Source organism: Rhinolophus hipposideros (assembly GCF_964194185.1).
Source record: "Rhinolophus hipposideros genome assembly, chromosome: 8".
Lineage (NCBI taxonomy): Eukaryota > Metazoa > Chordata > Mammalia > Chiroptera > Rhinolophidae > Rhinolophus > Rhinolophus hipposideros.
The window spans coordinates 86,849,027-86,921,115 of record NC_138054.1 but is presented as its reverse complement, the minus strand read 5'-3'; the positions used below and the strand labels follow the sequence as shown (position 1 = coordinate 86,921,115).

General features: G+C 45.1%; 2 protein-coding genes across 4 annotated transcripts in view; one reads left to right on the top strand and one right to left on the bottom strand.

Annotated features, from left to right (window-relative positions):
• LRRC38 (leucine rich repeat containing 38) overlaps window positions 1-399 on the bottom strand; it is an 18,972-nt gene extending 18,573 nt beyond the window's left edge. Inside the window, exon 1 of the mRNA XM_081056399.1 lies at window positions 1-399. This exon is cut by the window's left edge and continues 299 nt beyond it. Within this exon, the coding sequence (XP_080912525.1) occupies window positions 1-344 (344 nt within the window). The 5' untranslated portion in view covers window positions 345-399.
• Window positions 400-37,727: 37,328 nt separating this feature from the next.
• Window positions 37,728-66,229, top strand: PDPN (podoplanin; the record flags this gene model as incomplete). Of its 3 annotated transcripts, none has more annotated exons than XM_081056653.1 (6): window positions 37,728-38,501; window positions 54,132-54,268; window positions 57,472-57,598; window positions 61,150-61,176; window positions 61,742-61,847; window positions 62,732-65,362. In XM_081056653.1, exons 1-6 carry the CDS (start codon window positions 38,441-38,443, stop codon window positions 62,736-62,738), a joined length of 465 nt encoding a protein of 154 aa, XP_080912779.1. In that variant the 5' UTR covers window positions 37,728-38,440. The 3 variants fall into 3 exon arrangements, with proteins under 3 accessions (XP_080912779.1, XP_080912777.1, XP_080912778.1); XM_081056651.1 differs by having other exon boundaries at window positions 38,164-38,501; window positions 61,742-61,853; window positions 62,732-66,229; XM_081056652.1 differs by lacking the exon at window positions 62,732-65,362 and having other exon boundaries at window positions 38,206-38,501; window positions 61,742-61,857.
• Between the last annotated feature and the right edge of the window lie 5,860 nt (window positions 66,230-72,089).

Below are 72,089 nucleotides of genomic sequence, written 5' to 3'. Positions count from 1 at the left end.
AGGTCCAGGAAGGCGAGTTTGGCGGAGCCGCTGAACGTGCCCTCTTCCAGCGAGCGCAGCGAGTTGTTCCTGAAGTCCAGGTAGACCAGGTCGCCGTAGAAGATGAAGAAGTCCTCGGGGATGCGTTGGATGCGGTTGCCCGCCACCAGCAGCTTGCGCACGTCCAGGGGAAAGGGGTCCGGCACGCTGGGCAGCCCGCGGTCGCGACAGTCCACGGTGTGCGGGTCGGTGCAGGCGCAGCCTGCGGGGCACGCGTGGCCGGGCCCGAGCAGCGGCAGGAGGAGGCAGAGCCCGAGCGCCGCTGCGGCGCTGGCGGGGCCGCGGGGGCCGGCGCGGGGGCTCATGGCCGGCGACCAGCGCGAGCCGCGGCGACGCGGACGCGGCTCTCGGGACCAGCCCCGGCGCGGGGCGGGGCGCGGGGCGCGGGGCCGGCTGGCCGGGGAGGGGAGGGCGTCCGCCCGGGCGCGCGGGGGCGACCGAGCGCGGTGCGGGCGGACGGAGCGGGGAGCGGGGAGCGCGGGGGGGGAGGGGCGCGGGAAGCACGAGGGGGTTACGGCCACGGGAAATTAACCCGCCGTGGCTCCCCGGGGCAGCGGGAGCGCTGGCTGAGTGGCCGTCGCCAAACGAGGCCCCCCTCGGGCACCTGACGTCCGAGACCCGATGAGACCTGTGGTGCGCACCGAGCCAGGACCCCTCGACGACTACGTTCAGTGACGGAGCGCCCCCGCCACCCCCTGGCAGTTTGCAGAGGGCGTGTCTGGGGCGTGCGCCCCGGACACCGCGCCCTCCGGTGCCAAAGCACGCTCCTCGCGCGCCCCTGCCGTTGCCAAAGGGCGCGCAGTCCCCGCGGGCTCTCGGGGGCCGCCCACAGGAGTTGCGCGGGGCTCCAGGGGGCTCCAGGGAGCCCCTAGTTGGCTCGTCTTCCTCCTTCCCTTCCCCCACTGCACTCGACCCATCTTTGCGAGGTAGACCCGCTCGGCGAGGCTGGCAGCTGCCAGGGCACCCGCTGTGGCCCAAAGAAAGGCCAGGGCCAGTCAGCATTTTCCATGTTGGCGCGGAACTAGTCGGGGAACTGGCAGCCGCCAGCACGGATCTGCTGCTGGTCTACCGAGGCCCAGCCGACGGGCCCTGTGGCCTGGGGTCAGCAGACCTGGGGTCCAAGCTGTGTGGCCTCAGTACCAGTGCTTCCACCTCTCTGGACCCGGTGCGCCCCACCTGTAAAATGGGTAACGGTAGTATGTATGTCACCAGCCAGGGCGGTGGACCACGGAGTCAAGAAACAAAGCTATACATTATCTCTTTCACCTTCACTTCCACTCTCTCCCCACCAAACTCCCAGCTTTGGTCCCTAAGGGCGGTGATCAGGAAGGCTGAAAGGACAGCAAGCCATGGCCAGTTCACCCTCAGACAAGCAGATTTCCCTCTTTATCATTCCCCAGCCAAACTCCTCCCCCTCAACCCCACTTAAGAAACTTTTCTAAGGAGAGAGGTCCCCACAGAGCCACTAAGAGATTGTCCTGCTGCTGGCTATTTTGGTCCAAATACCCTGGAATTGATAAGCTGGACCAAAATAACCCAGGGAACAGCTGTTGGGCAACAGGCCCTCAGAGACCCTGCCCTGGCCCCTGGCCCTGATGCAGGCTGGTGGAGGCTCAGATTCCAAAACTACAAAGCTAAGCCCCAGCTTTTTTTCAAAGGTACATGGAGTCTTAGTCTTGATGCCTTTTGATGGATCAAAACCCTGAGCCTCTGGGACTGAGCCAGCGGCTCAACAGATGAGGAGTTATCTCCCCAGGAGTCCCGGGGAGGGGGGAGCTCGGAGGCACTTTGGGTGCTGAAGGTCTTTCCCTGTTTACACTCCAGGCCGCCACTCCCCCGGAGTCCCCAGTTTGCCTCTGTAGCCAGCAGCTGCAGGGGCTCAGCCCCCATCACCTAGAAGAGGCAGGTGCTGGAGGAACTGCCTGAATCCCCGTAGAGTGGGTGAGAATACCCAGGCTGCATACATGGTGCGTTAAGGAAGTGTCAGACCAAGCGCAGGCAGGTGGCAGAATTAACAGGTCCCCCTTGTTTGTTGCAATTAACTCTCCAGGAACACCCTGGAACAATCTGTTCCGCCCTCTACCTTTCCAATCTCAGCCTTGGTTCTGGCTGCTCACTCCATTACTAGGGGAGCCTGTTTAGTACTGGGGTGAGGCCTCAGTATCCTTGCTTCCTGCTATCTGCATTTGGTTCCGCTGCTGTCTTGCACATGTACGCTCGAATGCCTGTGTGTCTGAGTGTGCACCAGCCCTCCCTGCCCAGTGGTCTGGTTGGCTGGAGCCCTGGCCTGGGATTCAGGCCCTTGGACCTGGTCCTGGTCCCACCACGAGCCACAGTACCTTTGATGGGCCACTGGATCTGCCTGGGGAAGTAATTCCCAGCCTGGGGTCCCTGGGCCCCTTGAAGATAAAGTCTTTGCAGGATTTCACAAAATCTGGTGAAAATGGGCCTTTCCCTCTGAATGGGTCACCCAGAGTAAATGCTGCAATTGTGGACAATGAACTCAGAGGTAACCCTAGTTCTTTTGTGTTGAGCAGAAACTGGCACTCATGGGTGACTTTGATTGATGAAGACAGAGACGGATTTCTGCTTAATAAATGCAGAGCACTTACCAAGGGCTTGCCAAGAGGGGGCGTGGTAGTAAAACAATGAAAGGGGTCCCTGGTAATAAAAGAGTTGAGAAATACCACTCTTGGCCTTGATTTCCTCATCTTGAAACTAGAGAGAAAATACCTTGTCTTTCCCCTTCCACAGATGGCAGGAAGCCCAGTTGGGAAAATAGTGGTATGGAACGTGATCTGAAAAACATTTGGAACGCACTGCATATAAAAGTGGCCATAAGTCTTGCTATGGCAGGAACTTTTTGCTTCTTGCTTTGAGTGTCCCCCAAACTCCCTTGAATCCAAATCTAAGCATTTTTCAATCGTTAATATCAGCAGGACCAGACACGGCTAAGGTTTGTGGGGAGGAAAGTGGTCCCCATATTCTAGGACTTCCATCCCTTGGGAAAATGCAAGCTTTGCCACCTCTGATTTTCCCCCAGCAAGGAAAACATAGCTGTGACCTCAACAAGGTCACGCTGTGAGTCAGTGATAGCTGCTGGAAATAGAACACAGGCATCCTGACTCCCCAGCTGCTCCACTCACCCTGCTCCCTCCCCAGGAAGGGGGCCCCTTACAGCTCGAGGAGGAACTGTGCAGGTGACATGGAGAGACCTTCAGACTCAGCTTGTCAGCCCCGTTTCTGTATTTGTTCTCAGTGTCAACACACTTTGTGATTCCTGTACAAAAGGCTCCAAACAGAGGTGTGGCAAATACCCAAGGTATCCTGATGTTTTCAAAGGTGACGTCATGCCTTCCCCAGCTGGCCACGCTGAATTCTCACCCCTGTTCTGTGCCCCTGGAGCTCCGAAGCACTTCTTGTTTTGCCTTCTCAGTGGCCCATGTCTGACTCCCCATGAGGCCTTGGGGAGTTACGTGGATGGCAGTTGACCAGGAAACCCCCCACATGGATCCTGGTCTCTGTAAGCAAAAACAACCCAGCGATGAGATTTTCTCCTTTGGTTGCCAGACTAGACTGACCTCTAAATTAGCCAAAATTCTAGGCCCTAAATGATAAACAAGACGATGCCAGTGTAGTATGTGCAGGAGTCTGACGTTAGGTGCAGATGCTAAGCTTGAGGGATAAGAGTGTGTCTGGTGTTTGGTGATGTCATTTGGGTTAGCGGTGTTTATCACCTCTTCTGAGCAACTGGCTGACCTGGGTAGGAGGCATGAGGACACCCCAAGGGCCCCAGGAAGGGAGATGTGCTCTGGACCTTTGCCTGGGGAGCTTCACTTGATGGACCCAGGTCTCTGTTCCGTGGACACGGCTATGTATCTCTCCAAACTGGCCAAACCCCAGCTCCTCCAAGTTCCCACCTACTGCTCTTCCTTGCCATCACCACCAGGGGGCACCATCTGCTGTCTGCTTGGGTGAGAACTGACTCCATAGGGGAGCAGCTCCATCTCCTCTCCACTAGGTCTAGCGGGGGTGAGAGCAGCAGTAAAACGTGCTTCTGTTTTGCTACTCGCTGGCAAGCCTGGACCCCTATTTTAGAACCAGAAGATGAATCTTCAACCAGCCTAGATAGGAGGCAGGGTGGGGGTCTGCTTAGGAACATGGGTTTGGAATCAGACAGACCTGAGTCAAATCCTGGCTGTCCCATTCACTGGCTGTCACCTTGGGCAAGTTACTTAACTTCTTTAAGCCTCAGTTTTCCCATCTGTGAAAGGGGGTATACTAGTGCCTACTTCGCTGGGTTGTTATGGAGATTAAATGAGATATCTAAGAAGTGCTTAGCAGCGAGATTGACACAATAAATGGTAACCACATAGTTATTTCTCTATCTTTTCACCTATAGCAGGTAAATATTTCATGGAGATAGTATTCTTCAGGTAAAGAACTTGTATTTGCCTCTCTGGAATTTATTTGTTAGGGATACCCTAACACTCTGGGCCCAGGTTAACTCTCCCTGCCCCCCTATTCCACACTCCAACTGTAGGCCAACTGAGACAGACAAATACACCTCTCAGCTGTCTCCAGCTCTGGCTGACTTTGTGAGCACAGTTATAGGTGAGTGTTCCCCCCGCCCCCCCCACCCCCAGCTGGCTGGCTTGGTTGGTCTGAGCGTGGGCAGACTAATGAGACCGAGGACGTGGGGTCAGTCCCTCAGCCCGGCGCAAGAAGACATCTGTTCTCTGCTCACGGCCGGTGCTCTTAATGCTAGCCAGCCATCTAGCAAATGTGTGACCTTGGGTAAGGCCGGAAGAGGATGGGGTAGTGCCACCTTTTCTCTCCCAGGAAGAGAAAAACACAGAGCACACATTCTGAGATTCAAAAGCACTGTCATCCCCGGCAGGCAGGAGGCACAAGTCACAGCAAGCTCAGAAGTCATCCTGCTTCTAGTTCACTGGCCCCCACCTCCTATCCGTTGGTAAGACCCTCAGTTCTCCTTCTCTGCCTCTCTACTGTTACCTTTTTAGTCTCAACTGGCATCTTCTTTTACAGAGGTCTCCACTGGCCTTCCTGGGTCCACTTTCACCCAACCCCACTCACACTCCTTATGCTCAAAAAAGCCAAAGTGATCCTTTGAAAATATATATCAGATCACGTCACCTCCCTGCTCAGACACCTCCAATGGCTTCCGGTGTATGGCAGGAAGATTTCTAAGATGACCCCCAATAACCCCCACCTCCTGGTATTCCTTTAGTGGGGACAGGACCTGTGACTTGCTTCTAATGAATAGAATCTGACCGACATGACAGATGCCATTTTGCAATTAGGTTACAAAGACGGTGACTTCCATCTTGCTCTCAGATGCTCTCTCTTGACCCTTTGGCTTGTGGGCTTTGATGAAACAAGCTGCAGTATTGGAGAGGCCCGCATGTCAGGAACTGAGGGTGGCCTCAGATCGACAGCCCTTGAGGAACTGAATCCTGACACCAACCACATGAACTTGAACCAGAGCCTTCCCAGTGCAACCCTGAGATGACTACAGCCCTGTTGCCATCTTGACCCTGAAGTAGAGGACGCAGCAAAGGCATGCCCAGATTCCTGACCCACAGAAACTAAGATTAAAAATGGGTTTTGTTTCAAACTGCTAAATTTGGGAGTAATTTGTGACACAGCAATACCTAGCTAACATACTGGCACACTTGGAATAAAATCCTACTAGACCCGGAGTGATCTGGCCCCATATGCCGCTCCCATCCCATTTGGGATCACTCTCCTCTTGCCTCAGCACCATCCAGCCACTCTGGTCCTTTTGTACATCTATCTAATTCATCACATTTGTTCCCACTCCATCACGTTTGCTTGTGCTATGCCTTGTGGCTGAAACACTCCTGCCAGCTCTTAGCATGGTTGGTGACATTTGGTTATTCAGGTGTTTGCAGCCCAAATGTCACCTCCTCGGACTGGCCTCCTCTCTCCCCAGTCACTCTTTATGCTACCACTTTGTTTGATTTTTTTTAAAGCATGTGTTACCACCTGACATTACCTAGATTGTTAGTTTACTTATTCACTGTACCTTCCACCACTAAGATGGAACTCTTACGAGGGCCACTTTGTTGTCCCAGTTCTTAGAATCAGCCCTAGAACATAATAGGCACTCAAGAAATGTTTACTTACCTGATTACTACCTGCAAATGATCCTTCTCAACAAGGCGACCAGTTTTTCAGTAGCTTCTGGTGGTATCTCACCTGGAGATGCTCATCCATCCATCGCCTCTGGAAAAGCAAGGACCTTCATCCCTTCAAAGGTGGCTTTGGCTCTGATCCTGCAGAGAGAAAGGGATTTGTGTGTGGAGCACAAAGTGTTCCAGCTGTACCCCTAAAATAGTCTGGGAATTTGGGGCCCCTCTAACCACATTTCTAGGTCCTCTTAACTCCATGAAAAGCATGTAGCGTCCCATAAAGGGCCTTATCACATCCATCTTCGAGCTCCACACACACCCTCTTTCCATCTTGCCTCTTACCACATTCCAAGTGTGGCTCAAGGAATCCTGGCTTCCTCCAGGGAGTCTTCCAGAATTACCCTGGGCAATTCCATGGTCCTGTTATTCTCTATCTTTAGAGAATAGGTGCCATGCTAGGTATGAAGACACAAAGATGGACCGGGCACTGCCCCATGCTTTAGGAGCCACGGCTCAGGAGGCAGCCATAAGAAGAAATAACCACAATATGGTTAGAGCTTAGGACTTACATATCAATCTGTAAAACTCCAACTCATACTGTTTTTTAAAGTGCACTGAAATAGGGCAGTAAACTTGGGTAGAATCAGAGCTGAATGCATCTGCTGTTGGATGAGTCAGCCTGCATTCAAATCCTGGTTTCATCACTTCTAGGCCGTGCCTCTCCTGCAAGTGAGGTATTCTGTCTAAGCCTCAGTTGCTTCATCTGTAAAGTGGGGACTCATAGTATCCACCCTGTAGGGTTATTGTGAGGATTAAAAGAGATAATGTGCAAATTAGCCTGTGGCACAACATCTGAGGGGGTACTCAATAAATAAGTAGCACTCTGACACTGTCATCCGTTTGGACACCTCCAGCCACGAACGTCTGTTGCTTGCTTAATATTCACAAGGAAGGCATTGTGCGGAGTCCTGGGGAGACGAAGATAGAATAGACAGCCTCAGTTCTCAGGTGACTCACAATCTCCTTGAAGAGATGGGACACAGAGCAGCGGCAGACAACAAACAAGCAAAGGACTGGTTCTATAGGGTAACTGCCAAATAAGTCTCGTGGGTTCCTAAATGTCACCGGCATTTGGAGGAGTCAAGGATGCCTGGGTTGACGTGACTGGGGAAAGGTACATCTTGACAACATTAACCATATTTTCCAAATCAGATCTTGGAGCAAATGGCCATGTAGCTTCATGCTTCTGTACCCTGGCACACAGTGTTCCCTCTGCCCATCCACCTGGCAAGCTCACGCTCAGCCTTCAGGACACTATGCATTTCTCCAGGTGGCCTTGACCTTCCCAGGTGCAGCCAAATATTTCCTTCTTTGTGTCTCTTGCTCTCCGGGCTTCTATGACTGTCCCTTGCATGTGGCGTGGCATTTACTAATGACAAGTTTGCCTCCCCTGCTGGATCGTGAGTGAGCTCTGGTGTGATAAGAAACACGTCCCTGTGAACAAGGACAGCAGGAAAAAATTCTTGTGAGCAAAGATTGTGTCTTTTGCATCTTTGAATCCTGGAACCCGACATAGGGCCCTGGGTAGGGCCAGGTGCTCAATGTCATTGCCAAGTGAATGAGTGCGTGCGTGCGTGTATGAATGAATGATGCTTCCCGATGGAATGTTGGAAAGCTCAAGAGATAGGGGCCTCTGTAATTGTGCTTTAGAACTGTTTGTTCAACCCCACAAATCCTACATTCTCCTCAGTCCCCCACTTCCCGCCAGGTGGTTTTCTCTCCTTGCTCACTCCTCCCCTCACAAGAATACTGATGGTGACCTGAACACTCTCGTTAACCACTTACAAGACTGTGAAACCCCTTTGTACCCATCCTTTCAGTGGGTCCTCAAAGCGGTTGTCAGGTGGGCAGGCCATGGGTCCTGGTGTCCATTTTACAGAAGCCAAACGAGACTCAGATATATCACTGACTACTCAGCTTTTCACAGCTGGTGAGCTGCAAGGAGCTTTGACACTTCAAACCCGGGGACACGGTTCCTTTTGCTGTCATAATGGTAGGTGGTTAAACGGCTGCTGATTGGATGGACTGACTGGTTGGATGTAGGGCCTCAGAGCCTGGAATTTTAAAGTTTATTTTGGAGCAGCCACACATATGTGATCTCAGAGCAGTACTTCAGCTGTCCTCACTAGCTTCCTCTGCCCTCCCCCAAATCATGCCGCAGACATACGCACACCCCCACGTGTGCACCTACAGGGGGCATTCCCCCTCCTTCCAGGTGTGGGTCTTTCTGGAGGGCAGATGGGAAAGCTGACATAACCGGAAGGGGTACTTTAAAGCCCCCAGAATTCTTTCTAGTAAACTGCGGAGGCACACAGGAGGCTATTTTTATGTGAATTTGTATATGATTTGCATACATTTGCATGTATTTCCCCAAACCATCACACTGAGTTCATGAAACAATTAAAGGTGAACCCACTTCATCTGTGCCAGCCAATCGCAAAGCAGACACATCTACTCTCCAAGCTGTCATCGCTTCTTTTCCCCTGAAGTTTCTTCTAATTTAATATGAAATCATTTTCAGTATTACAGAAGACCTCAAAGACTGCAGAAAACACTATATGCAATAGTAATAACAACAATATCTAACATTTACTGAGCACTTACTATGTGTTAAGCATTGCTCTATGAACTGTAAATATAATCTAAATCTCCTCAACAACCCAAAAAATAGGTCCAATTACTATCCCCATTTTACAGGTGAGGACACTGAGGTCCATGGGCTTAAGGTCACATGGGTTGCCAGCGATTCAAACGTGGGCAGTCTAGTTCCATTCATTTATGCAGCAAATATTCATTTGAGCCCCTACTATGAGCCAGACAGTGTTCTAGGCATTGGGAACACTGCAGCAAACAAAAAAGACAAAGTCCCAGCTGTCACAAAGCATTCGTGTGCATTAGTTAGGGTCAGACTGGGTTTCTAGAATCAAGAAACCCCAAAATGTACTAAACAACAAAGAAGTTGTGACCTGCTCCACGGGGCCATTGGGGAGAAACCAAGTTCCTTCCAAGTGTTCGCTCTGCTAAGCACCTATGACGTTGTCTTCGCTGCTTGGATGAACCCGGGCTGCAGTTGCCACGTCGCCCTGTAGCCAGCAGGAAGGTGGAAGTGGCACAGAGGAGCCATCCGTAATGTGCTGAAGCCCAGGTCTGTGCAGAGCAGCAACTGTCATTTCTATGTCCTTTCTACGAGGGAAAGCTAGTCCTGAGGCCTCAGCCAGTGTCAAGAGGGGCTAAGCAATGGGGTCTGGCCAAGGCCGAGGAATTAGGAGAATGGATGTGGGTGGACAGCCAGCCTCTGCCACAGAATAACAGTCACTGAGCAAACAACTAGATTGGATGACGTCAGAGAACGATAAGTGCAATGAAGAAAAACCAAGCAGGGGTAGAGGCTGGAGGGTGACTCGGTCACATTTTTAGACAGTCAGGAGTTTTTAACCACTGTCCTTAGCTGTCCCCTAACCATAGCCTTGTTCAGAGTGACTATGGTGAAGGCACAGGAGAGCCCCGAGCCCCTCCTGAACCAATAAGGTCAATTCACATCCAGCTGAGTAACCAGGTGCTCCGAGCCAGCAAGTTTACTGGACTTGACCTTCATACCTTCCAGCAAGGTATTTTTATTAGTCATCTCATTCTCATTTTAAAAATCCTTTAAGGTAGCTAGCTAGGGCAAGTAATGGTGAAGTCCTTTGACAGTGGGCTTGAGAATGTTCATTCCAGTTAGCATATAAACTGTACTGAACTTCTATGTGCCAAGGAACTAGGATATAAAGATAAATGGATGTGGTTCCCTCAGATACCTTAACAGGTAGCTCAGTATAGTATGCAGACATATAAGCAAATAATTTGTAAAACATACAATGTTAAAAGTGTGTACAAAATACAGTGGTACGGAGAAGGGAGGGAATAAAAATTCTCCCTGAATCGGAGGGATCAGACAAGGTATCACAGAAGAGGTGATGGTGGATCAAGGTTTTGAAGGATGAATAGGAGTTCTACAAGCAGGTGGCGAATCTGTTGCAGAGAAGGAAAATATGTTCCAGAGAGAGGAATTGTGTACATGAAGGCACAGAATTCTTAGGAAACGCTTCAGAATTTGGCCATGAACATTTGAGAAAGGCTCACAACATCTCAAGTCGATGTTGGAAAGTAACCTGGCCTCCTGATTCCTAGTCCATGCTAGTTTTTGACCGTCCTTTGTAGCTGTCCCACGGTCTGGTGGACCAATCCCTGGGTGTTGTACCAGCATTTTAAAAGCTCTGATTACAGAGCTGCTATTCCCATGCATTCATCCAATAATACTGACCGAGTACCTTTGAAATGGAAGCAAATATTGGGGACACAATGACAATGCAACCTGGCCTGATTCCCAATGTGAGAGAGGGGTGAGGCACAATCTTTAACTTACTTTTACGTTCTCTTGTCCTCGGTCTCGTCTCTAAAGGAAGGTTCTTGGGCTGGATGATGTCTAATGTTCCTTCCTGAGGTACCTCGTCCTTGTTAATGGCCATGTTGGGGAAGCAGGCGAAATGAACCCACATTTGCCTGCCCTCCAGCACTACAAGAGCTGAACATCACTCCTCCTTAGGTTAGGGCCCATGCCATAGAGGAATGTTTTCATTGTCACCCTACCATCCTTTTCTCTTCTCTTCCCAGTGATTCTCCTGTTGAATTTAGCTCCTCCTCATTCTCAGCCTGGTGTTTTGGCTACTGATCTGATGAAGACTCTTTCCTTGACCAGACTCTAATCAGGCTCCTCTGAACTCTTTTTCCACTAGGCCCATCCTTGGCCATATCCTCAAGAGCCCAAAGTTAGCAAGAATCCAACTACCAGAACCCCCCTCCCTCAATATCCGACCAAATTCCTCATCCCCCACCATCCTCCAGGGGATGTCTGACCCCCCTGGCCTGTCTTCAGCAGGATCCCTGTTAGGTCAGTTTAGCCAGGATCCACCTAACCCCTGATGTTTCCTCTTAGTAATTTTCCCTCCACTGACTTCCCATCCTGCTCCTTGGCTATAAATTCCCACTTGGTCTGGTTGTATTAGGGGTGAAGCCCAAGTTCACTCCTTACTGCAAAACGCCATTGGAGCAGTCCCCTTCCTGTTGCTATAGTCCTGCATAAAGCCTTCCTTACCGTTTTAACAAGTGTCATGAATAATTAAACAGACTCCACCCCAGCTCCAGGTGATTGGTTCAGGCCTGAGCACATGACTCAGTATCTCCACTGAAGATGCCAGCAGCTGTTTGGCTGGAGCATGCTCTCCCCACACTGAGATGCGATGCTATGAGGGTATGGTGCGTGCAGCTGCTGGGGTCTCTTTGTGACCACCGTAAGCATTTAGTAAGCACCTCCTGTGTGGAGCCTGTGGACAAACTGATGAGAAAGAGTGGAGGGCCAGTAAGAAGCTGCGCAGCCTCTCCAGACCTCTCAGTTACACGGGCCAATAGAGGCCTGCTTTGTGCTTGAGCCAATTTGAAGTCTGAGTTGGGTTGTCTGTCTCATGCAAGTTGGAAAATAACAATAGCAGCAGCAGACAGTGGATACCGTGTCCCTGGGAGCCAGAAGCATCACAATTGTTTCAACCTCACGCTAGTTGTCAGTGCCTTTGATTTGAAGAAGCTTTGGGGAAAAACCATGGGAACACTTAGAAAAACCACCCCCAATGTGAGATGCATTGATGGAGGGCCGGAAGCTTCCCTTTGGATACTGTAGTGTAATAAAGACTATACCTGGTGTATGTCCCTATTCCTAGCGCAGAGGCCCTAAAACCCTTGGAGTTTCCTGAGTGATAGGGGTGTCTGTTGTTATTCACAACGAGCCCCTTGAGATCACACCTGAGTTTGTGCTAACTGATGACTCAGAGTGGGGGCCCTAGGTAGCCTCAGAATGGAGCTGCTCACCAGCAACACCAAGTGATTGGAGGGCAAGAATTTTGAGCCCTAAGCCCTGACCTTCAGAGAGGGGACAGAGGCTGGAAATTGAGTTCTATAAAAACTTTTGAGCAGTTTGATTCAGAGAGCTTCTGGGTTGGTGAGCACATGTAGGTGCTAGGGGTGGGGGACACTCCCAGAGAGGGAGTGGAAGCTCTGCACACACACACACACACACACACACACACACACACACACACACACCCTCGGCCCCATGCCTTGCCCGGTGCATCTCTTCCATTTGGTTATTTCTGAGTCGTGTCCTTTATAACAAACTGGTAAACAGAAGTCAAACATTGTTCTAAGTTCTGTGAGCTGTCCCGGTAAATTATGAAGCCTGAGGAGGGCGTCATGGGAACCCTGATTTATAGCCAGTCAGTCAGACGTTCAGGTGGGCTGAGACTGACAGCTGGTGTCTGAAGTGGGGGCAGTCTTGTGGGATTGAGCCCTTGAAGTTGTGGGATCTGCCTCTAACTCCAGGTAGGTAGCGTCAGAAATGAATTGAATTGTTGGGCTGGCAGTTGGTGTCCAAAGAATTGGAGAATTGTTTGGTGTCAGAGGAAATATACCAGAGATATAAAAGAGAAGTCATTGCAATCTTTCCTTTTGTTGATTTCTAATTCTTAGGAAAATTGACCAAGAAAACGTAAAATTAATAGCTAGCAGTTTACAATCGCATGATATCAGAAATGGAATTCAAGGAAGTCCCAAGGAGCACACCCACCTCAGCTTTCTCTTCCCCAGACAGCACCCAGGTGAGCACACCTCAAGGCCCTGAAGTGGCTGATTTCTCATGCTTGTGGAGCGCGGCACACGTGGTTCTCATTCCTGCCTCCACCTCTTGTGACTTAGGCATCCCCCCCCCACCCCTGGGTTTCCACTCCCTCCTCTGTACAAGGAGAACACATTCCTCAAGAAGCATTGCTGAGATGACTTAAGGAAACAAAACTTTGTTTGGGTGTCTGGTACTTTATTTTTCCCCCAAACTCCATCATTTGCCTCAGGCCAGACTCATGCAGTTTCCTGGCCCTTCTTTGCAGTAGATAAGCTTATCAGAGTTTGGGAGGTGATGGTGACTCGTGGCTTCTCCTGTGGATGTCACACTAGCTCTCTCCCCAGCAGTTTACAGACGAGGTACATTTGGGCTTGTTGATGAATGGGGTGTAGCAGGCTTCAGAAGTGACCAGGTGGCAGAATGGAAAGGTGAGTAGACACAGGTAAACCTGAAATTACTCCAGGAAAGGAATAGATTAAGCTCAATGAGCTAATTATGTGTAAAGATCATGGCAGTCAGCAAGCGTTTATTGAGCACCTCCTGTGTACACGAAGAGCCCTAAACCAGCCCGGGACCAGGTACTCAGGAAGAGAGGAGGGTAATGGGAGGCGCATTTCTGAGCCACAGGCATGGGTCCTTGGTTCTCAACAGTCACTGAATTCTACTCTACATGGTTAGCTCATCATGGAAATGCTCTTACTCACCACTGGATTCCAAGGGGAAGTACTCAGGCAGGGCCACTCAAATCAGATTGGTGATGCTCAATTTGGAAACTCTCCAGTGCCTATTAGAAGACCAGCCATTCTGATTCTTTAGGGAGCAAATGACCTCAGTTGAGGGTGGATTTCATCACCTGAAAGGCTGAGAAGAGGTGAGAGGGAATGCTTCATAGGAAGCGACACCTAATCACCAATTTCCCATCCTGTTTCCAGGCCCTACAGGCGAAGTCCCTCTGGGCATCTGGCCTGCCCTTCAGCCCCAAACGCAAGGCACACACACACACACACACACACACACACACACACACACACACACACAGTGAATCGAGGCTTTTTCTCAGCTTAATCACCAGCCCTGTAAGAGCAGAAAGTGAGTTCTGCATCATGATGCTCCATTTCCCTCTCCTGATAAGTTATTCAGGAGCTGTTGATGGGTGACACTTGCCTTGGAGTCGTGATGATTTCCAATATCCTAAAGTACAGAACTTAGGGAGGGAGTCCTCGGTGCCGAATGACAATGCATCTTGAAAAAAGCAAAAAGGAAAATTGCTGCTTTGAAAATAGGAATGTATGTCTTTGATGAGACAGCATCTTGTAGATGAGACTCTCAGAAAAAGAAGTTTTGAGATGATTGTTTCTGAAAAATTGTATCTGTAGATAGGCAGCTATTTTGCCAAACTCATTGTCTGATTATGAAGGAATGAAGGAACAGAAAGGGGACAAGGGTACTTTTCACCTCATCTGGGATACACATGTCCCTCATTTTAGGGAAGAGATGTGTTCCTGAAAAGTTAACTGCAAATTGGCAATTTTAGAGCCTCAATCACTTTTTTCCCATTACCTTCCTTGCAAAAATGGGTCCTCAGAATATTCGTAAGCTTTAGGATGTAATAAGACCACAGCTAAGATTGCAGCCAACCTTTTAACATGATCACTTTTATAGCTGGAACTGGCCATTTTCTTACATTAAAAACATTACATTTCAAAAAAGCTGAAAAACATGAAATAAAATAGCTAGGGTTATTTCTCTATATGGTACAACAGTTTCAATGTCAGCCACCATTTCCTGGGTAGTTTGTAAATTTGGGGCACCAGGCAAGGCATTTTCGCCTGGTGTCTAATGTAATTCCCAGCACAATCCTATGAGCTAGATATTATTATTTCCATTTCTGATGCAAAAATAAAGTTTAAGGAGATTAAGTCACTTACCCATGTTCATGCATTGGAAGTGGCAAAGCTGGTATTGAAACCATGTCTGGATCACTCTAGGTTTGGTACACTTTCCCCTCCATCTGGTTTAAAGGTCTAAAGTAAGAAACCAAATAAACAATAATGACAACAGCCTCAGCTGCTAAATGAAACAGAACACCACCCCAGATTCTAACAGGCTCCTTTCTCAAGAGTCCTGTAGGAGGGTGAGAAACTAGTCATACCTTTTGCTTTTGTAGGGGAAGGAAACATTTTCCCTTCTTCTCATCTAGGTTCTTTGGTGGGTCTAATAGCTAACTTAACATAAGACAGGTTAATAGGAGAAAATCAAATTTTATTTCATATGTACAGGAGCCCCAAAGATATGGGGTGCTAGGAAGTGAAAAACGCAGGCAGTTATATTGCCTTTTAAACAAGGAAACAATACATTTGTGAAGAATTGACAAAACAAAGGGGTTTGGGCTTGGAGTAGCTAATTAGTGAAGAAGGAACAAGATTTGTTTATATAGGCTTCTCAGCCCCGAATTCCCAATGTCTGGTGATGGAGGTGCTTTCTACCCTCCTAGCACAGGGAGGTACTTTCACGTGGAAGATTTATTTCCTGCTTTCAGGGGGACAAAGGAGGGTCAGAGTGTCCTTCTTGCAGCTGTTGTTTCTTAAGTACCTTTAATTCAAAATAATCAATATGCCGAAGTGGCATATTTTGGGGTGGCATATTTTCCTCCCATTCAGCGTTTAGATATCAAGTCCAAACCAGTATGAAATCTGTTGGCTTTCATAACAGCATGCGTGAGGTTGAATGGGTGGTAAGACAAAGACCCCGCCACTTAAAACCCAACTGGAAAGGATCAAGGGGAAACCATGTCTATGAACCACATATCTGGAGTGAAAGGGCTCAACTGCTGAAAATCGCCAGGCTTGCAGAGGCTGGGGAGCCTAAGCTGGTGGGTACAGCAGTGGTGTGGTAGCCAGCCTCCAAGATGGCCCCCAATAACCCCCTCCTGGAGTTCACATCCTGTGGTTTCCATGACTAATAGCTTATGGGAAGTCAGTTCTAGTACGAAATTATGTAAAAGCCACCACTTCCATCTCAGACATCACTCTTGCTTTCTCTCTCTCCAAACACTCTCGCGAGGGGAAGCCAGCTGCCGTGTGGTGAGGACACTCAGGCAGTATGTAGAGAAGCCCATATGGCAAAGAGCTGGGGTCTCCTACCAACAACCACATGAGGGAGCTTGAAAGCAGAGTCTCCCGCTCCACGTGACAGCAGCCCATGTGACATCTCGGCTGTAACTTCCAGAGAGATGGTGAGCCAGAATCACCCACCTAAGCCACTCCTGGGTTCCTGACCCACAGAACCTGTGAGAGAATAAATGTTTGTTGTTTTACGCTAAGTTTGGGGATAATTTGTTTTGCAGAAATAAACAATAAACACAAGTTGTTTTCTTTTCAAAGTTTCCCCATTGTTGATATTAAGCCATACCTGGACTGGTTGTACATCCTGGACAATTCCTCTTCGCCTTCCTCTAACTCAGTTTACCCCCTCGCCCTCTTTATTTTGACTAATTTCATTAAGGCATGAAATCTCAACTCAGGGCCACTGGATACGAGAGTGCAATTAGCCATTGCACTAGTGCAGGGGACAGCAGTGCCGCTGAAGGTGTGCGGTGTACAGCCTGCACAGCTCTATGTCGCAGCCCTGCCACAACAAGTGCCTGATGCCAAGTTTTTTTGCTGGATGGAGCCCATGGGGCAATTCCTCCAAAGATTACAGACAGGGTGGCGGGTGGGGGGGTGAGGTGAGGGGGTGGGAAGGTGATTTGTTTTCACTGGGCCTGGCAGACTCATCTTGAGGTTATTGGCAAAGTCCAGGGACTTAGGTCATTATCTTTCTTTCTGTCTCAGGAAAACACCTGCAAGGCATTTTCCATGGGGGGGGGGGTGTTGTTGTGGTGGCACAAACAAGTCCAGTCCCAACTGTCCATGTCATTAACTGGGCGACTCAGCCCACGGCTTCACCTCCCTCCAGGCCTCAGATTCCTCAGCTGTCAAATGGGAATAACAGTACTCCCCCCCTCTGCCCCCATGGCGTGGCTGGAGGTTACAGTGCATTCACAGGCGCAGTGCGCCTACTTCACTGTCTGCACCCAAACAACAGCAATTACTATTATTATCACTGGTTCCCCAGGCGAGTCCCGCCCCTGCTTGTTGCAGAACGGATACTCAATAAGGATTTCTTTTTTTTTATTGTTTTACTTTATATATTTTTATTTGTTGTTTTGTTTTGTTGTTGTTGTTGTTGTTGTTGGTTCAATAAGGATTTCTTGAATCGATGGAATGAAAGCCGCCATAGCTCAACAAGCAACAATGATGACGAAGATAAAGCCACACTTGAAACTGAACAGTACAAAGCATTTAGTACCACAGCCTCAACGCCAGCCACCATTTTTTCCACATGGGAGAAATTTCAGAAGAAAAGAAACCTCATGTGTTGGCAAAATACAGACCGACAGGCAGCAGCTGTGTGGTTCCAGCTGTGTGCCCTTTGGAGGGCTCAGGATAATTCTAACTTGAAGATGGACATGCAAACATTTAGTCAATAACTTCAGCCTGACTTAAGGCGAATCAAGCTGCCAAGCGCCCGGAAGCTATAAACAGCCCTGCCTGGCTGCTCAGCCCTCCCTCTGCCTCCGGAATTGTATCCGAGAGGCTTCTGGACACAGCTTGGATCAACTGCTGACGTCAGAGGGGAATTCACTCCCCCTGCTCTGGTCTAGAATTTCACAGCTCGTCCCCCAGGAAAGACTGTGCCACGGGTGGGGCTCCTTTGGACAGGTGGCCAGGGAAGGCCCCTCTGAGGAGGTGACATGTGAGCCGAGACGATCTGGATGACTGAAGGAGCCAGATGTGCCAAGAGCAGAAGAGTGTTCAAGGTAGAGGCAGGACTGACCGCACGATTCATGGGGTCCCGGGCAAAACGAAAATGTGGGCCCTCCTTTAAACCGATTAAAAATCCCAAGATGGCGAGAGCAGAGCATTAAACAAAGCGTGGGGCCCCTGCAAGCCCAGGTCCCTGTGTGGCTGCATGGGTCTGTGCCCAAGAAGCGAATCCTGGTAGGAGTGGTTGGTCTGAGAGCCCTAAGGCTTGGATGGGCTTGGAAAGTTCCGGAATTAGAAAGAAAGCCAGTGTGCCTGGAGGCCAGCGGGCAGGAGAGGTGGTCAGAGAGATGTGTATGTAGGGAAGATGGATCTGCAGGCTTTGGTACCCATGAGAGGGGTGTGACGGGGCTTCCCATGACGGAGGTACTTGATCTGATGAATATTTGTAAAGATTCGACTGGCCACTGGGTAGAGGCTGGTGTGTAGTGGGGTCCGAGGGGAAGCAGGGAGCCAGATTAGAAGGCAGAGGTGGTGGTGGTGGTGGTGGTGGAGATGGACAGGCCCAATTGCCCACAGCGTTGTCAGTTGTATCTGAGGGTCTTCACTCATCCCCTCCCCTCTGTTTGAAATCTCCACGTGCCTTGCATCGTCAGGACCTCTGCCTTGAACACCTTGAATGCCCACAGTCACCACATAACTCCACTGCAAAAGCCACCCCCTCAGTGAAGCCTGGCCGGCAGGCTGGCACCCGCCCCTAGACAGCACCCACCTCCCCAGCCTTTCAGGGAAATCCGTTGTTTCCAGCAGAGTGCCCGGCACATGGTGGTTCGTGCTCAATAACGAGTTGTCAAGTGAGCGAGTGGAACAGGGCCCTGCTCCAACCAGGCAAATCCGAGCCTAGACCTTGACCTGAAGAAGGAGTCTTCTATTTCCAAACCCAGCACGTTTCCCTCTCATTAGATGTTTAAAAAAAAAAAAAAAGTCAAAAAAGGAAAGAGAAGCAGCTGGCATCGGAGGCTGTGGCACCCAAATTGCACCCTCTGACTATTGTTTACTCTATATTTGTCCTGTCTCCAGGCGTCAGGGGAACAGAAAGGAACATGCCAAACCGTCCCTTCAGGCCACAGCACCCCTGGAGGAATGTTGCCGTGTTCTGCCCTCTAGTGGCCAGAATGGACATTGCATGTTCCCTGAAGATATTTTTCCAAAAACTCAACAGGATGGTTTGGTGAAGGATTTAGCCAGAAGGAGGGGTGAGCTGCTAGCCAGGCTGGGGAGCTGAGGGCCTCTTGGGTTAGTGGCCTCCATTAACCTAGGCTGTTATTAGTCCTGGATGGTCCCACAATCCCAGGATTTCCAAACTTCCCAGAAATTAAATGAAAGCTCCCCTGAACAGGCAACTTGCAGTCATTGCTGGAGGACGGAAACACTGAGCTTTTACATGGCTTTTTATGGCCCTTCACAGAGATGTTTTATTTACCTGCAGCATGGAGGAGGTCTAAGAAAAACCCAGATCCACCATATAATTTGGAGCTAAGTACATGATGGATGCCCAGAGATTTAAAATTAGCCAGTAAACTTAATACCGGGCATTATGCTTGCTTTCAAGCGTCTAGATGTCTGTTAGGGAGGCCTCACTTGGGAAGAACTCTTGATAAAACAACCAGACTCTATCCTCCCTAGAAATAGAAAAAGGACCCCCTTTGAAGGGGACCACTTCTTCCAAATGCCCTCCAATCAAATCAGTGAGTAGAGCTGATTGTCCGTGTGCATTCGTGTCCCACGTCTGGGATTATTTTGTGGTTTATACGAATTAAAGTGAGGTTTGGGGTGATTTCCAAAAGGCAAATATGTATTTGCTATTTTATAAACACATCTCACTTAGCTTTCAAAACCGAGGTTCTCCTCTTTTTCCCACTCCATGGTGGGGTGACTGGTACGTGGGCTGGAGGCAATGAAAAAACTTGTCCTTTGGCACTTCGGGTAAGTTCATGATAAGAAAAGGGATGGCACAAATTTACATTAATAGCTAGCATATGAGGGAATGTTTATCCGTATGCTCTTTATGTGCATTATTTCATTTCATTCTTACAGCAACCTTACTAAGTAAATATTACTACCTCCATTTACTAAATAAGAGGTGAGGTTTGGGTTTGAAGTGGTTAAATAACTTTCCTATGATAAGAAGGAGGATGTAATTGCAGAGCCAGGATTCAAACCCCAGATTGCCTGGCAGGTGCAAAGGCTCTGTGCTTTATTGTCTCCCAAAGCAGAGTGGAGTCTGCCAGGTGACACACCTCAGACCCTGTCATCTATTGGAATTATAGGGAGCCAATCAATACCACCCTTGACTCCCTCTTGGAATGCACAACAATTGAGAAATAGACTGTGTTTGTTATCTGTTGCTGTGTAACAAATTCTCCTCCAATTTAGCAGCATTGCTAAACAATAAACATTTACTGTCTCAGTTTCTGAGGGTCAGGAATCTGGGAGGGGATTAGCTGGGTAATTATGAGGCAAGGTCGCTTATGAGGTTGCAAACTGTGGCCAGCTTGAAGCTCAGCTGAGGCTGGAGGATTTTCTTCTGAGCTCACTCACTTGGTGTTGACAGGAAACCTCATTTTTTTTTGTCCTGTGGGATTCTCCCTAGGGGTGCGCCTGATATGGATGCTGGTTTCTTCCAGAGTCATTTTTGCCATGTACTAATGGTCACGTAGACCATCCCTGATACTATATGGCATTATACCACGGCACGAATACCAGCAGGTAGGGATTCCTGGGCACCATTTTAGGGGCTGCCTACCATGTAGAAACAGAAGTTGGAAATATGGAGAGCAAAATGGTGGCCTTAAGACTGTAAAAATTACATCAAAGATGTGGCCACAGGGACTTCTTAAATACTTCATCCCTGAAACAGACACACTTAGCTGTCTGGTCACAGGTGGGGCTGGGGAACCACATCTCCACAGCAGGCCAGGTAGGCTTGACAAACAGACTTTCTGAGAGCAAGACGTTCTGCAAAGAGGATGGGCTGAGTTGGGCAGGCTCCACAACATCTCCTCACAGCTTAACCCATGTCATTTCTCCTCTCCCAGGAGGCTAGCAGTGCTCTTCTACTAGACTTGCCTTCTTATGCATATATGGCCAGGGAATGGATTTTTCACTAATACCATCCCTGATCCAATCAGCTCTCTGTTCCACCACTACCCGTTACATCTAGTGGGTGCTATAGAGGACGACATCCTGTAGTCAAGGAATGTTTCTCGTTGATGTTGGGGGTCCCCAGAAACTAACATGGTACGTCATTATCACCACCACCATCATCATCTATCATTGAGTATCTAGCATGCAGTGTATTACCATGTTTCCCTGAAAATAAGACCTAGCCGGACCATCAGCTCTAATGCGTCTTTTGGAGCAAAAATTAATATAATACCCGGTCTTATTTTAATATAAGACCGGGTATAATATAATATAATAAATATAATATAATAAATATAATATAATACAATACAATATAATACAATAAATATAATATAATACAATACAATATAATACCGGGTATAATATAATATGATATAATACTGAGCCTTATATTAATTTTGCTCCAAAAGACACATTAGAGCTGATGGTCCGGCTAGGTCTTATTTTCAGGGAAACATGGTAATTCCTTCACAGGAATGATCTCATTCCATCACCATAACCCTCTGCAGCAGGTACAATCTTCATTTAATGGAGGAGGCAAGTCAGCCTTAGAGAAGTTAACGTGCCCTTGGTCACACAGTTAGCAGGTGGCAGAGGTGGAATTTGTAGCCAGCCAGTCTGACTCCACAGCCTTGCTCTGAAACTCCATGCCAGAGAGGCTGCTCAGTAAATATTTGTTGAAATAGATGAATGCAAAAAGAACTAGTGAGTTAAAAAAAGGAAAGAAAGCCTAAATAAGTAAAGTGGTTGGACCATAGCAAGTTCTAGAGAAAATCTAATCCCCACAGTGCTTTTTCCAGGTCTTAGGAATAAACTTAAGGTTGGAAAAAGGAACAACATCTTGCAAAACGCAGAAGCCTGGGCCAGAAAGTGGCTTTTTTTTTTTTTTCAATGTAGAGCTGGTTCTTCTCACTCCCATTCATTTCTGTAGATGCTGCCTCCATGGCTTAAACGGGGGCTGTCCGGTCTGTGAGACCTTAGCAACACAGGGGGGAGTAGGGGGGAACTTTGCTCTCCTAAGTGTCCACTGGAGACGAGCAGAGTCAGTGTAGCTGGCTTGTTGGCTTTGAACACCAGGAAATGCAGATGGGTTCACACTGCGCTTCCCAAGAAACAGAAGCCCAGAGCGTGTTCATGAGACAAATGAAAGGCCAAGAGACAAGATATTTAGGGTCTTAGTACTTCTACTCAAGTTGTTGGCCTGCCTAGAAGCCATTTACTGTTACCCCCCTATGTCTCGCCCAATGCTTATGCAACCCCCTCTGCCAACTGTGTCCTTCTGGTTACACCAATTCATTTTTATGTCCAAACCCAACCAGAGTTCACCAACTGCCATGAGAACACTAATTGTGTGTAACACACAGTACAAGGCTTAAGGGGAGACAAAGAGGGATAAGTCTCATAGGGAAGACAAGGGGGGATAAGGTCTTATGGGGGGACACGAGGAGACAAGAACTCATGGGGAGGCATGGGGTGTAAGGCATCACTTACCCGGTGGGGAGTTTGGTTGCGTTTTTATTTGACTGTCTTCTCAGCGCTTGCTTCAGTCCTAGGGTGCGTTGGGGGCGTGGCACAGAATAAAGAGGTGATTAGCAGGAGAATCAGAGGGGCACTGGCCACTCAGAGGATATAGAGAGCAGCAGGGGCTGGGCTGAGGAGGAAAGCTTTTAGGGGTGACGTGGGGTCTGAGACATTGGGAAGCTACAATCCAGTGTTTTCCAACTATCATTCTCACATGATTTTTGCAATATCTGGCTACAGCCTACATTATTGTTTATTTAACATCTTTAAATTGAATCATTTTTCATATATACATTAATTCCTCCTTACAGGAAACTTTATATAACTACAGTAAGTGGAAATCCAGTATCACTTCCATCCTCGAATGTAACCACAAAATAAAATTAATGAAAACAGAACAACGGTATTAAATTCTCGCTAGATACTATTGCTGGAGAAGTTTCTGAATTTTAGCAGGCTATACAGGGGTGTTAAAGACACAGGGACACTTAATTCAGACTTTCTCCTGCATATAATCCAAAGATTAAAAATGAACTGAATTTCTCTTTTGGGAGAATGGCAAATCCGTTCCTCTGAAGGCCCCTCCCACTCTGCTATAACTAGATCCTGGGACGCTAGGTTTGTATGAAAATAAAGACAACTGCCAAGGTTGATGGGGGAATGGGAGAGAATACTAAAATGACAGTAGAATGGTCAGCAAATGTGACAGTGGGAGATGGCATACCAGTCCTGGAATCAGGACACTATGTCTGAGCTCTCTGCAAGATAGGAGAACTAAACCTGAGACGCTTGCAATGAAGCCTCCTTTTCCAAATGGAACTCAAGTGTGCCCAGTGAGGTGACAGCCTCTGCCTCTTGAGAAAAGAAAACGTAAACCCTCCCCAGAACGAGGCATCATCGATTTAGGCTCTCAGGATCCTTACAAATTATGTTTAACCAAATATAAGCTCACAATAAAAAAAATTACTAAATATTCAAGGAAATAAATTTCATTGAGTGAGATCGGCAGAATTAAGAAGATGTAGACTTAGGCTTATATGAATCTCTAATGTTGCAATGGTAAGATATGAAATATGAAGTATGAAAGGTTTATAAAATATGTAATTTAAAATTGAACAAAGAAAAAAAGGCTATAAAAAGTGACCAGGTAGATTGGGGAAAGATCCAAATAGAAATTTTAGAAATGAAATCTACAATCGTTGAAACCCAATGGAAGTGTTAAGCTGCAGATTAGAGGGAGAATGGGTGAAGTAAGGAATAGATGTGAATAAAGTATCCAGAATGCAAAACAGAGATGGAAAATATGGAAGACAAGGAAGTTATAATGAAACAGTGTTATATATACTCAACTAAATGAGTTAATATAGGTAAAACACTTAGAATAGTGCCTGGCAATTAGTATCAACAAAGCCAAATGTTGGTTCTTCAAAAAGACATACAAAATTTTACAACCTCTGGCAAGATGAATCAAGGAAAAAAGTGACTGCCCAAATAAACAAGATCTGCATAGGAAAAGAAACTGCAGATATACTTGAGATTAAGAAGATAGTAAGATTATACTATAAATATTATGCCAACTAATTGGAAAATATAGATGAAATAGACAAGTTATTAGAAAATATAACTTACCAAAATTAATGAAAGGAGAAATAGAAAATTTGAACAATCATACAATTATCAAGGATATTGAAATTTGAAATAATAGTTAAAATTGACCCAAAAAGAATACACCAGAGACATTTAAAGTGAATCCTACCAAACTTTCAAAGAACAGATTATTGGAGGAAACATTTCCCAATTTATTATATAAGACAAACAAAGCTTTGATATTAAAGCCAGATAATAATAATGCTAGAAAGTAAAATTATAGGTCAATTTCATTCAGGAACGTTGATGCAAAAATTGTAAAACAAATATTACTAAACTCAATCAACAATCTATAAGAAAGGTAAAAAGACCAAGTTGGGTGTAATCTAAAATTACAAGGGTAGTTTAACGCGAGAAAAATGTATAAGCACAATTTGTTACCTTAACAGATTAAAGGATAGAATCACACGATCATTTTAATAGATGTAAAAAAAATCATTTGAAAAAGTTAATACCTCTTCATTATTAAAAACTTTCAGCAGATTAGGAATAAAAGGGAATTGCCTATAGCAAGCATCATTCTAAATGGAGAAACATTAGAAGGATTCCCTTAGAAATCAAGACCCAGACAAGGAGGCCCACCACCCCTGTTTCTATTTAACATTGTACTGGAGGTACTAGCCAGGGCAATAAGACAAGAAAAAGAAACAAGAGCTTTAAAATTAGAAAACAAGTGTCAGTATTACTAGATAACGTGATTATCTGCAAAGAGATATCCCAAATGATTTTCAGATCTAATTATTAGAATTAGTAACAAGAGTTTAGCAAAGTGGCTGAAAATGAAAACAATATATGAAAATCAATTGTATTTTTATACACAAACTACAAATGAAAATATTAATTTTCTAAAAAAGATATTATTTACAATAGCAACAAAATAGAAGGTACCTAGGAATAAATACAGCAAAAGATGAACAAGAAGTTGATAGAGAAAAAAATTAAAACTTTTTTTAAAGACATTTTTAAACCTCAATAAATACTGTATTATGGTTAGAAATATATAATATGAAGATATTGAGTATCTCCAGATTGATCTATAAAGTCAATGTAATTTCAAGCACAATGCCAACAGGTTTGTTTGTTTGAGAAATTTTGAAAGTTGATTCTAAAATGTATATGCAAGAACAGCAATGGGCTTAAAACAATCTAGAGCCTTTCTCAACTAAGTTACACCTCTGAACCACAGAACACAGAAAATGATTTTAGTGACTGTTTTCTCAGTCTTTCCAAAGATAGTAGCGACTAGTACTATCTTAGTTGAGAAGTAATTCTTTACATACAACGAGTGTTGTAGGGCATTAGGGTGAAGAAAGTCTGGCTGAAGGTTAGGATGAAGGAATTTGCCTAATTCCATATCAAGACTTATTATGAAGTTAGAATAATTAAAATATTGTGTAATTACAGATATATCAATGCAATTACAGACATACTCATCAATGCAACAGAACAGACCTCCAATTATTTGCAAACTTGATACATGAAGAGATATCGCCGTTCTGTGAATAAGAGAAAGACTATGGAAAAAATCCTGAGATAACTGGTTATCCACCTGGGGAGGGGACAGAACCTGGGAAGTGTGGAACCCTTACCTCACACCATATACAAAATCAATTCCAAGTAGATTAACAACTTAAATATGAAAGACGAAAGTTTAAAACTTCAGAATAGAATATGAAAGAAAATTTTTATGATGTAGAATAAGGAAATATTTTTTAATAAGGCTTTAAAAAAACGTAACACATTGAGCTATATTAAAATTGATCATTTCTGTTTATCAAAAGACATCTTAAAGAAAAACAAGTCAAGAATTGGGGGATATATTTGCACACATATAACCACCACGGTAAGGTAGCATATAAAGAATAGATGCATATATTAAATTGCTACAAATCAATAAGTTAAAGATAATCTAATAATAATGCATGCAAAAGATATGAGCAGGCCTTCCACAGAAGAGAAAATGCCTATGGTGGATAAACATATGGACTGATAATCAGCCTCATTTGTAATCAGGTGCTAATTTGCATATAACATCCTAAGAAATAATACGATTTTATACCATCTAGATCTGCATTGTGCAGGAGTTAAGAGCACAAACACCAGATCCAGACTGGCTGGATTCCATCCTGGCTCTCTAAGCCTTGGGAAGACTTTTCCATGCCTTAGTTTCTTATGTAAAATGGGACACTAATCCAGTAAAACCTTGTTAAAAATTGGCTTCCATTAACCACCTAGCTCATTTTCATTCCATCAACCCTATAATAAATAATGCCACTTAGTATCTTAAACAATTGATATTTTTGGACCTCACGTAGAAGATTATGGCAGGGTTTTACTGTAGTACCTAATTCATAAGGTTATTGTGAGGATTGCACAAAATGAGTATATGCAAAATATACTAATTCGCTATAGTGGTATTGAAAAGTCTGACATTAACAAGGGATGGAGGGATGCCAATTAGAACAACGAATCACTTTGGAAAACAATTGGGCGTTATCTTGCAAAATTAGTGTCCTAGTTTGTTCTGGCTGCTATAACAAAATACCATAGACTAGGTGCCTTATAAACCACAGAAGTTTAGTTCTCACAGTTCTGGAGGATGGAGAGATCAAGTCTCCAGCTGATCTGGTGTCTGAAAGCCCACTTCCTGGTTCACCGGAAGGGAACTTTTGGCTGTGTTCCACGGCAGAAGGGCGAGGCAGCTCTCTGGGGGCTCTTTTGTAATGGCACTAATCTTATTCATGACTAATCAACTCTCAAAGGCCCTCCCTCCAAACACCACCACGTTGAGGGAATAGGTTTCAACATATGAATTTGGGGAGACACAAACATTCAGTCTGTGTCAGTAAGTCACACGCATTCATAGGCACATTCCCTATAATCTAGTGATGACACCAGTGGTTCTCAAGCTTTCGTGGGTGTCACAGTTGCCTGGAGGCCTTGTTAAAACACAGATTCCTGGATCCCACGCCTAGCGTTCCTGACTCAGTAGCTTTGGAGTGGGGCCTACGCATCTGCATTTCTAACTTGTTCCCAGGTGATGGGGATCTTTATCCAAGGACCACATGTTGAGAATGATTGGGTTAGAGACATTTTCAAAAGTGGGCCCCAGGAGACTTGTACATGAATGTTCATGAACTAAAACTAAAAGTAAAAGCATAAGACTAAAAACCCTACCCAAATGTCCATCCACAGGAGATGAAAAAATAGACTGTGATATTCCCACACAACGGAATATTACACAGCAGTGAAAAATGGACTGAACTAGGCTACATGAATATTAGCAACCTCATTCTGAATGGAAAAAAAAGAAGGAAGTTGCAGAAAACCACATGATTTAGGAAACTTTTTTTAGTTCAAAAACAAGCAAAATATCTTACCATTGTTGAGGTATATATACATATGCGATAAACCTCTTTTAAGAAAATCGAGGGAAGGTAAATACACAATTCATGATGATGTTAGTTATGGAAGTTGGCAGAAAGGCTTGGGGGACAATTCTACAGTATTGGTAAAGTTTTGTTCTTCAGTTATGTGGTGAATCCACAGATGTTCGTTTTTTTGTGGTGCTTTATAACTTATGCTTATGTTATACATTTTCGGCATGTGTGAGTTATTAAATAATGTTTTATAAAAGAGAATTTAAAAGAGAATAGCTTTCTCACTGTGCAATTATTACTTAATGTAATGAAAAACGCTTTGTAGCAGAAGCCAAAACTTACAGACTTCTTTGGGGTATGTGGAGAACAAAGTTCTCTGTTTTTCATAGATGTCCTTACTTTGATCCAGATTTTGGGTATTAGAGGAACTTAAATACTGTCATCATCTCTACCTCGATCTCTTCTGGTTTAGAACAGTCCCCTAACACCTATCCACTCTGTTTTGGGGAAATGCTCAGTTTCTCAAGGTTTCTCTCTCTAAATAGTATCTAGATGCAGGGGAAGTTTTCACATCTTACGGGAGAGCGGTGAGAGGCTGTGATTCTTAAACCTGCTGTGACTGTTTGGGCTTTGTCATCGGGTGTCCTGCTTGCCCTTGGGCATTGGCCTCTGTCCTTGCTGAATTGGCTGGTGATGTCGTTGGTCCTGTCTGCTCTTAGGCCATGAACTGACATCTGCCATTGCTGCTGATTCTGAGCTCTGCTAGTTGCTCTGGTCATAAAGTCACTGCTCTTGAAGGTCTCCCTGTCCTGAACGGGGCTTCTGTTAGGACCATTGGTCCTCTTAGCATCTTTCTGTCTGCGAGGGGCACATGAGGGACTTCTCACCATGGGGAGCCAGCTGTGCCATTTCAGGATCATCTATCTAGAACCTATCTGGACACCTCCCTCACCATGCCACCCGACTCCCTCCTCACCATGTTGGAAGTTTCTGGAAGCAGAACATCAACCCATATGTTCTTGGGATGTGCCCTCAGCCTGTCTAGAGTTTCTATCTCCTTCCCATCACCCCCGACCTTGGGCAGAACCCAAGGGACACAGGTGACATCTGCTCTCCCCTCGTCCTCCCTCCTGAATGTCTTCTTTACTCTTTCCTCTCACTTCAGAAACATTCATCACTTCCTCCTGAGGAGAGGCAGCTGGACATATGAACTTAAGGCAGAGAGCTGGCTGAAGACGTCAGTTCAGGAGTCGTCAGTTCTGATGAGAGTAGTTTTCAAAAATATATATCATTGAGCCATTTGAGCCATTTTCAGTTTTGGGAAAGCACACCCAAAACATATTACCAGCATTTGTTAAGTGACGACTCATTTCCCTGTTATTCTTGCACGTAGAGTCACTTTGTTTAACAGGTCATACTCAAAAACCAGTTGATAAAATAAAAACATTTTTTCATTTCAAAACACCTTTACCAATGTATTTAAATGAACTGATTTTATCTTATCACATAAGGGATAAATGTGTATATTTATAAATAAATAAATAAATAAATAAAATTTATATTGATTTTCACAAAAACCCATAGAGCTGTAAGTTTTGCTCGTTGAATTAATGGGAAATCTCTGCCATGAAATCTAATTTTCAACGCCAATGCTCTTTGTTAAATCAGTCAGCCAAATCAGACTTTCCTCATGTCGAGTCTACTTTTATTTCCATTCAAAATGACATACTATTATACACCTTCTCGAGAATTCTGATTCTTCTGACTTCTAATTCTAACATGGATATATAAACATGGCGGGAACCTTGGCCTTGAGTTTGCCTCCTGTCTGACACGAGGGGCCATAGCTTCCACAGTTTCTCCTTGTCCTCTCTTTTCTCTTTGTGCCTCTCTTGCCCCGAGCTCTCCCTTGGAGCCATGCATCTGGGTCGAAAGCCAGGGCATGGAAGAGGCCAGCTCATTAAATTAAATTGTCATCACTCTCACCACCTGAATTCAGAATAACCCAACCTGGATCAAAATACCCCAATTCCAAAGCTAGATTTCACACTGAACAGGAATGTCAGAAATATCTGAGGGAATATAGTCAAGAGTCTTGTGATAACTATGTATGGTGTCAGGTGGGATCACTTTGTAAGCTGTACAAATGTCTAACCATTATGCTGTACACCTGATACTAACATAATATTGAATGTCAGCTGTCATTGAAAACTTGAAAATTAAAATATATATGTGTGTGTGTGTATATATATATATATCCATATGCCAGGAAAAGAGGTAAAGCTCTCCTGTGGCCTTATGGTGCTTTACTTAAAGAGGCTTGCATATATCAGCTTTTTTGAATTGTCCCCTAACTGCCCTTAGAGAGTATTTACATCCCTTAGCCAATGCACCACAGTAGGATTAAAGATAATTAAGAGGTTTGTGTTTCCACAGCAAAGTGGGAGAAAAACAATTGTGAAGGGGGAAGGTGACATCCACGTTAGCAAAGAGGACACGTGGTAATTGAGAATCTGAAAAGTGATACACTGTAAACTTTCCTGCCTGTGTGTCCCCTCAGATGGTTAACGCCTCCCTCCGGTGGAACACATCCCACTTGGGTGGGGGAGAACACTGACCCCTTTTATTTTTCTCAAACACTCAGCACAACCTCTACTTACCTTATTTATTTCTGTACCTATCATCTGTCTCCCCCACAGAATGTAAGAGAGTCCAAAACAGCCACTTGCTTGCCTTGTTCCGGGCCATGTCCTTGGAGCCTAGGACACTGCCTGGCACACACTCAATGTTCAATAGATAGCTGGTGAATGAAAGCATCAGTCATCTGTCATCGTAGCTTCGTGCTGTGAATGCCAATAAGGAAAAGATGTTCCTGTCCTCTGGTTCTGCTGAGGACGACAGTTAAACGCCTCCAATAGCATCTCCCAGAAATTCTCCCATGCCTCTCGCCCATCTCCAGAAACCATGATGTTCCAGTGTGAGGACAGTCCTGTTCCTGACGACAGCTGGGGATAGGGGTGGGGACCAGGCTATTGGACGGCTAACATAAAAGCTGTTTTCTTCCAGCTTTATTACCTTGTGAGCCTTTTCCTGTTTTCCTGTCATGGCCAAACCCACTACCTCTTGGCCGACGCTAAAGTCTGAAGTTTTGAATTAGATTCCTGAACGGCAATTAAAACAGATTTGGGATTTCAACAAAAGGGATTCCAAAATACCAACAAGATTCAGGCTATTCCAAAGGGATTGCACCCAGTGGAGGGAGGTGGACAGGGGTTTCGGCTCTGGGGAAGTTACCTTCTGCCCTGGGCAGGGAATTCCAGGATGGGATGGCATGAGGTCTGTGGTGGTGTTTTGCTGTCATTGCCCTCATTTTGGGGGCAGGGCAGACGCTGGCAGAATACAGGGGTTGGTTGCTCAAGCCTTCAGCACACAGTCACGCCTCGTGGGTCAGTGTTCCCACTGACACGCAGAGGCCTTACCACCAGCATTTTCACAAGCCCACTTTCCACCCAGGGAAACTGAGGGAGAAAAAGGCTGGGATTGATATGTTCAAGGCCACCGCCCTCTAAGGAGCAGGAAGATAAACACTGGCCTCCCAGCCCTGTCCCCGCCCGACCTCCCAGCCTCCCACACTGAGACGCATTGATTCAGATTGTTTTCCAAGCAGTCTTGTTGATGAAGGCCTCTCTGAACACACCAGTGAAAGGAGCTTTCTGTGTGTACTGGTCTGAATTGTAAAAAAACATCAACCTCTCCCAAGGCTTGTCTGTCCATTAAAAACTCAATGTTGATCCAAAAAAAAAAAAAAAAAATCACAAAAAAACCACTAAAATACAAAACAAACAAACAAAAAACTGATTCTATGGTCCCAACCGTTCAAATCATCAGTGACCTTTTTCTCCCAAACCATCCAACATACCTGAATTTAAAGCCAATGGGGGGATTCAGCCAACAGTTTCTTTTGGGCAGGGGGATGGGTAGTACGTAAATAAGCAATTTGTTGTGGTGAGAAACAAAAAATTCTCAGTGGCCCAAGTTGAGTTCCTTTTGCATTTCTTTGGTGCAAAGAAATGGAACCAACATCAGATTTAGGGTAAATAACATGGGGGTATCATCCTCCCAGGGAAGAGGACGTTCACATCCTCGGCCAAGCCAGAGCCCTCTGTTCTTCTAGAGTCTGTGGCTGTCACCCTGTGTCCAGCAGAGAGGCCCACGGCTTCTCCAGGACAACCAAGTGCACAGAAGCCTGTTGACCCTCTGAGCTGAATGTTTTCCTTATTGCTTCAAGTGAAAGCCCTGATGTTTTTAATAGATCAGTGCAAAACTAAACATCACACCTTGTTCCTTGTCCTAAGACAGCCACAGGGCCCCACCTTGGCAAGGAAGACTCAACCTTCCTCTACCAAAATGAGGGCTAAGAGTGGAGCCTGGGTGTCTGTCAGGTAGACGCTGGGAGAGGATGGCCAGCTCCAGCCACACCCAGGGGATGTCCCAGCTGAGCTGTGTCCTGAGTGCCTGGTACCAGCAGTAAGCGTGTCCTGAAGGAGCGAGTCCATGAGTTACAATCACCAATGGATGACAGCATCAATCCTGGCTGTTGCTTGACCAAACACAGTGATGAAATGGGCAAGACGTGCTTTTGTGTGCTTTCTCCTTCAGGGCGGGATCTAAGAAACCAGCAGCCTCGACACCTTATCAAAACCTGCTCTTGGGGAAGGGAGAGAAATCCATGCCCACCAAACACTGTAAGACTGACCGCGCTAAGTAACTTCCTTCCCGGGTATCCTTGCTCCCTAAAAGGAATCAATCTTGAAGCAAAGGAATGGATCTCAGTGTGTGGAACTTTAGCCACCAGCCAGTTTGCAGTGGGAGAGGTGGGGCGCACCAAGTTTTGGTTTTGTCTCTGCATAGTCAGGATGGTACGTCACGTGCCATTGACTCAATTTCTAGGTGGGGCTGGGCAGAGGTGGGGGTGGAGGGAAGAGGCGTATGGGAACGGGGAGGTCCTCCATGGTGAGGGTCTTCTAGCAGGTCAGATAAAATCCCAAGCTCTCCTTCCACACGTGTTTACAGAGCACGTGCCAGAGGTGGAAGCTACAAAGATGAATGTATCCGTGTACACTGGGCTCAATCCTTTAATTAGAGCACGAGGGTGAGGTGGCCTTAATGCTGGAAGGTCCAGCCAGGCAGGGGGATGGGACAGGGGTCTTCAAACTGGGGGGGAGGGGAACCAACAGATTTCCCCAGGGGCATGCCAGCAAGAGATCTGCTTCTCAGATCCTCAATGTGCATACGTTTCCCTCTAAAACTGCTGGAAGAAGGCAGCACCTTCACAATAAGCTTTCTCCCATTTGTGAAAGAAAAGCAGCTCCTTATCCATCCCAAGTCCTATTATGGAGCATTTTCTGGGGGTGAAAGAACGCTTTATCCCCGAGCAAAATATCGTGAAATACTGTCTGTCCTCGTTTGGCAAACATGGCGGAGTCGGGTAATCTGAATTCAGGATAAGATTCCTGTAACCAAGGGGTCAAAGGTAATACTCATGAGCAATGGGCACTGACGTACGTCCTGGGACTCCTCAGGGGACTCACTGAGAAAGCACAGCATCACAGGATCCAACCAGAAATGCACACTCACATCTAATCATGAGCAAAGAGCAGACAAACCCAAACTGAAGGATGGTCTACAAAATAAGGCCCATAGCATTTGAAAAACACCAAGTTCAAGGAGGACAAAGAAGGGCGGAAGCAAAGTTCCAGTATCTTCTGGAGTCGGGACAGCCAAGTGCATTGTGCGGTCCTGGATTAGATTCTTGTGCATGGGGGGGTGGGGGGTGGTGGAGGGCTGTAAAGGGTATCACTGGGAAATTTGTCAAAATTTGAATATTCAGCATGGATTAGACAACAGTGTTGTTTTAATATTAAATTTTGAGATTTGACAATTCCAACTGTGACTGTCAAAGAGAATGTCCCTGTCCTCAGGAAATTCGCACCCAACTATTTACGGCTAGAAGGCACCAGTATCTTCATGACTCTCAAGCGTTTCAGAATAAGACCAATATGAAAATGTGTATCAATAGAGAGATAATGATGAGGAAAACGGGGCAAAATACAAACAGATTGGTGAATCTGGAGGAAAGGTATATGGGAATGCTTGCACTTACAACTTGTCTGCAGATTTGCAATTTTGTCAAGAGAAAAAGTAGTAAACAAATACACAAAGAAATCTGGCCAAATGATCATTTTTCTACTTTCCAGCTTTTTCTACATTTTCTTTAATAAATGTATATTTTATAATGAAAAATTAATAAATGCAGATCATTTTTAAAAAGACGGTTAGTGATGCTAACCCTTTTAAGTGTAACTGGAAAGGTTTCCAGATCTATCAAAAAAAAAATTATCAAGATGTATAAATTAAAATTCACAGATAAGGGCCGGCCCGGTGGCTCAGGCGGTTGGAGCTCCGTGTTCCTAACTCCGAAGGCTGCCGGTTTGATTCCCACATGGGCCAGTGGGCTCTCAACCACAAGGTTGTCGGTTCGACTCCCGCAAGGGTTGGTGGGCTGCGCCCCCTGCAACTAGCAACGGCAACTGGACCTGGAGATGAGCTGCGCCCTCCACAACTAAGATTGAAGGACAACAGCTTGACTTGGAAAAAAGTCCTGAAAGTGTACACTGTTCCCCAATAAAAGTCCTGTTCCCCTTCCCCAATAAAATCTTTTTTAAAAAAATTCACAGATAAAAATTTTATGTAATTTTTTTCATGGTCAGTGTGCTTACTCAGCCAATATTATTGTCATCTCATTAAATATATTTTCCAATTACAGTCAGTCTCCATCTTCTTTCTTTTTATGAAGTGTTTAATACCTTGTTTCCCCCAAAATAAGACGAGGTCTTATATTAAGGTTTGCTCCAAAAGACGTACTAGGGCTTATGTTCAGGGGATGTCATCCTGAAGAAATCATGTTAGGGATTATTTCCCAGTTAGGTCTTATTTTTGGGAAAGCACAGTATGTTCTACCTCTAGTGAAACATATACTTATTCAACTCTTTAATGAAGATCAATTGGTACCTAGTTTTTAAACATTCCTGGAGGGGGTCTGTAAAATTGTGTGCAGCCCACTGGAATAGGGCATGAGACAGTTTGAGTGTGACAATAGGAGGGGTTGCTCAGCATTGGGGAGACCCCTGGGAAAGCAATGGGTGTTCTGGCAGACAGAAACAGCCCAGTGAGTCAGAAATCCAATCTAGCTTCCTATTCATGCAATGAATGCAGGAGCCAGCCTCCAGTGGCAGTGCAGAAGCTAGCTAGTTCCTGGGTGGAACTGGGAGATAATCTGCATCCCAGAGGGGACCTTGGACCCAGAGAGATGAACAAGGATCCTGGGGGGGCCTCTTAGGTATAAGGCCCAAGGTGAGGGTTGGACTAGCAGAGAGGACGAGTTGATGCTGAATCCCTGTGTGTGGGACCAGCTGGGTTTCCTAAGGTTGAAAAGAACCAGTTCTATTGGGTCCATGTCAAGAACTTCTGCCCTGGAGGTGGGGCTGGCCAGTGTTCAGGTGAGGACAGGTGGGCACCCGAGGACTCAAGAGGCTGAGAACCAGGAAGGACAAGGCAGGGACTAATCATAGCAATCACAGCAGTCACACTCTTTGCTGTGCATAGAACCCTCCAAAGTAGGAATTACATGCCCATTTTAAAGAAGCAGAAACTGAGGCCTGTGTTGCCCAAGGCCACCAGGGAGCTGAATTTTGATTCCAAAACACTGAGGCTTTTCCCAGCAAACCAAGCTGCTCTGGGTTCCTTCAGTCCCAGTGCCTCTCCCCTCTCACCATCCCCGCCCCCCGTACCCCCCAGCCTCGCTCCTTTCTTGCTAACCCCAGCTCATACCTCCAAGTGCAGATCTATTCCTGAGTCACAGAGGTGCCTCTGACATCAGAGATCCCATCAGGTGCTACCTCAGCTCCGAGGAAGGATGTGTTGGGAAGCCAGGGAAGATGCTGGGAAATCTTCCCAGGCAGCCTGGGAAGCTTGGCCCGCTGCTCCCAGAATGCAGGGAACATGAGAGATCTTTATTCACTCTCCAGCATCCCTCAGTGTGGAGGGTCCCAGGCTGGATGATCTGGCTAGATTCCTTCTCCTACAGCCTAGTCCCCAACCCTGGGGGACAGGGCAGGGGCTCCTGCTTCCTAAAGGCAACTTACAGACCTCTCCCCCCAGATCCTTAAGCAAGACACAGCACTAGTCCTGCAATAGAGGGACGGTGGCTCCATCTCTCGTTATGGACCACCCCCGCCCCCACCGCTGTAGGGTTTGTGTGGTCTCTAACCCAGTGCTTCTCAAAGTAGGGCCCCAGAAACTTGTTAGAAACACGACTTCTTGGGCCCCACCCAGGCAAATCGATGCACACCCCTCAGAAAACCGCTTTGTTTTGGAAACCCGTGTCCTGTGCATAAAGTGAGTATTATCAGTGTTCTCGCCCTGGGTTGTTTCGAGAATTCAGTGAGATAGTGCTGGATTCCTGGAGTTCCTGGTGTGCTGGGTAAATGTCCCTGCTGTCTAACCAGTCAGCACTTTAGGAGCCCAAGCTGTTTCACAAGAAGGGAGGAATCTTCTGGTGTGTTCCCTGCTTGTCCCCTTCTTCCCCTCATCTGGGCTGGTCTCAGGCTTCTGAATTTCACCCGTTCACTGACGCCTCTTTACTTACCCTGAGTCACTCAGGTGCCCCACTCAGGTGCACTGAGGCCGCGTCCCCTCCCTCTGCTTTGCCGGTTGCCTTGTTGAGGAAGTGCCCTCCCTAGGCTCAGCCATTCTCCTCAGTTACTCAAACCAACAGCACCAGGACCCCGTCCTTACACCCCCTGGTCCTGGCCCCTCTCCCCATCCCCAGGATGGCCTCCAACACGATGCAATTCCCTGTTACCTGCTCCTCCATCTTCTACCAGAAGGTCAGGTGATCAACCTGGTAGAATCTAGACACATCCCTGCAGGGGCAGAGGGTAGAGGGGGCATCTCTGTCAATAATAACCTGGCCCTAAGCACCCTCTAAATCAGCGGCACTTAACCTGTTCTCCCACCTAGCTTCATTTCATCTCCATTTCCGAGTGAAGGTGGGTGGCCTTTTTGTTTTTTTCTTGACTTTGGAGTGGATTTGCATCTATTCTCCGTCTAGCAGTTTCAACAGACAATGCCTGTTCTGAATATGCAGTAATAATAATAAAATGTTTTAGCAAGATGGGCAAGTCACTTCAGATTTGATCTATTTCCAGTTTTCTCTTTAGCTTTCCAATGCTTTGACCCTCTGGGCCCCTTCCTCTCCTTACTTCAGGCGTCAGCTCCAGGACCAGGTATCACCTGGGGGATCTTTGGAAATGCAGACTTCTCCCCTCCCCCCCAGACCCACAGAGGCCACACCTGCATTTTAACAACACTAAATATCCCGGTGGACAAGTTTTCTGGGGACACTGGCTTCAAATATGAATTCCAAAGGGTATGGATAATGAGTAGGGGTGGAACCCAGGAATCTGAGCTCTTAAAGCAGTCTCCCTAGGTAATTTTTAAGTGAATTTGGATAAGTAAGTCTAGGATAAAGATATGAAAACAACCAATTTTCGCCCCCATATGGAGCTTTAGGGCGTTCGTCTTCAGGTTTTTTTATTGAATGAAATTGGTGACATCTGGGAGTGGGTCCAGGGCCACTTCCCCGACTCCTCTTCTTAATTTTTTGTGTTTTTCAATTCCAACAGTTCAGAAGGAAACAAAGTATTAGGTTGGTGCAAAAGTAATTGCAGTTTAACAGGTTAAAAATAATTGCAAAAACCTCAATTACTTTTGCACCAACCTAACACAAACTCTGCTGGTTGCTAGCATGCGGCACCTGCGATCGGGCGATTGCTGAACCAGCGGAGTGGGGATCATGGGGTCAAACTCCAGGATTACCGAGAATGAGCTGGAACTGGAAGTGAACAGAGGTTTGGTGACCAGGTGGGCCTGCTGCCGTCCTTGGGCTGCAGACCTCATCCCACTGCCCACAATCATCCATGGGCCCCAGCATCGCAGCGCCACATCCCAAATCAGGAGGGCTAGTCTTGAGCTCAGCCTTTTCTCTGAAACTGCCACAGCCACAGCGTCTGCCGAGCTCTCTGCCAGGTCTCTCCGGCAGCTACTGGGGAGCCCCGCCTGCTCCAGTGCCGCCTGGACAAGGACGCAATTTACCAGCACGAGCGGCCTCTGGCCCACCCAGATGAGGAGCCCTTCCCCTCCCCCCCCTTTGAAGCCATCCAATTCACAATGTTTGCAAGAACAATCCCATGCTTGGTTCTAAAATTACTGGCCACACAAGGCACAGTTTACTGCTCATAACAAGAAAAACCTAGGCTTGTGCCTTGCGCTTCAAAAAACCAGAACACTCAAGTTGACAATTTTTAAAAAATTAATCGCTTACTGCACGCGCCCCCTGTCCCTCCAGTTGGGGAACAGAGTAAAAGCAATTTTGCCAGCGCTCAGGGCCCTCCACGCGTCCTGGCAGCCCCCACAGCTGCAGCCCTGTAACTTTAAACCTGGCCTGAGGTCATCGTTTTCACGCTGGCCAAACAGAGCAAGAGGGCGGTCCCAGGGAGCCCAGACTGAGACCACCTTACAGCGGGAACGCTCCCGCCCTCCTCGGGAGAGATAAATGCTGACTCCACTCCCGAAGTTTCCAACTGCAAAGTTTGCTGCTCCAGCTGCCGCGGGCGAAGGAAGCTTAGGGACCCCTCCCGCGCTGGGACTTTTGCTCCCCGCCTTCCAGCCCCCACGTTCGCGCTCTGCCAGGCGAGGGCCTGTGGCTGCAGAGTTTTCATCTTCCCTCAGCACAGAAACTAGCTGCTCGACCCCCAAGGGAGCAAGTCAACGAAGAAGATGTGGAAGGTGCCAGTTCTGCTGTTGGTTTTGGGAAGAGCGTCGGGAATTCTGGCAGGAGGTAAGACTCAGCGCGAGGCGCTGGTGGGGGCGAGCTCGCGGGGACTTGCTGCAACGCCTGGGTCTGGGATTCGAGGTTGCCCGGGAGAGCAGAGGGCGGGCGGGAGTGTGTGAGTACTCTAGTCTGCAGGACCCAGGAGAAGGACACACAGCGGCTTATCGGGTGCCAGGTCCCATAGAAAGAGCTGAGCGGGATGTGAGGAGGAGCCCCGGAACCCTACAGGCAGCAAGGGTGGGGAGCAGAGGGGGCCTCCCTCCCTGTCAGCCCACCTCCTGCTGTCCCCTGCTCGGCTTACAAGAGAGAGGGTGACAGTAACAGCAAGGAGGCTTCCCACTGGCAGGATTGGGCTTTCCCACCACAGGGCTGTACTGGAGAAATGCCATGGCCTCAGAAGAGATGGGGCCCGGGGAATGGGGAGGGACATTCAGGAGTGCTGGGGTTGGGGGGAGGGTTCTCCCTGTGCAGTGGTGGTCTCTCTCTGGGGGCTGCCAGGTCTTACACCCTGTGCACCCTCATAAAACACACTTAGGACCCAACTAACAAGGATGAGCTGGAAGAGGCCCCGTCTCCTGGTAGAGAGGGTACTGTGAATGGACAGAACTGCAGTGGACAGGTCCTGACTAACGCAAGCGAATGGAAGATGGCTCTTTGGGGCTGTGTGTTGAACTTGGCCAACAATCTGAGTTACTGCAGGAATGCTGGTGACTCCTTAGATTTCAAATGTGTTAGATCTGATGCTGGAGGCACTGCCTGCCGGTCACCTACATCTTTCCATCCCATTGCTCTCTTCTTCCTCTCATCCCTTTGCCTCTTTCTGTGGAGTGTGCTGTGTGGATGGCATCATTGCTTTATTTCTTTTCTTGGGTCTTTATTATCTGTGTTCCCCCGTAGAATATACGCTCCCAAGGACACAGATATGTCTTAGCCTTGATCCCCGGGGACAAACCAAAGTCCTATGCGCCCGAGTTGCTCACTAAACGTTGGCTGAAGGAGTTGTAAGCTAACGCGTGGTCTTTGGAGTTGGAGCTGGCCGAGCTGTGTGCTCTGAAAAGTAAACTCTTACATTGTCCAAATTGAAGATCCAGTTAGGGAAATCCTTGGAGGGCGTGACTTGAGGGAAGAGCATACGTCACCTAGGCTTCCGTATTTCCACACAAAGGGAAACATCCTTAGCCCTAGGGAAAAGACACTGGGAGTAGTGTGCTCAGTGCTGGGCTGGTTGCTTTGGAGAGAAGGAACAACTCTCTATAGGCCCGGGGGCTATTCGTGGTGGCCCTATTTTGGAACTTCTCTTTCCACTGTGATATAGACAGCTCTGCATTTCAGTTACATTTCCTTTTTGGCGAGACAGTGTGCACATGACACCATTTTGTGCTCACCAGGGTGAGGTGTGGGAGGCCCCCCAAACCGAGCCGCCTCCCAGCCCTGCTGAGCAAAGACGGGCATTCTCTGTTTGTGACCAGAGAAGGGTTAGCTGTAATTATCTTTAAGCCAGTTCCTGAGTGTCAAAGGGACTCCTAAAAGGTAGCAGTAAACCTTGTCTGAAAATACAGCCGTCGTTGGTACTAGAAACTGGACTGTTAAAGACGGAAGCCCCCTAGGCTGGGGGGGGGGGACGGGAGATGGCTGTGTGGGGACACTGATTTGCTGGCCTGCTGGCAAGGAGCTGAGGCTCAGGAGGGGTTTTGTCTGAGGATAATGAGTGAGGCGACTTGCGTATGGATGAATAACTTCATTGAGCTGAGCTATTGTTGGCTCTTGTTGGGGAGCTGGGGGAGGGGGGCAGCGGGTAATTATGGTGATGAATTTTATGATCCTTCTCTGTGGGATCCCACTCCCCCAAGGGGCTTCCCTCCTCTGGTGTTATAATCTGGTTCAGTTTTATAATCTGGTCCCATGTGTTGTCTCTTTGGATGTGAGTGGACTCAAAGGCGCTCTGTTGTCCACACATCTGGCATTTTCCTCAATTGTCAGGCCCCACCCTCCCTCTGAACTTTCATCCAAAACATACCTCAGGGCCTCTCCATTAGATCGTTTGTTTGGTGAAATTCTGCAGGCTGCTGCTTGCTGCAAACCCACAAGTGCGTGCTTTTCCGGGATCAATCCACCCAGGATTAATCATGCAGCAAACAAACTTGCCTGTGATTTCCCCGAAACCCTTGCCAGTTTTGGAGGCCCTGAAATCTTCATCGGTTGCTAAGACTGTGTGTAGCACATAAGGCATTGATCAAGCATTTAATAAAGATCAGATCTGTTAGAGCCTTCGTGAGGGAGGCCTATCCATTACACGGGTGTGTAGGAGCCAAAATAGCATTTAATACAGAAAAGCACATTTTAAAAAAGTATCCAAGCACAAGAAGGCTAAGTCAGGACATGGCACACAGGGAGGAGCCCTGGCTGAGCAGAGGTATGCGGCAGGCCCCTGGTCTCTTTCTCTGGCCTCTGAAATCAGTGGCCCATGAGTAACTCCATTCCCTAGAATTATAAAGACCCCAAACCTTGACATCACGTGGATGGTCTGCCCAAGTAGGAAGGATATCACCTCCCAGATATTCCCGTTCCCTTCCCAACCACGTGCCAGGTGTGTCAGTTACCTCATGTAATCATCACCACTCCTTAAATTCTATTTTAATCTTCAGAATATGCCAGAGTTGAGATTAAAAATGGGTCTAACTCCAAACCCCAAGCTCTTTTTGCTACCTTACACTGCTGGAAAAACAAAAACCTGAAACAATAACAACAACAAAATGAAGGTTGAACTTAAAATGAAAAGTTAACCTCACTTTAAGCTGCTTAAACTTGAAAACAAAATTTTTTAAGAGCTGTAAGAAGCCCTTTATGTTAAATACATACCGTAATAGTCTTTAAGAATGAAGCTGTCACAGTACATTACAATAGGATTCATTCATTCATTCATTCATTCCAAAGATGGTAATTCAGCATCTCCTGAGTGCTTGATATGTTAGATGCGGACTTTCCTGCACTTTTGAGAAAGGCACACCTACCATTCTAAAGTGCACTCTGAATTCTTCACCAGCAAAGCAACAGACCTGTGCTTTAAATTCCATTGGCTTATCTGAATATTTGTCATATTTCTGGCTGCTAAGAACAGGCGCACCAGGTTAGAACTTGTGGAAATATTATAGGGGAGGACATAGAGAGAGAAAAGGCTCAAATACCTGGGGCTACTCTTGTGAAACTCACTTGAGGAATCTCAATAAGATCCTGCCAGGCTCTGCAAGGAAGCCTGGCCATTCCTGACACCTCTCAAGGAAATAGCCAGTGAGAGCATTTTGTTGGAAAAGAACCCAATGATTGAAGGGATGGGGGTATGTAGGTGGGGGTACTTTTCAAGCCAAGTAAACAGTTACTGAGATACGTCTTAGGATTCCCATGGGGTGAGCAAGAGAGAAAAACAGCTGTCGATTGGAAGTGTGAATCCTTTCCCTACTGATTTCTTAAAACTTTGGGAGAGGAAAGAGAACAGGCATTTTATCTGAGGGCTATGAGAGGGAGCCAGGTTAGGGAACAAGAGGCATGCTGCCAAGGTCATCCAGGGCAGGAAGACAAGGTGTCTGGCTTTTTCCTTCCCTCCTGTCTCACCCCAGCACCCACCAACCAGTCCACTCACAGAAGGCCAGTCAGGATGAGTGCTCCCTTGAGCTTCTACCGATGAGTGGGCGGGCTCTCCTTTTCTTCTGCTTTCCCGTTCCTTTGCCTCGCCTGGGAGGGGATGTTTTTTCTCCTTTGAGGGCAATCCAGCTGAGTCCAGAAGGAAACCAGCGAACCTGGTCATCGCATTCATCTAGTTGTTGAGGACCTGCAAACTGAAATTGTTAGGGCAACACTAAATTTCACGCAGGGGAGAAAAAAAAGTACACACCAAAACAACAAACCTGCCAAAAGGATGATCACTTTTCCGGAGGAAGATGTGCTCCTGACCTCTGTGAGTAGAGAGAGAATATCTCTGGGGTAATCGTTGCCATTGTTACATTGGTAGCGGGCAGGGGAGTGCCAGTTCCATAGAGGATGGATGGGAAGCAGGGCAGGGGGGCATGCTAGAATGTGTGTAAACATATGACTGATGAGAATGGAGTATTTCCTGCAATTCATCAAGGTGTCTCCATCTGGAGAATACACCACAACCAATACTAAGCAAAGCTATGACCCGAGGAATAGTGTCCTGCCCAATGGAGATGGGAGTCAGTTTGCCTCGAATCTGGAAAGGCCGAGGAAAGGAACAAGGATTTGATGATGTCAGACCTGTTCCAAGGAATGCATTTACTGAACAAACATTTCTTGAGTAACTGCTTTGCAAGTCAGGCAAGGCAAACATTACGCCTGCTTGCAGCTAGTAAGCAAGAGGTCGTGTCGGGTGGCGGTGGGGATTCAGATCTCAATGATGGGGGTTCTATGATGAATCAGAGATGCCTGTTCTGTCACAGTCTGGAAATGATTCCACTCAACGGCCTCACCCTTTGTCTGTGCCCTATATATGCCAAGTAACATTCCAGGTAATTTTACTCTTGAAAAGGGCATGCCAGGATCGCAAATATGCGTGTAAAGCATTGACAAAAATGATTTCCTGTTCTAAATAAACTATTTGGTTGCCTGGCCTCTTGTGAGTTTAGCTAATGTGAAACATTTTCATCTGAGCTGGATTTTCCCCTACTGAGATTAATATTCTGAATCTGGAAAACTAAGGGAACTAGACTCTGGATGGATGGTGTTAATAGCTGTGACTATGTAATAACTGCTACCATTTACTGAGCACTTAGCGTGCACCAAGCACTTTCCCAGCCTTGCTTCACTGAATCTGCACAATGGACCTACAGGGTAGGCACTATTTGTGTTTTATAAATGAGTAAAGAGGCTCAGAGAGGTTCAGTAACTTACACACAGACACAGAGCAAGTCAATGGCGGTGGTGTGACTTAAATGTAGGCAGCCTATCCCCAGAGCCCCTAACTATTCAGCACAACAACCAGCTATGCTTGGAGTTGAGGCCGCAAGGACACCCAGAACAGTCAGCCAGCTGATTTCTTCAAGTGCTTCTCTTAGAGCAATACCCCTTGTTATTTGTTAAATACGTCATTCAGATGGAAGGACTAGAGGGCTCCAGAGGCACCGAATTGAAGGACCCGGTCCCTGGCCCCTTAAGCATTTACAGAGGTGCTTGTTATTAAGAACTTGTTATTAAGAATTAGAGAGGAATCATAAAGTGGGATCACAGCTCGCAAAGAGAGGCAAGACAGATGCGTGTGATGTATACTACGTAAAAGAACATATGAGGCAGCGTAAGATGTCATGCCCTGAGCAGCACATACCGTTATCTGCTGCTAGGAGTTTGGAGATGAGCTTCCTATGGCCTATGGGAGTGAGAAAAAGCCTGTGGGGAAGGTGGGACTTGATGTTGGCTGTGGAAAGGGTGGGGTGGGGTGGACAGGTGGCAGGGAAGGGCAGTGCAGGCAGGAGAGACTACCTGGCCTGAGAACAATCTAGAGTTTATGTGGGAAGAGGTGTGGGTGTCAAGGGCTGCTAAGGGCCATGAAGGCTGGCCGTGAAGGCTGGCCTGAGTCAAGGTGGTTGAGTTGGCAAGTGGCAGGAAATCAGAGAGAAGAAGGAAACCATGTTGAGTGGGAGAGGTGAAACTTCTTTTGTAGGCAGTGACAGAAAATGAGAGTGGGGAAGCCATGAATAGTGGTTGTCAGAAGAAAATGATGAGGGCACAATAGGAGATTGAGTCTAGTTTATGGGACCAGTGTTTTGGGGGAGGAGAGATTCAGGAGGAAAAGAGACCGAGTGTGGTGACACTAGAAGAGGGGGTGAGATCAGATTTGGGGGAATAAGAGAAGGCAAGACTTGCAACTCAGTATTTCCTGATTTCTTATTGTTCATCTCTCACAACACTCATCACGCTAATGAAAATTTTTTTGTTAATATGCAGTTTCACATGTCATAAAATGAACCCCTTGAAATGGAACAATCCCGTGGTTTTTAGTATATCCAGAGTTGTACAACCATCACCACTGTTAATTTTAGAATGTTTTCATCACCCCTCCCCCCAAACTCTCAAACCATTAGCCGTTTCTCCTATTCTCCCCTCCCCCATCCCCTGGCAATCATGAATCTTCTTTCTGTCTCTATGGATTTACCTATTATGGAGATTTCTCATAAACGGAATCCTACAATGGGTGACTTTTTGTGTCTGGCTTCTTTCATGTAGCATGATGTTTTCAAGGTTCATCCATGTTGTAGCGTGTCATCATTTCATTCCTTTTTATGGGTGCATAATATTCCGTTGTATGGATAGACCACATTTTGTTTATCCATTCACCAGTTGATGGACATTTGGATTGTTTTCCACTTTGGGGCCATTATGAATAAAGCTGCTACCAATAGTTATGTACACATCTTGTGTGGATATATATTTTTATTTCTTTCAAGTATATACCTAGGAGTAGAATTGTCAGCTCATGTGGTAACTCTGTGTTTAACTTTTTGAGGAACTGCCAGGCGGTGTTCCAAAGTGGATGTACCATGTTACATTCCCACCAGCAATGCAAAAGTGTTCTAGTTTCTTTACATCTTACCAACACTTGTTATATTCTGTTTATTTTTAATAGTAGCCATCCTAATGGATATGAAATGGATTGTCATTAGTAGTTTTGTTTTGCATTTCCCTGATGACTAATGATGTTGAGCATCTTTTCATGTGCTTGTTGGCTCCTTTTCGGCTTTTAAAATTGGGTTGTCTTTTCATTGGTGAATTTTTCATATACTCTGAATCCTAGACCCTTGTCAGACATAGGAATTGCAAATATTACTCCCATTCTGTGGATTGTCTTTTCAATCTCTTGATAAGTGTCCACGGAAGCACAAATTTTTAAAATTTTGATAAAGTCCAATTTATCTATTTTTTTTGTTTCCTATAGTGTTGGTGTGATACCTAGGAAGCCATTGTTTAATCTAAGGCCAAAGAGATTTACTCTTATGTTTTCTTCCAACAGTTGCAAAGTTTTAGCTCCTACATTTAGGCCTTTGATTCATTTGGAGTTAATTTTTATATGTGATGTGACGTAGAAATCCAACTCCATTCTTTTCCATGTGGGTATTTAGTTGTCCTACCACTATTTATTGAAAAGATGATTCTTTCCCCCACTAAATTATCTTGGTGCCTTTGTCAGAATCAATTGCCCATAAATGTATGGGTTTATTTCTGGATGCTCAATTCTATTCCATTGACCTATACATCTGTCCTTAGGCCAAGACCACAGTCTGATTTGTGGTCAGTAGCTTTGTAGTAAGTGTTGAAATCTTGAAGTGTGAGTCCTCCATCATTGTTCTTTTGCAAGATTGCATTGGCTTGTCTTTTCATTGTATTTTAATTACCTGTGTACATCTTGCCCCTTAGAAAAGAGAGTAGGACCCATGTCTTCTTCAGCACTTTAAAAGAAGCCATGGTTGGTACATAGTAAACATTTGGCAGGAGGAAGAGGGAAGGAACTCAGTGACCCAAGTCTTTTGGCAGGAATGGCAAGAAGACAGGTGATAGAACTCAGCAAAGAGGGTGAGAGGTTAGGATCCCATTTGCTGAGAAGGAGCAGCTGTTCATGCACTCTGTTACAGACACACGGAGTTTGAGGTAATAGTAAGACATCCAATTTGTGTATCTGATGAGTACCTGGGGAGATACTCCACTAAAATGACATCAGAAATAAGCCCTGGAGACAAAGTTTGCTGCCTGAATTCCCCATTCATTGGAACAAAGGGAAAAAGATGACAGGGAGGGTCAGAGAGACCCTCCTGGCTAAGAACAATGATTAAAAATCTACCACAGCACACTTCAGACTCTCAAACCAGGCTTAGGATCAAGGCCAAGGGCAGCTCATGGAAACACTGCACATTCTGCACATTCCTGCAGGCCCTCATCCTCCTGGGCTCACAGCTGGGCTGTCTGCAAGCTGCATGGGTGGACGGTGAGGTCAGATCCAAAGGGGCTTCTCTTTTCGCTCTTGCAAAACCAGGGACTGCTCAGCTGACGGCCCTGAGTGAATCAGTTTCCTAGCAGATGGTGTGTTTCCCAAACACTCCACCACCCCGTGGAGATGCCTGCTTGGGGCAGCACTAAGGAAGCCGGCTTTAGTCATTTGGTTATTCATCAAGGATGGTACTAAGCCATCCTTCCTATGAAGTGGCCTTTCGTGTAGGACTCCAGCCTCAGCTAGGTCTAGAAAAGTGAGACCAGAGGTGCTGATTCCAGTCTAAAAGACCGTGAACTCATTTCCTCTTTGAGAACATTCTGCTCTTGGTCAAGAGAGAAACGTCTCCCCAGGTTGAGTAATCTTGGTTTAGGTTGTAATCAGCAGCCTCTCGTTTTAACATTTGAGGACTTCTGAGCCCAGTTTGTGGTTGGGGGTGAGTGGGTAAGTTCCTGTGAACCCGGAACCTAGTCATTCATTCAGCTCTCAGAGACTGTGCTGGTGGTTGGGCCATAAACCCACCACAACGCAGAATGGGATGTGGCCCTGGAGTAGCCTCTAGATGACAACAGGGAGAAAACAGTGTATGCCCGAGGTATCAAGTCCTAGACTAGTGTAGAGGAGATAGCTTTCTCCTGGCACCTTGGGAGGGCTCTGAAGGAAGAGGTGTTTTACCTGGGCCAGGTAGAACGGTAGGTAGGGGTTAGATGGCGTTGAAAGATGAACCTGCATGTGACCTTGGTGTTCAGAAGCCCTCAATCAGAGCAGCTCCAATTCTACTCCAGCCCTTTCTACGTGGAGTAGAGAGGGATGTGAGTGGGACCTGTGGAAAAGTGGCCAGTACGTGCAAAGGTTGTGTAATGTGGTGATTACAGCGGGGCTTTGGGGGTCTGATAGAGCCTGATGTTTAACGTCTGCATCACCACATGCTGGCTACATGGGCAGTTTACTCTCAGGCTCATCACTCTCCTCTACAAAAAGGAGGAGGATATTAGTTTGCAAGGCTTTGGTAAAGATGAAGACAGTGCTTAGCACCACGTTTTGCACATTCTCCTATAAATTCAGTAACTAGTAGCCATTATTAAAACATCTACGTCGTGGATGGTCATGGAGATTAATTGCAAAGATTTGTAAAGGGTCCACAGTAGGTCTCAGTTCCCTTTCCCCCATCAAAGGGCAGAGAGAATGGATGTGGATGGGAGGCCTGGTGTCGTTTTATAGACTATATGTCCCGTTCCTTCCATTGCTGGTGACCTCGTGTGAGTCCTGCTATTGAAATGAACGTAAGTCCTCAGCCTCTCTTTTATTGCCCATCTTCAGCTATAGGGACCTTCAGAATGCTGAGGTGAATCAGAGGGGCCACCCCACCCAGAGCCCCCTGGAAAGCATCCTTGGGACATTGTATATTCACCACCCGGCTCTGAAGTCGGTGTGCTTGCTGCTCCAAGTCTGAACATGTAGCACTATTCCGATTTCCCTCAAGGAACTCGTACTACTCATCTGATTCCCTCAGCCTTGACATGTTTCTCTTGAATTTCATGGGAAAGGCACACGTCCCCAATGCTGCCAGTGGACAATGAAGTCTCATCGTTGGCCGCGGCCTACAGGGGCTGACAGGACCTGACAGTGAGCAGACAGACTGCTGCTCATTAAAAATCAAACCGCAGGGCAGCCCAGTTCGTCCTCATAGGTGGCTTGTTCTATTTTCAGCCACGCTGTCTCTTTTATCAGGGGAAAGTGTTTAACAACTCTTGGGTGAAGCACAGCGGACAGTGGCGGGAATTTTATAATATGAGGGATAACTGAAAAGAAATTTCCTACTTGGCTGCAGGGGTACTCTTTTAGTCAGTTACTCAGTAAAATCAGCTAAATACCAGTGCCAGGTACTGGTATGTACAGTGTGGGCTTTAGGTGGCACTTTGCTGCCTGGAGGAAAATTGAATGTGCCATTTCTGTGGGATACTGAGCGGCAGGGCTTCTAGGAGTTGCCTAGATTTTCCCATGATCAAACTTCTGATCCAGTAAGCAATTTACAAGGATCCATGAAAAGGGTGGGCGTGGCGGGAAGCCCACTGGCCACATCAGTGATTATATTGACCACAACCTAATGTCTGCCAGGAGGTGAGGGTCCGGCATACAGCTCTGGGTCAGAGAATGGCTTCCAATATTTCATAGAGAGGCTTTTACACAAGGTGAGGAGAGGGGCCAGCCTATAAGACATAGGGCATAACTCGAAAGATGTGATAAGTAAAAGCAGAGTCCCAACACCTTTCTTCCAGTTACAGAAATCCACTTCATGGTAACTGAGGGATCACCATCAAAAACAGCTAACTGTGGGGTGTTGTGAATTTAGATGAAGGCCTGTACAAAGATCTGAGGATCTGGGTGATCACAGTGGGTGGTCTGCAGAGTCCTGGAAAATGTTGGGGGTTGGCCTCTTTCTCCAGTTTTGGGTGTATTGATTCTCAGGCTTCTGAGCACAGTATTGAGACATAATAGAAAAATAATTTGCAAAAGCCTGTGTCTGGGCAAAGGAACGGAAGTGAACGTTTTTGTTTCCCAAATAGATGTTTTGACTTCCTTCTAAAAGCAATACTTCTTCCCAAATGTAATTGGGAGGAGGGGGGATGCTAGAATTGATTCTTTATTAATTTTCCTACAGGGGGAAACCAGAACCTCCCAGGATATCGTAAGGAAAAAAGAGAACAGAAGTCATTCCAGGAATCTGGAGTCAACCATTTCAAAGGCTTATTTGTGCATTTAGACACTAGAGAAGCTCAATAGTCTAGAGAACAGCAGGCAACATGAAAGATGCCTTAATCTGTTGGCTAACCCCGCAGGTTTTCTTTGAAAACCCCAAGGGTAACTTAGTTTGTGACTTCTTTCTTTTTAAAATCAACTTTCCCATTTCAAGATAAAACATGGTTGAAGCTGCTTCTCCAGCTGTCCCATTTTCTAGCTTCAGGTCAGCAGGCTTAAAGCAGAGGAGACCTTCATCTGCTCACTTTTTTAAAGCATTTATTGGAATGATGGAAACGGGCAGGGGTTCTGTACCTAAAGTCACGTAGGGGGCGTCTGTGGCTGTCCTAATAAAATGAGGTGAGGTCCAGTAAAGGACTCAGCATCATATAGGAACATCCTACTTTACTTTGCTGCTGCCTTAACTTGTATAGTCAAGAGGAGAGCTCCTGCTCAGAGAGGTACACCTTTCTAAAACAAATCACACCTTCTTTCTAACCTGCCACTTCTGAAAGTTTCGTCCTAGAAAGGGGCTCGTTTAAGGACATTGAGAGTGTGGTATCTAAGCAGATCGAACATTCTAACAAGATGCCAGAGCAGGCGGTTGCTTCTGACAACCAGAATTAAAATTTTTGAAAGGATGAGGATGGGGGCCAAAGAGGAAGGATGTCAGAACCCAGGAGGGGGCAACCCAGGCTTTGCAGCCCACAGCTGCCAGGGTGGTGCAAATGTTCTTCTGGATCTGTTTTGGTGAGGACTCACCAACCAGGCAAACTTGGAGAATCATTTCACTTGTGATGTTGTTAAAGAAAAAATTACTGTGACACTTGTTAAAACAGTGGGAAAACTTTATTCAAGACTATTGCAATAGGGGAGAGAGATAGGGCTCAACTCTGGGTACAACAAAGACAGCTGGGGATTTATAGCCAAGGAACAGAACTGAAGGTCAGTGGATGGAGAAATTAACTAAGAAGAGACACCAAGGATAGGGAGATTCTTGCTAAAAATAGCCTAACAGATCCCTACTAAAGGCAGACGAAGGACTCAGACATCAAAGGTGGGAGGGCTGGGAACTTGATCAGACACCAAGGGTAGGCAGATTATCTCTAAACTGACTTAGCAGGGTTCTTGCTGAAACTGGACTATCCAACGAAGAGCATGGAAGCCCAGGGTCGTGGCCTCATTGAGAAGGGCTCAGAGGAGCCTAACTAAAGTCTGGTCAAGGAGAGTGTCAACCTCACTTTCCTCATCTGAAAAATGGAGACAATAATGCCAGTGCAACCCGCCCAAGGTGCCGTTGTAAAATAAAGTCAGCCAGAAGGCACCATGTAGACCCATCCGTGGCTGAACAAATATGAGAGAGGATCTGGTTAAAGCTGTGCCTCCTGTGTTAAGGAGAGCCTGCAACTCGGAAAGACCTCTGGGCTCTTCTGTTTTCTGAGCCCCACTCATCCTCCTGTTCTCTGTGCCCCATGTTATTCTAGCAACATCCTTGGCACTGAATTAATTAACTTGGCAATGACCAGCTGATGTGAGGGAGGAAGAGAAGCTGATGTGAGGGGCATGGATTTAGGAATTTGTTCTGGAAAGAATATGTAGACAGGGCAGTAGATAACCGGGGGCAGTCGGCAGTGCTCAGGCCATTTAATCAGTTCCTTGTGCTGAAAGGTTTCTCCACGACCGTGACATAGTGTTAGAAAGAAGACATTGTCTCCCTGAGAGCTGGTTTTGAAGCACTAGGGCAAAGAGGATTTATTGGAATGACAGCCTAATCTTTTGGGGGAAATCCAGTGACATTCCCATTTCACAACATACTTCAAAATAAACACTAGACAAATAGAAATATTAAGTGTAAGAACAAAACCATAAGGAAAATATAGGTGAATATTTATATAATCTTGAAAGTAGGGTTGGTAATTGAGACATCAAAGGGACAAAAGAAGCTTAAGTTTGATTAGCGACAGAACTTGCCACTTACAAAAGAGCTACAAATGCCAACTAGTAAAAAAAATGTTTGCAGCATTTATTGCAAAGACTGTGTTCTTAAGGTTATAAAGAACACTTACAAAACTATAAAAAAAGGATGAATACCATAAGAGAAAAATGTTCACGAAAGAAGACATTGTTAAGAGCCAACAAACAGATGGAACAACTCACTACTACTAATCAAAAGAAATGTAAATAAAACCAAAAAATTGAAAATGCTTATTCAAAAGATTTTTATCAAGAATGTGGCATATTACATAAAGTGAGAATAGCAGTGTGATTTAACATGGCATCTCAATTTTAAGTATTTTTAAAGAAATGCCATCCCATAAATGTATGTAAACTAAAATAATTTCTTTGGCAACATTAGGCTTTAATGCAAAGATAAAAATGATTCGTAATTAGCACTTTCGCACCAAGAAACATCTCTTCAGTTTTTGTTTGTCCTCAAACTTAACCTTAAGGTAAAATCAAGGTATCCACATCGTCTTCTCAGAGGTAGTATAAACTTACGCCTAGCTAAAGAATAACACACACACACACAAAATTCCAAAGCAAATGGATGGGTTGCCACTTTATTTGGAAACTTCCATTGGTTCTGACACACAGCTGGGTGAGGCTGGGTGTGGCAGGAAAATGTGTTTATGTGAGCACGAGGGTACAGAGCTTCGGAACTGACAGTGTTATTGTAGGTTTGTCACTGCACTTAAATAAACAGTTGTGCGTGTCACCTGCGCACACGTATGTCTTAGGAAGACAAAAGGGATTGGAGAGCGTAGGCATCAATATGTGATTTGAATTTCACCATTCAAGGGAAAAGGATGGCAAACACTGGCTGGAAACTCGGCAGCTGGGCTGGAGGAACTCTTCACCCGGGAAAGCCTTTGGCCAAAATAATAAGAGGGACAATTGAGTATCTCTTGTTAAAGATCAACTTTCCCATGGAGCAAAAAGAATGCCTGGGCAGTGAGACAAAGGACATGCATCTTAATCATGGGTGTCATTCATAAAACACCCTTTGTCTATTCAGAGCGATTTTAGTACTTGGCTCTGTGGACCAAGAGTAGAAAAGAACCAGAAGGAATTTTTATCAAGTTACGCTTTCAATGAACTGAACTTTCTATGAAAGAATTCAAACCAACTTCATTCAGTACTTGTGTTTTTGTTTGTTTGTTTGTTTTTTTTAAGCAAGGGTGGTTTTGTTTTTTCCAAGTCAGAGGAGGCCCCGTAGTAAGTGATTTTGCTGAACAGCCCCAGAAAACGTTTTTAAAATCGATAATCTGTTCACTGAGTTCAAAGAGGGGGAGGAAGAAAAGAAAATGACATGCTTAGGGTTTTTTGTGTTTTTATGGTTTTTTTTTCTTTTTAAATTAGGACGACTTGCCCCACAATGGGGGTATTTCCCCCTTGAGCTCAATAAATGCATTCAACATTTGCCTACACCAGAGTCATAAATCCCTGTGGGAGCCAATCACTACCCCCACCCCTACCCCGGCAAATAGCCAGGAGGGGTGGCCAACCATTTGCCTTCACTGAGGTATTCAGTTATTGCTAACTGGTGAAAGCCTTTCGCCACCCAGACCGAAAAATAGTGGCATATACTTAGGCGCTTCATCCAAAGCCACTGATTGGCAGCACTGGATTAGGACTCTAGATACAAAGAGAAGACACAGATTTAAGAGGCTTTCTCCCTCTCTGCGTCAGCAAAGAAGTCGTGATCAAATATTTATTAGCTGTGCCTGGGGCTGGGCCGTCTAAGCATAGGGAAAAATACGGTATCTTCAGGCAAGGACAGGCTGCTGACCTCAGCACTGAGATACAAACCTATGCTCTCATTACACAAAGCAGCCCCCGAGCACCTCCTCCCGCTGGCTCCTGGGATGTGCGTGCTCCCTTATTTTGCAATTGTATTTAGTCATGGAATTTCCAGAGCCACTCTGAGTCTGGGGAGGCCGCTTGTGGCCAATGAGTCAGACTTTTAAGTTGTGAAAACGTTTATTTGGTGAGTTGAGATGGTGCTCCGGTATGGTCATGATGAGTTTAGATTATTGTGACAGAGATGGAAGAAGAGGACACTGTTGGTGATCGGTTCTCTGCCCTGGTCGTGGAATTCCACTTGCTTTCCCACCCTACCCATCCCCTGCTCCCCTGGAAACCTTTTTCCTTGGCACAGCAGGGTCATTCATCCAATGTTAATGTAGGAAAGCCAGGGCCAGGGCCAGTAAGGTCTCTTATTGGTATAGCTCTTGGTGTACTAAGCATTGTTAGTTGTCTCCGGCAGCCTTAAATCTGTTACTGACCTTCCCCTGCAGATATTAACCCAACTGTACAATAAGAGGTTGAACTCTATGTGATCCCTGAGGTTTGTGGTCAAAGCCAAAGGTTCTAATCATTCAGGTAGGCCGCAGTCTCAAAATTAAATGGAGAGCAAGCGTGATTTTGAAAAGACGGAGACCCTGCTTTTGGACGTTCTGATTCAGAAGGTTTGAGATACAGCCTGCAAATTGATATTTATAGAAGTCTTTCAAGGTGACTGTATCTTAGAATTTTTCCAGGTCTACATGATATTCCATTAACCGGAATACGTTAATTGATTGTATGAAATGGCACCAGGAAGAATCTGGTTCATTACTGCAAAGGGAAGGAATACATCCCTCTGTTCAACCTGTCTTGGTGGATACAGGGAGGCTGGGTACTTCACCTTTTTGTGTTTGCATCTTCCTTTCTTTGGCAATGGAGACAACCAGGCCATCATATGTTCCAGAGGTGTGGCAAGGAGAATGGTAAGCGGTAAGCAAGAAAGGTGGCCCCCCCAAAAAATATCCCCAAAACAAATAGGAAAAAAATTGTCTTATTGTACCCAGCCAGTTAGTTCTGTCCACCCTACTTGCACCAAAAGCCCTGACTCAGTCTTTCTTTTTTAGCCATCACGGTCCGGCCAGAAGATGACATTGTGACTCCAGGTGTGGAAGATGTCCTGGTGACGCGAGGTGTGGAAGATGACGTGGTGACCCCAGGAGCCAGTGAAGAGCCCTATTGGTCTACTGGCTTGACACCTGTGGTGAGTGTCCCAGGAAGAAAGGAATTTGTTTTGTAGGCACACAATTACTTGCAAGGATATACAAGGATATACATATGCATATATATAATATACATTCAGCAGAAGCCGCCGTACGTAGAGTTGGTACATGGTTTGCAACAAAAGCTACTTCCTAGTTCCATCCAACTAGCAGGTAGCTGGTGTGCTGATTGCAGGTGATTTGAGAGTATGCACCAGGATTCTCAAACTAGTAAGGAAGTAGGTGTATAGATGTCCAACCTATTACAGCCCAATTTTCAATACAGGAAAAGTCTTGGATCTTGCAGCACCGTCATTGCTATAAAAGTTTCTGAATACGTATTCGCAATTTCTTGCCTTTTTGTAGACTGGTAATAAACACAGACTAGAACCCATCCACAGACCATGCTGGTATAGACTATGTGGAGTCTCAACTGACACATTCCTAACCTAATGAATTTTAATTAATTCATAATGTGTCTTAAGCACCTGCCATGGTCAAGACAAGATGCCAGGCTCTGGGAGGCATTGAGGAAATATATAAGGCACACTCTCCACCCTAGAGTTTATAATTTAGTTAATAACATGGAACAGAGGCTCCTGCCTGCCTCTCTAACCTCATTGCACCACAGCCCGCCTCACTTTCTCTATTTCAGCCACGTTGACCCTTCTAACGTTTAAACTTATTCCAACTTAGGTTTTTGTTTCCTGTGCTTAGAACACTCCCCAGATCTTTACATGGCTGACTTTTTCTCATGAGTCTCAGGTTCAAATGTTATCTCAAAGAGGTCTAAAGTAATCCTGTCCCCTCCACCCTCTTTTCCCCTCAAGAGTTACTCTCTAGCCCTGAGGTCAGCAAACTACCCACCCCTTTGGCCCACCACCTGTTTCTGCAAATAAAGTTTTATTGGAACACAGCAATGCCTATTCAATTGAGAATTATCTGAGGCTGCTTTCATACTATCAGAGCAGAATTGAATAGTTGGTTGCAATAGAGACCAAATGGCCTACAAAGATGAAAGTATTTACCATTTGGCCCTCTACAGAAAAGTGTGCCAAGCTCTGTTCTAGTATATTCCCAGGGTTTGGAACCATGCCAAGCACTCAGTAGATACTTATTAGCACATAACATAAAATTTACCATCTTAACCACTTTTAATTGTACAGTTCAGTGGTGTTAAGTATATTCATCTTGTTGTGAAATAGATCTCCAGAATGTTTTTATCTTGCAAATCTGAATTTCCACACCCATTAAACAGCAACTTTACTTTTTATCTCTATGATTTTGACTACTCTAAGTACTCCATATAAGTGGAATCACACAGTATTTGTCTTTGGTGACTGGTTTATTTCACTTAGCATAATGTCCTCAAGGTTCATCCATGTTATAGCGTATGACAGGATTTCCTTCTTTTTTAAGGCTGAATAATATTCCATTGTATGGGTGGATATACCATTTTTGTTTATTCATTCAATGTTGATTTATACTTGGGTTGCTTCCAACTTTTGGCTACTATGAATAGTGCTGCTATGAACATGAGTGTGCACCAGCTCTTCAAGACCTTGCTTTCAGTTCTCAGAAGTGGGATTGTTGTACCATATGGTAATTCTATTTTTAATTTTTTTTTTTTAGGAAACTCTGTCCTGTTTTCCCTAGTGGTTACACCATTTGACAGTCTTACCAACAGTGCACAATGGTTCCAATTTCTCCACATCCTTGCCAATACATTATTTCCTTTTCTTTTTAAAAAAATTTTTTAAACTTTTTAAATTAAAAATTTTCTTTATTGGGGAATGTTGGGGAACAGTGTGTTTCTCCAGGGCGTATCATCTCCAAGTCGTCCTTCAATCTAGTTGTGGAGGGCGCAGCTTAGCTCCAAATCCAGTTGCCGTTTTCAATCTTTAGTTGCAGGGGGCACAGCCCACCATCCCATGTGGGAATTGAACCAGCAACCTTGTTGTTGAGAGCTTGCGCTCTAACCATCTGAGCCATCCAGCTGCCCTATTTTCTGTTCTTTTGATAGTAGCCTTCCTAACAAAAACACTCTCATTGTGGTGCCGATTTGCATTTCTCTGACGATTTGTGATATTGAGAATTTCCATATTCTTGTTAGCCATTATATATTATCTTTGGATAAATGTCTAGGCGAGTCGTTTGCCCATTTTTAAATCAGGTTATTTGATTTTTTTGTTGTTGAATTCTACAAGTTCTTTATATTCTTATCAGGTATATGATTTGCAAATACTTTCTCTTATTCCCTAGGTTGCCTTTTCACTTTGTTTTTTTGTTTTTTAATGAAAGTTTATTGGGGTGACAATGGTTAATAAAGTTACATAGGTTTTAGGTGTACAATTCTGTAATACCTCATCTATATATCACATTGTGTGTTCACCACCAAGAGTCAGTTCTCCTTCCATCACCATATATTGGATCCCATTTACCCTCATCAACCAGCCCCCTCCCCGCCTTTTCACTTTGTTAATTTGTGTCTTTTAATGCACAAAGTTTTTAAGTTTGATATCCTATTGATCTAGTTTTGCTTTTGTTGTCTATCCTCATTGGCATATTTGTTGAATGTTACTTGGGCATAAACTTTGGAGTCCACAGAACCAATCCCAAGCCTTGTTCTGTCACTCGTTGGCTATGTGAGTTTGGTCACATTACCTAATTTCTAAGCCTTGTTCATACTACAGGACTAATAATGGGATCTACTTCATGTATGGGGTGTGTGTGTGGGGGGGGGTAAATGAGGTGTTTAAATGGGCTGGCACATAATAAGCTCTCAGTAAAGTCTAGCCTATTATTTTTATTAGTAGAGGGTGGTCATTGAAGGGTGACACAACATAATATGTACCCAGAAAATGTTGCAGGGAAAAAGTGCCATTCAAATTCAAGGGAGAGAAAGAATTAAAGCCAAGTGATCTGGTATTTTTTGAAGAATTAAGACCCCAAGAAGTCAGCAAGAATTAAGACCCATGGAAGTAAAGAATTAAGACCCATTTGGCATTCATTTCTGGAGGAGACTTGGTTTTATTCTTGTCCCCACTGTTGTTGTTTGTTTTCTTATTTCCACTTTAAATGTATGTCATCATATATTTTATGTATTTATGCCATCTTAAATAAATTCTTTTCTGTTGTAAGGTAGAGGATATATTTTAAGACATTCTGTTCAATTTCTGTTTCGCCTCATTTACATCTCCAATAGGTGCCCACAAGTACAAAGAGCACAGCCATTTATAGAGATGATCAGTCCACTCCAGAAAGTACAGTCCATGCCCAAGAAGAAAGCCAGAGCACCACAACCTCGTATGTGGCCACGAGTCACTCCATGGGTAAGAAAACAGGTCACCCCATAGGGATTGATCTTTTGTTTTGCATAATCAGCGTGTTCCATAAACCATGAACAAACATAATAATCAATAGGAAGCATAGTGGAAGGCACGAGTAAATTCTGAACTGAGCTTTATGTGGTAGGTTCACAATTCGATGTATTAGGTTGCTAAATCAACTTCGATTTCTTGGGTTGCTGGACACAGCTTTCTACCTTGGATGGCAACTAGTGATAATGCCCCCACAAAGGCAAATTAAGTAGCTCCTGGTGTCCTGTTGCTGACCCTATGATGATGCTACACTGAGAACTTTGTGTTGACACCCTAGACCGTAAAACTCAGCCAACCAATGTAAATCTTAATTGATTCTGTACTAATATTTACCATCACATATTGAGTTCATGTCTGTACACATGGAGCAAGAATCTTTTTCTAAAATAGTCTTGCCAGGATTTGGGGTTGTAATTGTGGTTCATAGTTGGCACCTGCAGCAGTGTGAATAGAACACCTTGGAGAGAAACTGTGAAGGAAGACTTTGGGTCTTCACCATTATTATGAGGTTTAGACCCTCTCTGATAAGCACGAGGAAAGTTCATTGCCATTACAACTCAGCAATAGAAAGAGATAGCTTCGTATTTCTAGAGCTTTCCTAAAATAAACTCAGTTGTTTGGGATTTAAAAAAAATAAGCCCTAATTTGTAGCAGATAAGGATGGGAGAGAAAAGGAACTAATCCTCCAATAATTGCAATGAGTGCCTGCTAACTTGAGCAATTTTATATAAATCATTTTATCTTGATAGGTATTTCTATCTTTAAATGAAAGTAAATACAGAGACCTTGCTTAACGCCGTGGCCCCTCAAACCAGTTGCACATCTGAACACCTAGAAAGTTACTTTTTATTGTCAATATACATTTCCAGACCCAAAAGCCAATTTGATGTTACAGAATCTATAGCACTTCTGAGGATTTAAATCTTTACATTTGTACACCCATGTTCATAGCAGCATTATTCACAATAGCTGAAATGTGGAATTCATCGACGAATGGATGGATAAACCTAAAATCTGTGTAACTTTGCTATTTAGGTTAGTGCAAAAGTAATTGTGGTTTAGAAGGTTAAAAATAATTGCAAAAACTGCAAATACTTTTGCACCAGCCTAATAACAGTTGTCACCCCAATGAACTTTAATTAAAAAAAAATATGTATATGCATACAATGGAATATTCTTCAGCCTTTAAAAGGAAGAAAATTCTGATGCATGCTACAACATAGATAAACTTTGAGGATATTATACTAACTGGAATAAGCCATTCACCAAAAGCCAAATGTTGTATGAATCCACTTAGATGAGTAGTAAAATTATGGAGACAGAAAGTAAAAGAGTGGTTGCCAGGGGTTGGTGGGAGGAGGGAGTGGGGAGTTACTGTTTAATAGGTATAAAATGTCAGTCTTTCGAGATGGAAGGGTTCTGCAGATGGCTGGTGGTGGTGATTGCACAACAGTATGAATGTACTTAATACCACTGAATTGTACACAAAAATGGTGAAGATAGTAAATGTTATGTGTATTTCATCACAGTAGAAAAAAAAAGCTTCACCAAATGCATTGAAAATAAAGCCTAAAGGTCACTCCAAAATGCTAAAAAAAAAAAGTGGTAAACATTTAAATACCAGAGAAAACCAAATAGGGCTAAGCTAGGAAAGAATCATCATTGTAATTGATCATTAGAAAGCATTTCAAATTTTTGGAGAAGAATTAATCATTTGTAAGATGAGTTGACAGCTAATTAGCAGCAGGAAAAAAAATTCGCTTGTCTGAAAATACCCATGGTTACTCTCCTGTTCTGTCTCCTGCCCCACCCTGTCACAAAAAGTGTGACTTATAGCATATTCCTACTTCATACATCCCAAGAAAATTTCGTATGTGAGTTAACGTATAATTATAAGCACTCGGGTTATTTAAGAGGTAATTTTATTAGGGCAGCAGATGTCTTTCCCATGAAACGCCCAAGTTCGATGATGTTCACATGTATGACATATTTTATGATCACAATCATATAATTAATTGGGAGGGACCTCTGGAGTACAGGACTAATGAGGTCTAATTTAGTAAGGAATCTTCTATAAACTTTATTTTTGGTGTTTTCTAACCAATGGTGTCATTCATTGGTGGTGATGGTAGTATGTTATGTAAAGCTGGAACTGGCAGCCAGCAGGGTAAGACGTGGTAAGCAAATGATTGACCTGTTTCTTTGTGTAGTTGGCAGCCAGGGATGACATTTTGGGAGTTGATTCGATAAAACCTTTGTTCTGGGCAGGACTCAGAGCCAGCATTCTTCCAGCCGCTTTTTTATGGTGGGATGGCATCATCAGCTCCGTGTAAATGCTCCAGAGCCATGGGTTCAGCTTATCCAGGGAGAGTTGGGTTTGGGGACCCCTGCCCTGGAGCCATCTTGAAAAGGTGTCTTTCTGAAGAGATCCTTGGTGCAAAGAGGACCAAAGGTGCAAAGATGGCATCTCCCAAACCCAACCATCAGAAAAAGCAAACATCTTGTAGATGATGGTTGGCTGGTTTCACCTTTGATTATGTAAGAAAGCTATTGTATATCTGTGGAGGTCTGCTAGTTGTGAGCTAGGGTTCTAGGAAAGGACCTGATTTACTTACTTCTCTCTATCTTGTCATTAAATCAAGGCACCTTGACTTTTTCTTCATCTGCAAACTAGATAAACAAACACCACTCAGAGGAGTTAGGGACTCTGTTAATGGGAGAAACAAAACAAAACAAAAAACCTTTATTTTTGAATAGGAATTATGTAAAATTATCTGAAAGAAGCTAACAATTGTGTTACTCACCTACAGCAAGGCACTTGTGAGTGAATCACTTATACCCATGTGATAGGTAAATGAAAATACTCACATTGTAATTATTGGTTTAGGTTTGGCTATAAATAGAAATGCTAAAACAACAATGGCATGAACACAAAGAGTGTAATCTCTCATTAAACTGAGCTGGTCATATTGCTTCTTGGTAAGATGTGGATTTTGCTACTAAAGAAAAAGCAGGGAATTAATATCACAAAACAGATCCCAGTCTTGGCCACATCTTCTAAAACTAGAGTATAATGCTCTCAAAATGAAAACCCTTCAAAATAGACCTCATCTCAGTGTGTTTTCCATGATCTTGACATTGGACCAAGAATCATCAGCCTTGGATTCTTTTGTTACCCTAAGATCTAAAACTTTTTGATCATTTATTTAGCACCTCTGTGGGTCAGTTTCCTGCTCTCTAAAGTAGATGAGAGAAAAGTAATGTACACAAAAGTACTATGAATGCATAGGCGTGAAGAAGCTTTCATAAATTCAATAATAATAGTTTTCAAGACAGGATCATGTCAAAGCTTGCTTAAAAATCCCTTGATCCAATTTATTTCAAAAATTATCCTCTTTGCTTGTGTTTTGCTACTTTCCACTTAGGGTAAATTCATCTTTTGCCAATTGTTAAATTATAGTTATTAAATCCTAATAATTCTATATCATTATATCTCTTTACAGAGGACACACAGACAACAGTTGAGAAAGGTAAGCTAGATTTTGGTATCAAAATATTCTTTGGGGATTAAAAAAAACTTCTTTGAACCTAATCTTTGTGATGAATTACATTCTTTCCTGGATTGTAGTCAACAAGAGCAGAATACAGACCCTTCCGAGAACAGGTTTCAAACCTCTTTTAAGAGAGAAAATGGAATTGCCTGTATTTGAAAATAAGCAAACCACAAATGAGTCTATTCACTTAATGACAACTATGGAGAATGATGTCATATCATAATTTGTTACTAAGAACGAAAATGGGGGCAAATTTAATAGCTCTACAAAAACGCTACCCAATAATTAACAGCGAAGCCACCCATGTGAATGGTGTGCTTGATGGATCCTGAGACCCAGAAATTTTTCTATTCATAAGATGGGATTAGAATAGCCCAAAGTTCCTCCTCTCCTAAGACAATTTTCACTAGATACAGGAGAAGCAACATGGAACATTATTTGTTATCTAGAGTGGGGCAGTGGCATTGTGTATAAATGACACATTGTACTGTTGCGGTGTATAGTTTATCTGGGGCTCATGCCTTTTCTCCCTCTCATTCAGATGGCTTGGCGACAGGGACCCTGGCTGGAATCATAGTTGGAGTCTTACTAGCCATTGGATTCGTTGGTGGGATCATCACTGTGGTTGTACGAAAAATGTCAGGAAGGTACTCGTAAGTAAATAACTTACACCCATGTGATAGGTAAATAAAGGTGGTCACTTTAGGGCTCCAACCTTTGAACTGATGGAAACCTCTCAATGAAGGTCGTGGTCAGAAGTGCCCTACCTCCATAAGTACCACATCAGAAGTTTCCCCAGAACAACAAGTGTCTACTTGAGCCTTATAAGTTTCCAAGAAAAGAGTCAGAGTTGGAGGTGGCTCTTTGGTTGACTCCCATTGAGATCTGACTAAATGTGACTTCTTGTCTTCATTTTCCAACTAACTGAACTTGAGAGAAAACACAAATCAATTGTGAACTTGATACCTCTTAGTCACCCTGCTCCCAATCATCAGAGGTGGGAGGTTTCCAGAAGAGCATTTGCTGCAGAGCCAGGGCTCCACTTTGATGATGGATTCTACCGGGGATGGGGTCCCTTTCTCCACCCTGCCTTGCACATACCCACACACATGGTGTACTCCTAGCATAGACTATTGATAAGGGGAAGGAATTCTTTCTCTTTATTAAAGCTTCTTAAGAATTCAGAACACTCAGATTCATAGCCAGAGGAAAACATTTTATTATTTCTGTTGGGGAGATGATACAGGATTGGGGGCTAGGGGGAGTGGACAGAGGACAAATGTTGCACAACTGGGGGTTTGAGGGACACAAGTGACAATACAGTCACAGATTTATGTGTTTGGAAACGCCTGGGAATCTGACCCTGGCTGTATGAGGACCAGGCATGGAGGAAGAATGAGCGGGAAGGAAGAGCACCAGGTTCCAGAACTGGAAGACTTAGACAACAGGACAATAGAAACATGACTCATAGGATGACTATTCATAGAGCCCATAAAAGAAGTGACAGTCACCTTTCTCTTTGTTTTCACAGGCCCTAAAGAGCAGAAGAATTGTGCCCTTCCGCCAACATGTTAAAAGAGAGAGTATCCCACCGCCCCCATCCCTGAGCATGTGGGAGAAGATGACCCATGGAAATGCTTGGCCACCTCACTCAAAATCCATGGTGATCCCTCCACTTCCCAAAAGTAACCGATGGAAAAACAATCCACCAGACTTGTTCTTCTAGCATTTGTCTTTTGAGAATTTTTTTAAAATATGCATCTTGTAAAAGATGATTTAAAAGGCAAAAATGCATAGAAAATGGAGCAAAACTATGTAAATTGATTTGTAACTAAGATAGATAATGTAATTCCATCGATGTTAGAAACTAATCATGTCTTGGTTCTGACCATTCTCTGTTATTGTTAAAATGCAAAGGAATCTGAAAAATATTTATACCAGTGGAGTCATTGGGTCTAGCACTGTCAGTTAAGTGGCAAAAGCATTTTGTAATTTCTGATCTGTTGAAATGTACACATTCCAGTCTAGTTTGGCCTACTTTTAAAGCCGGACTTGGTGTGAATAACCAAGTAGGAAACCTAAACTTGGGTAATTTGTAATGAGCAACTGCCTTTCACTGCCAGATAAATAATTTCCAAGGCATCCATTTTAGATCATAAACAGGAAGTCCATACTTTAGAGAAGCCATTTTGTTTCTCACAACAAGGCCACCCAGGCAGCCTGTAGGCTTGCTGTACCATCCTCTCCAGTGATGATTTGATGACTCAAAGGTTTGCTCCTACTTGCCCCCTCCACTTCCCTCAGATGATGGGGAGCCAGAGCTAAAGGGATGGCCTCTCATTCTCATGATGTAACTCCTTCAGATTGGCTGCGTTGTTCTGGAATACAGAGATCTCAGCCCTGATGATGGCCAAAGAGGCTGAGGAGGTCCAGTGGTGCCAGAGGCTCAAGTGTTCCAGAAATCAAGAACCCTGGTAGTCCCCAAACAGAAAGAAACCCTGTGTATGCCTCTGGCATGGAAAATGGAAACTGCCAGCTTCCTAACATTAATTTTATGCCCCAGAGGAAAGATTTGGAAAGCAAAAATAATCTTGTAAAATAATAATTTTTAAAAAGCAACTGGACTTAACAATAGAAGATATTCCCCATCTTCGTGATATACCACATGTTTCCGTGGGGTCGTAATTGAGAGGATCAAAATAAAGAAGCCTAAACTGCCATTCTGTGTTGGCACCATCCAACTCAGTACATTTCTTCCCAGAGGTCAACAGAATGGTTTTCCCTAAATGAAAAGTTTTTATACTGAGCAGATGCTCTGTGGTAACTGATCGTGCAGTTCTGATATTCTCTAAACCAGGGGTGTCCAAACTTTTTTCAGCATTTTTCACCAAGGGCCATATGCGGTAAAATACACAAACAGCCGGGCCACTCACTCAAGGTGAAGTACATATTGCCTCACCTGGTTTATTTAAGTAAACTATATTTTTGGAATTTGTTGCCGGCCAATTAACAATGGATCATGGGCCGCAGTTGGCCTGCAGGCCGCAGTTTGGACACCCCTGCTCTAAACTTATACAAGTGCATAAAATAGGAAAAAGTAAACTATCAGTCGGAAAGCAGAACCTGATCCTCCCATTTTTTGCAGTAATTTGTGGATGTTATTTTAAACAGTGTGCCCTTCTGCTGCCCAAGTCCAGCTGGTCTATCAGCCCAGGTTTCATATTTGAACATCAACTGATTGAGAGAAGGGGATTTAGAAGAGCTTTATAAGCTTATTTTTCCATTTCATCACTCATTCCTGAACAGGAGTTGGGAATAATGTCCATTTTGTCTTTCCTATCCTTTCTTTTTTTTCTCACTGTGAAAAATAACAGTCCACACCCCAAGTCGTACACTGGACCCATTGCCTGCTGGGACAGGACTGTGGGTTTCTTAGTCACATCTGTGTTGGTGCTCAATGCAGTGTAGACATATTTTAAAATAAAACATGACGGCGTAAAACATTGAGTCAGCTTTGATTGGAAATCTCGATCGACTCTGGGTCACACTTAATATCTGCAGATAAGATTATAAATTATGTCAATGTTTGCCTCTTGGCTTGATAGGGAGTGAATTATAAATGGTCATAAGGGCAGCCGGATGGCTCAGTTGGTTGAAGTATGGTGCTCTTAACAACAGGGTTGCCGGTTCAGTTCCCACATGGGCCAGTGAGCTGTACCCTCCACAACTAGATTGAAGGACAACGAGCTGCCGCTGAGCTCCTGGAGGGTCGGCCGGATGGTTCAGTTGGTTAGAGTGTGAACTCTCAACAACAAGGTTGCTGGTTCAATTCCCACATGGGATGGTGGGCTGCTGCCCCCCGCCTCCCCGCCTTCAACAGACTTGGAGCTGAGCTATGCCCTCCACAACTAGATTGAAAGACAACTACTTCACTTGGAGCTGATGGGTCCTGGAAAAGACACACTTCCCCAATATTCCCCAATAAAAATTGGGGAAAAAAAACGGTCATAGGAAGTACATTCATTGGAAAGAAATGTAACTATGCCTTTCGCCTAGGGTTCTGTGAAAGGAGAGCAGTTAAGATTAAGCAGATGAATGGGATGGTACCTTGGGACTTCTTTTGCCCTCTGGTTCTGAGGGATTAAAAAGGTTTTGCCTGGCTCCTGATTTCTCTGCTTGGGAGGGAGGGGCCGGGGTAGGGAGCAGTTACACCTTGCTCCTGTCCGTCTTCCTTGGGAACCTGACCTCAGGTGTGTTGGGCTTGGCTATGCAAGAACAGGCGGTAATAACCCTCACAAGGGTGTTTCAACTGCTTATGGGCCTGGGAGCAAATTGCTCCAGAATTCCTGTTCTTGGGACTTCTTGGGGCTCCTCGGCCCTCAGCTGCAAATGCTCTGCCTGGTCTGGAGTTTGCAATGGCCCAGGTGCTCTGCTTCGGTCCCTTTCTTGTCGGTCCATCTGCTCCTCCCACCGCCACCTCCGCTGCTCCATAAGAATCCCAGTGCCACGCTCTCATCTCCTCCCTGCCAGCCCTATCCTCACTCATAAAGGTTGGATAAGCTGTGAGGATCACGCATTCCTCATAATAAACACTCGGTTTTGTTAGAATCAGGATTGTTGAATTTCCCAGATGGCAGAAACCCCGAGTGCCCGTTTCTTAAGTGGTGATGCCAAGGGAACTTGACCAGGATTCAAGTCCTGTTCTGCTACTTTACAGCTGTAATCCCTCAGACGAGTCAATTACTACAGTTTCTTTGTAAGAACTCCCATGCCATGGTTCAGAGAGCATGCCTTTTCTAGCAGAAAACTAACCACATCCACCTACTCCCACAAACTGCAAGAGAATGGCCCTCAGCTATGTCAAGTCTAAATTTATGTTCCCTTACACGCTCCCTGCAGATGACGGTGAACGTGGAACTACCAAGGGAACTGGAAGTTGAAGGAAACTACTCTTCCATCAGAACCATCGGGGGGGCACGCAGTGCTGAAATAAACTGTATGTGCCCTATTAAAGCCGTGTTTTAACCCCAATTATTACTTTCGTTTGTTTCAACCTGGGGGAACCAATCGAACACCAGGACTTCGTGCCACTTTTAATGAAGAGGGAAAGAACAAGTAATGTAATCCTTCGCCCTCTCCATGTTTTAATTCGTATTTATTTAGTGTTCAGGGTGTGGGGCATGCTTCTCTGGGGAACGATGTGTAATCTGATGTTAAAACTTTTCTTGCTAATTACAAGTCCAGTGAAAGTGGGAGAGGTGTGTCCCGAGTGCAGCTGGAAGTCAACACAAGCTCTCAGATGCCACCAGTATCCTCTTGTGAACATCAGATGACATGGCGTTCCCTGAAAGACCATTTCCTTGCTCTCCCTGAGACTTAACAACAGGTAAGTGTACCAGGTCCTAGGTTTTCAATTCAATAAATGTAAATTAAGTAACCACTGTGAATGGGCAATAATGCAGAATAAATTTAAAATCTTGGAGTAGAAGAATAAAGACTGTCCCATCGGTGTGAACAATGTACGGTGCCGCCGTACATGTATCCATCCCCCTGACACCCGCAAGTACCAGCCTGGATTCAGCCCTTGGGTGCTCCCTGGGGGTCATTTTCATCAGATACTGATGCCAAGCGCCGTGTATTCTATTTCCGGATCAAGGGCTCCAGACCACACCACAGACAATCCGGTCCATGATCCTGAGACCTTGTTTCTTCCATTTTTTTCCTTTCCTACCCCCTTCTCTCCTACTGCCTCTAACTTCTCACTGATACAAACATTTGAGAAAACAATCAGACACCAGTCACATGAGGACGTTTCTGAAGTAATATTTACCCTCTGGCTGACACTGTGGTGGTCTAAAATATATGCTTGACCAACCCAAACCACTTAGAGTGCCCAGGTGTATGTAACCCCAGGAAGGCGAAGAAGGTTCTGACAGAGGGAAAGGTTGAGCCTTCCTTTTGCTCTTCACCCCACCGGCGCCTTGTAGATGGGGACCGGGCTGTGGATGGCGGCACAGAGGCTGTTAGAAAGGAAATGCATGGTGTGGATGTTTGTCCAGAGGACCCAGGGACCAAAGATACTCACTTGGGTTGACAGGGTATTTTGGGCTGCTGGAGAGATACTCTCTTGTGGGACACAAACAAAATCTGTTCATTCATTCATCAAATGTTTATCGTCAGGCCCTGGTCTAGATACCGGAAATACATAACGAACAAGTCCACAAAATTCCTGCCCTTGGGGAGCTTTCATTCTGTCGTGGGAGACAGATGGTACCCTAAATAAATAAGCAAATCATAGAGTATGTGGAAAATGAGGGGGGTGGGGTGGTAGAGGCGACGGACAAGCAGCAGGGGAAGGAAAATGGATGCGCAGGGTGGAGGGGAAGACCCCACTGAGGTTTGAGCAAAGTTCTTGAAGAGGCAGAATCGAGCCCAATGGGCACCAGGGGGGGCAAAGCCTTTGGGCAAAGGGAATATCAAAGGCCTAAGGCAGGAGCATGTCTGGTGAGTTTTAGGGAATGCAGGAAGCTCAGAAGGTGGGGGCAGAGTGAGCACAGGGGAGAATGGTAGGAGATGAAGCCAGTGAGGTGTGGGGGGCCCTTGCAAATGGGAGCCATTGGAAGGTTTTGAGCAGAGGAGAGACACAATGCGACTTAGGTTTCAAAAAAACTCACTCTTGCTTCTGCTTGGGAACTGGCCAGTTACAAAGCCAGTGTGAGATCAGAGCACTGGTGGACTTCAAGGCTAAGAGGTCGAGGATATGCAGCGGGATCACCAGAGTTTTCACCACAGCCTGGATGAAATACATCTCAGGATCAGCCATTTCTTTTTGTTCTCTTTCATGCCATCTAACAAGTTTCTGATGAATAATTTAGTCCTCCAAGTAGCTTAATGCTTGGATGGAGTGGTGCCCTCAATAATGGACATAGATATTCCCATCACTGGAAAAGAATCTCACTCCTGGAAAATCAGCAACCGGGAATGTGGTATTACAAATCAGTTTCTTATGGGTTTGACTGGCATGAATTAGGCCCTAGAACCTGTTCAACTCTTAGGAAATGATTTCAGAATCATAAATCCAAGGATCAGATCTTCACAGAATGAGAACCACATGAAGTTACCACTGCTGGGGGGAGGAGGAGGAGGGCATACAACTCTCCACCCTACACAGCAGTTGTGTTGTAAATCCCAACTGTAATAGTCCTATATGACCTCGCACAATCGGGCTTCCACCCACTCCATCGACTTGCTTGGTCCAAGCTTCCAAATGACCTCCATTTGTCAATGTCCTGGCCTCTTCTGGGTCTTGTTCTCAGTAATCATTGGCAGCAGTCAGCTCTTTTGACCCCCTTTATGAAACCGTCTTCTCTCCCTTGGTTTGCATGCCTTGCTACCATACTGGTTACGTCTCCAGGCTCTCTGCCTGCTACTCCACTGGCCGTTTTCTTGTCCTCACTTCACCCTCTTTCCTCTTGGTCGTACCTAAGGCTCACTTTTCACTTCTCTCTCATCTTTCCCTTGGAGAGCTCATCTGCTCTCACAACTTCAACCAGCAGAAGTTTCAGGAAGACAGGAGACGGTTGGGTCCACTGCTACATTTTGAGCCCCTGGAGCCGTGCCTGGCACATAGCAAGTGATTCTCTCACCTTCTAGGTATACACCACCACCCTTCTAGTTCAGATCCTCAAGCAAAACCTTATCGTTAATGGGCCGGCCCGGTGGCTCAGGCGGTTAGAGCTCCGTGCTCCTAACTCCGAAGGCTGCCGGTTCGATTCCCACATGGGCCAGTGGGCTCTCAACCACAAGGTTGCCAGTTCAGCTCCTCGAGTCCTGCAAGGGATGGTGGGCAGCGCCCCCTGCAACTAAAATTGAACATGGCACCTTGAGCTGAGCTCCCGGATTGCTCAGTTGGTTGGAGCGCGTCCTCTCAACGACTGCTGCAAGGAATGGTGGGCTGCATCCCCTGCAACTAGCAACGGCAACTGGACCTGGAGCTGAGCTGCACCCTCCACAACTAAGACTGAAAGGACAACAACTTGAAGCTGAACCGCACCCTCCACAACTAAGATTGAAAGGACAACAACTTGTCTTGGAAAAAAAAGGCCTGGAAGTACACACTGTTTCCCCAATGGAGTCCTGTTCCCCTTCCCCAATTAAAAAAAAAAAAGAAAGAAAGAAAGAAAAGAAAAAAAACCCTTATCGTTATTGCAAAGCTAAACACCCACTAACTCCCACCTCAGATTATGGGCCAGTAGTGTTCCCCCAAAACACACCCACCCCCGCCTCCATGTCCTCTCTCTATGTCTTCTCTGCGCTTTGGTTTCTGCCACCAGTGGACTGATTCACTCTGTATTCCAAGACTTTTGGTGTCCAAGGGAATCTGCTTAGCCTGGCCATTCACCATTGTCTTTGCTGCTCAGAACTTCCTGGCCAGGCCACGTGGGTCACTGACTACTGCTGTACCCTCACTCTCACGTCATCAAGCATTCCCTGTTTGCAGGCGGTGGTTCTGGGAGGAAGAGCTTTGGGAAAAACCATCTGTTTCTGAGCTTACTACTTTTTACATGAAAAAACGTGGAACATAATACCGACGTTAGAGGGCTGTTATCAGCCTTAAAGAAAATAATGAATGTTTAGTGCCTGTCTAAAACACATTAACTGCTCAATCATTAGCAGCAATTACTCCAACGGCCACTTCTTACACGTATTATCATAGCCTCATTTACTCGCACACATCACTGTGAAGCAGGCAAGACAGAGATTATCCCCATTTTACAAATGAAGAAATTGAGGTTCAAACAGTTCCCTAAAATTACAGAGTTACGAAATGCACATGCAGGTGTGTCTTGACTCACTTTCTGGCCTCCCTTTCTTTTGTTTAGTCCACATGTCCTCTTTTAAAATTAATGGTCTCCCATCAGCTCTACAGCAGTGCATTTTGAAGACAAAATCTCTTCAGCCAGTGAAAAAAGTAGGGAACTTATTTTTCTAATTACGAAACATTTGAAACATACAGAAAAAGACAGAGTAATACCAAAACCTCATATACCCACTGTTCAGCTCTAACAAACCCTACCATTTTCTCACATTTTCGACATAATTTCTTTTGAGAAATAAAAACTCACACATATTGTCCCTCGGGTACCCTCTAACATTAGTACCTTTATTCTCCCTTTCCCTGAGGGACCATTCTCCTGTATCAGGTGCATTTAATTTGGAAATATGTATATTTTTCTACCATTCTTATTTGATGTTTATTGTATCCATAATCAAAATATAGCATCATTGTACATGTTTTCAACTTTTATATCCATGGACTCATTCTCTGTAACTTGCTTTCTCCTTCCACATTATTTTTGTGAGATTTATCCTCGCTAATGCACGAAGCTGTAATGCGTCTGTGTAGCGGGTGTAGAGTTCGATTACTATTATCCACCACTTACTTAGGCTTTTCCTGTAGATGGATATTTAGGATGCTTCTACATTTTTTAATTTCACACAATGTTGTGACAAATGGGGTCATAATGAAAAAACTTCCGCTTTTCTAGAGAGCAGTTTGTCCTCTAGGATAAATAAAAGTAAAAATGAGGGTTTTTTAAAAAAACATATTTAAATATCAAGACTTGACTAGGAATTATTTGGAATTTTTTTTTAATGCCTGATGCTCATAGAAAGAGATCTAAATTAATCAGGTTTAAATGGACAATAGCTTCACAATCATCCTTTTCCTCTATCCATCCATGTTTCTTCAGATGATCCCCTGATCTGACTTTTCTTTCTATCTGAAAACATTTGAATAAAAATACATTTATTATTTCTTTTAAAATGATAAAAAATGTTTCATCTATATTCCATGAAATCATTTTTGGAACTAGTTAATTATTTCTGATAAAAATATAACAGTGAATTTCAAAGTCAGCATTTTTTTAAAGTACAAAGTGATGGATCAGATGATGGAAGAGATTTTCCAATATGTAGAAGAAAAAGAATTTAAAGATGTAAAATTGGCTGCTGAGAAAAATCCTTCTGGTGACACAGAGCCCAAAATATTAATGAGGAAGATGTCAAAAATGGAAAGATTTCATAACAGGCAACTGCTCCGAAAGGCAAAAGATTTGCTAGGCACACAGAATTAAATTCAACTTTTTCCTCTTTTAAATAAGAAGTAAGGAATATGCTTAATGTTGATTGGGAATGTGTCAATGATCTCCACAAGTCATTTTTCAGCATCACCTTCAGAAAGCAACCAGAGCCAACCCCAGGTAGAGTGGGTTGAACTGTGCCCACCTTAATATGTCCCAGTCTCTTTGGAGGTAACCTTAATTGGAAAAAGTGTCTTTGCAGGTGTAATTAAGTTAAAGATCTCAAGATGAAATCATCGTGGATTAAGTGGGTTGGCCTTATATCCAATAATAAGTGTTCTTATAAGAGGAGGAGAACAGGGCAGCCCGATGGCTCAGTTGGTTAGAGCGCGAGCTCTCAACACCAAGGTTGCCGGTTCAATTCCCGCATGGAATGGTGGGCTGCGCCCCCTGCAATTAAGAGTGAACAACGGCAAGTGGACTTGGAGCTGAGCTGCGCCCTCCACAATTAGATTGAAGGACAACGACTTGGAGCTGATGGGCCCTGGAGAAACACACTGTTCCCCAATATTCCCTCTCCCCCCCAAAAAGAGTTAAGAGGAGAACACACAGAGGAGAGGCCGTGTGAGGATGGAGGTAGAGATTGGAGTGATGCGGCCACAAGCCAAGGATCACCTGGGATGCCCAGAAGCTGGAAAAGGCTGAAAGGTTACCCTGGAGCTTTCAGAGGGGCATGTGCCTGCCGACGGCTTGATTTCAGACTTGTGGCCCCCAGAACTGAAAGGGAATAAATTTCTGTGTTTTTTT